Source organism: Trematomus bernacchii, unplaced genomic scaffold (genome assembly GCF_902827165.1).
Source record: "Trematomus bernacchii unplaced genomic scaffold, fTreBer1.1, whole genome shotgun sequence".
Classification (NCBI taxonomy): domain Eukaryota; kingdom Metazoa; phylum Chordata; class Actinopteri; order Perciformes; family Nototheniidae; genus Trematomus; species Trematomus bernacchii.
This window is the reverse complement of record NW_022988066.1, coordinates 4,970,425-5,042,513: the sequence shown is the minus strand read 5'-3', so window position 1 is coordinate 5,042,513 and position 72,089 is coordinate 4,970,425. Positions and strand designations below refer to the sequence as shown.

At 38.4% G+C, this 72,089-nt stretch overlaps 1 protein-coding gene across 1 annotated transcript; it reads right to left on the bottom strand.

Moving 5' to 3' along the window:
- Positions 1 to 12,198: 12,198 nt before the first annotated feature.
- On the bottom strand, positions 12,199 to 65,486 carry tacr3a (tachykinin receptor 3a). The gene is made up of 5 exons (XM_034120681.1): positions 64,884 to 65,486; positions 60,702 to 60,890; positions 59,351 to 59,501; positions 13,426 to 13,622; positions 12,199 to 12,759 (listed from the first exon to the last, which is right to left on the bottom strand). Exons 1-5 carry the CDS (start codon positions 65,249 to 65,251, stop codon positions 12,435 to 12,437), a joined length of 1,230 nt encoding a protein of 409 aa, XP_033976572.1. The 5' UTR covers positions 65,252 to 65,486; the 3' UTR covers positions 12,199 to 12,434.
- Between the last annotated feature and the right edge of the window lie 6,603 nt (positions 65,487 to 72,089).

Here is a 72,089-nt window from a genome sequence, read left to right as displayed (position 1 = left end):
ATGTGTGTTCTGGAGAATCACAGAACGGACGATCGTCCATTATGCCGTTTAAACCAATTATTTAAATGTATTTGTTAAATTCGGTATCATGTAAGTTGCGCTGACAGGTCCACACACTGCTTCCCCGCAGCGAGGCCCCCCCCGCCCTCCTGTTGATAGTTCACGAGCGTCCAGCTCCTCAACACCCCCCCCCCCCCCCCCCCCCCCCCTTGATAATTCTCGATCGTTGGCACGCTGATAACATTTTTTTTTTTTAATGGCACTTCATATCAAAAAGGTTGCCGACCCCTGCCCTACAGGGTGTACTTTGAGGGTTTTTGACTCTGCAGATCGTTTACATGCATAAAAACCTTCATAACACACCCCTTGTGTGACGGGTAATAAACGGAAAAGCATGACATGGGACCTTTAATTATTCACATCCATAATTTATTTGTGGTAAGTGTAGAATCTGTGCCCCCTCTGGTGATTCATAACAACAATTGACTGATGCTTGGTAAACGTTGTAGAAAAACGACGGTTTCATACTCCTGGTGGACTTTTATTCAGTCTGAAGTCTCCATTTCACATTCTTACTCTCAAATCAAGTGTTCATGGCGACTCAAGAGGATGCAGCTCGAGTTAAGCATTCTTTTCAGGGCTATTACTCATGAACAGCTCCTCAAGTGCTTTTTTTCAGACATTGCTTTGCAGACAGACACACTTTAACTGCAGCGTTGTTTTACCTCACTCTTAATGTCCTAGCTATATACACTTATAAATCCCTGTTGATATAATTTCTTGCAGCATATACTATGTTTTTTCATTGCACAAAAATGACAGATGTAACACACAACATTAATGATGGCTCAGTTCATATTAGGTGTGTTACAATGGCCTGAGAATGGAAATACCTTCATGGAATGGAGCCATTATTTATGTTATTAATTACAGCAGTGTTTGACAAGTCAAAATGTGTGCTGTGCCGCTGAGAAAGGTCTACTATATCCAGACTGTCACACAACACCCGCATCTGTCATTGCTTTATCCTCACAGATTGGTTTTGTTTGCAAAATCCAGAAATTGTTAACATCTTGGGCAAAGCTTTTTTTTTAAGATAACCTTTTTACCTGTACAGTACAATGCTCAGCGCGGTACCCTTAAAATGATGTTAACTTACAAGTAACTAGTTATCAATTGTTATTCGAGGCGAATGCACTTTGTCCTGAATTATGTTTGATTTTGAGGTTTCACTGGTGCTCTTCTTATGCAGAACACCAACATCACACTTTACCTCAAGTGTTTGTGTCCTAACTAAACCTAATATTAGTGATACACAACCTAGTAGTTTAAACATAACCATGTCGTTTTTTGTATTAGTTTTCTTTCAATTTACAATCCCACACATATTTGAAAGTGGTACTATAATCTGGAAGATGAAACATGTCCCTTGAAATGCAGTTTAGTTGTATGGGAATGTAGTTTTGTAGGAGAAAGGTTTGCAATACAAGACCCAACTGCTTGGAACATCATTCATAAATAATAGCCACATCAGGTCAGGCAATGTGGGGCCTATCCCTGTGTTTTGTTGACATTCACAGTGTCTGAGCTGGAGGTTTGGTTGACTCACCGAGGTCGAGGATTCAGGTCAATGCTCTGATCTCAAAAGGTTTCACTGGACCAGCTCAGTCTTTGTCGATATTTCACTTCCCATGGAGATCTGCCATCATTAAGTTCACTATTGACACCTGTGCCTTTCCTCAAAATGTCTTCCATGAAACCAAAATGACCTCTGCCACAGGTGTTTCCAATCAATTAAGATTGATTAGCCTCAGCTTACGCACCGCCCCCCCCGGTACCAGGCGGATAAACACGTCATTTGCAGGAAACAACGTCTAAGGAATCTTAATATTTAATAAACTATGAATGTTTTATATCCATGTAACGGGAAGAAACTCAGCTAACTGATCTTTTAAAAAAAAAATTCCAAAAAAAACCCACAATGCTAACACTCAGCCTCTGAATTAGCCACGAGCGAAAAAATGTAACCTAAAACTGCACCTAAACTCACTCATAACTCCCTTATTACTTATCCTAGATGCACAGCCAACCCCTCGTTTTGCATCTCCTGGAGACACAGAATCTGGGGGTGCCCACCTCAACACTCAGTGATAAACATTTGCGACGCTATAAACGAAAGCGTACATCATAACATGTGGAGCTAGGTAGCTAGAAACGCTAACATGGCTTACCTTGGTCAAAACTGGTCTTCAATGGCATTAAAACGATAAAAAAACGATGCTGCAGTTAATCCATAGGTTAATCCAATGTGTCTGTGTCCTCTTTGAAATGATTTCTGATAATCCATGAGCAATAAAACTGCTTTTTCGTTTCCAAATGTCAGAGCGAGAGATCGGTCCACTCTGCTGCAAAATTACATGCGCGAAGCCCCCACCGTTTGTTTTCACAACGAGTGTGTGTGGGGGCCTCCCCCTTCGATTCTATTGGCTCTAACGGTCAGAAAGAGGGGTCAACCATCAAAATCGACCAACGGGGGCCAGAGATATGGAAAAAAAAACATTTTCACCCAAATCACCTCAGAGGTGGGGTGGTTTTGGCTAAACCTCTCTAAAAAGGTCAAATGTCACTTGTTTTCCATCAATCTTGATACAGGGTACTTATTATATGTTGTACTTTGGATTCCTAAAGCTTTTAGTCTACTAACCCATCATCCAAGGGTAGTTTTCACTATAAGTAAAAAAGAATATTTGGACGGACACTATAATTTACAGTTTTTTACTATGTAAAATCTGAATTTTCTTTAAAATAAAAAACATCTATATTGATTCTGACACTTCTACATCCAACTCACAGATGTAACCTTGCTTTGATAAAAGAAATTATTCATATAACGCTTTTAGAAGTTAAGTTGTAGTCATTTGTTTTGGGCATGTCATTTTCGAGCCTGAAACATGAAAAACAGGCTTGGTGCTTAACAGGTTAACAGGTTGAGTTTGTGTCTACCTTTTGTCATGTCCTATGAACACAACTGAAATTTATTAAATTAATATTTGTTTGTGGTGCTGCTGTTTATTACATTCATTTTAAGAGTTCAATTAAAACAAAAACAACAGTCAGTTAGAGTTTTCATCCGATGCACACTGGTTTAGGGCCTGGGAAGGTTGTGATATTAGTTAGCTCACATGAAGTAGTTTCCCAATATGGTGTTCATTTTTTGTGTATTCAACCACGCAACTTTGGGTGTACTGGAAGTAGCCCAATGGTTTAAGTATAATGAGTCTGTTGTTTGAATAACTATTTATCTCCCATTATGCATATATAAGTGTGCATAGGGGTTGGTTTAATTGTGTTTCATTGTGCTACAATGCAAGTAAATACCATTGAGCTTGCTTGTAATTGTTCTCAAGCAAATGTCTTTACATAAATGAATTAATTCTGTCATTAGTTTAAACCTGTTTCACCTTTCTGGCAGAGAATGATTAAAAACCACATGGCAGAGACCTCGGAGACAGAGTAGCAGCTAGCAGTATAATGGAAATGAAAGAAACGTTTCTGAAAAAGAAAATGTGTTCTTTAGAGGATGGAAAAAATGTGCAAAGTAAGACTTGTAGAGAGTTTTCCTGAGGGCGGCTGGGGAGATATGCCCTGTGTGCCCTAACAGGGAAAGACCCCACTGACACCACAACTCTGTCGATTATACTGGAAAATACAGAGAGCTTTTCATGTCAGAAATAGCCTCATTGATTGAACTTGTTTAGCAATGGCAATTCATTTAAAAGTCATTATAATCTAGAGTGTATGTCTCGGTAAAAGCATCTGTGGCTAGTAGAACATTTCATATTAGTGATTTTATATTTGTACTTTATCTAAAAGGATACACACAACAAGTCAACGCACTGGTTTCCATGTAAGCCAGCACACCAAGGGCTTCTCGAAGCATTTCCACAAATCTCTGTGATACAGCACTGTAATCTCTCTCATTATGATAATTCACGCCTTGATCCACATGATTTCCTTAAATATTTATTGAACCATGTTTGAAAGAGCAAGAACAAAGCTTTCACTCATGCATTTACTAAAGTTAACAAATGAACTGGAGGCTACTGGTGAATCATGCCGTCGTGTACAATATAATTTGCACTGCATAATAAAGTGGGGTTATCCATGGCTGTAAATTCACAAAACCTAATAATGAAAAAGGAAGGAAAGAAAAAATAGATATTTTTGGCTTTTTGTGGTAGTTATTTCATTAGTGTTTTGGTGTAAAATCTGATTTACGGGATTGACATATCAGAAACAAAAATACAAACACCTATTACTGGTCAAAGTGACATTTCAATGCCACAAACCATTTACATGTCAGATTTCAGACTGTATAGCTTATCAAAGGAGTTTAGGGCAGGAGGGGAAATGTCACATTCAGTTCATTCATCAAACATTAACCTTGATATTCTCCACACTGGTTGAAAGCTTAGTTCTGCCTGCACAAACTCACACAGGCATCAAAGTAGTTAACAAAATAATTCAAAATGATATCCAAATCACGCATATGGAAGATAGCAGCATATCCCCTTATCGATCTGAGAATAATATCATTTACAGATATTTTTCAGACAAAAATAAAATGGTACAGCACATTTTCTTTCCTTGGATTAAAACAATTAGTGAATCCTATTATAATATTTCTAATTAATTATTTGACAGTGGCTAATACCAGAACATGTAAATTGCCTTTGTTCTTAAACAGCTTTAAGAATTAGGATTGCTGTTAGACGCATTCACTGTAAGCAGTCTTAGTGGGCACACTAAAGAACAAAAGGTTTTCACTATGAAAGGCATCCCCTGGACAGATTTACGAAGCTTACTAACAAAGAGATCCTTCAATCATCTCACAAAGAAATGGTGGCAAGAACACTAACACATGTTTCTTTTGAGAGGGGTAGAAGCAGTACATTATTTTAACGACCAGATATAAACATTTTTATTTTGAAAGGAACAGTGCTAAGGACATTGACAGCTTTATGTTGCTTAGCTTCTCCGGTGTTCGGGTGGGTAATAGGTTTCTTAAAATGAATGACCTGCCAAGTAGTGTGACACAGAGCAGCAAACCAGCACTCCTTTGCAGCAGTCATGAGTTGTTGTGTTACAATTACCTTATTTAGAGTGTGGATCCAAGCTTGCTCTTAGAATAAAACAGCATGTCTCCTTTAGAAAAAAAGACATGGTGCATTATGTTTTGTAATTTAGCATCTAGTAGAGTTGGTATTTACTGGGCCTCAACATAGGGAATACATTGAGCTGGAAAAGAGACTTCTATAAGTACCCCAAGAGTAATTGTAATGTTTTCTGTTACAGTACGTATTTTATTATAATAAATGGTTTCTTATATCTTGTTCTTTATCCAGCAATTAAAAATTCAAATGCAATAAGGAAAGAAATCCTGAGTGATGAACTGCGAGAAAAGACTGAAAAGCAATGTTGAACAGCAGAGACACGCTGCTGCATACCTATTGCCTTATTTAGCAGTGCTCACCGCTCCAGAGTAAAATAATAGTTTAACACAGCTGGGATGAATAATTTAGCAAACTTCATGTGCTTCAGGAATGAATATTCCAGCATTATATATGTACCGTATATTCTACAATTAGAATCTGAGAGGATCAGGTCTGAACATCCCACCTTTCTTCTTTTCTTTTACAAAACAAATTAAATGTGATGATAGAAGTTAATGGTTTTTTTTTAAGGAACATTAGTTTCAGATTACCATTAGACTGCAGTGATATTTCCAGAACCGCTACATGCTGCTCCTACATGTCAAATGATCCTTAAAAATCAAAACACCCTCAGACATGAACAAATACTGTGTGTTACCTTGTTAATTTAACTGGTGGTAAATCATTCCAGTTTAATTTATCTTTTGTTGTATGCTCCCTTTCACTCTCTTTCCCTCTCTTTCCATCATCATCTGCTTCAGCTTCAGTTGATGGTTCATTACATTTCCGGGGATGCCTACTGTATACAACCTCTGGTAAATAAGCTGTGGTGTCGTTATAACAAGAAAAAAATTGATGTCTAACCAAAAGTTATCTTAGCCACCAGCTGCCACCTGTGTTTTTTTTTTATCATTTTATTTAATTGTTTTTATAGGTGAGCTTTTTCTGTAACAAATGGTGTTTGTTTTGCTTCAGACCATCGCAAAAATACTCATAGATAAGCTAAAAGGTTGAAGTGATCAAGTAATCTCAAAGGTGGTTGTAAAATGTATGTTGCCTGGTAACATGCAAATCTATCAGCCAACAGAACATCTGGAGGCTACAAGCGTACAATTCTCAAAGCAAATTTTAGATTAGGCCAGCTATACTGCAATAATGTTTGAGAAAGATGTGAAATAAAACATTGAATCCATGGAGTGTAGCAGAATAAGGAATGCAGCTGCCATTTTGCCACTTTTTGCATAGTTAAACTGCTTCCTGTTAAATGTTTATGTTTTTTCCATATATCTCACTTGTCCAACCATTGAGTCAAAGGTACTCACTGTGCAGTAAAGAGATGTTACGATTTTGTCTTATATATTTTTAAATAATTGATCCTAACAGTGTATACCCTTTAGCATATCATATGCCATGAACTGGTTGTCACAAAAGCTGTTTACATGTTTGGTGTAAATGTAAAACTTCAGATCGTAACAGACTGCCTACTTTTATGATACAAGCAACACATGACAGACTGGAACCGGACCCCCTCTGCATGAAATGTTTTTACTCTGTATAGCAGTAAGAATAGTTTATTAATCCATTTTGTAAAGCAAGACAGAGACAACAACACATATTAAGAATTTAATAAAGTCAAGTTAATGTTATAATCCGCAACATTTGAGTTGATCTCAATTATGTTGATGAGTTGACATTGCACTGCATTTCAATGGCGTGACTGCACTCCTAAATTAGAGCATGAGTTTTTCTGTTGTGGTTAAAGGGACTAAAAATAACAGAATGACCACAGTTCAATCTGCGCTTTACAGTGACTGTGTCTATATATATTGATTTATGTTTAAGATTATACATATTTTGTTGGGTTTTGAATCTCAAAGGCTGTTGTGGAAATTCATAATTTACTTTCTCCTTTAATTCTCATATCAACACGTGTTTCTAATAGAAGATTAGTTTTTGTATGGATGTGGGTTTTCAATAGAAGAATTTCCTGTTTACAGGTAATATATGTAAATGTTCAACAATCTGGAAAGAGGTAGATATGGAACAACATTGCCATTACAGGATAAATATCTCATTATAACAAAATCCTAAAGCTTACATGAACAGGTAATTATGAGATGTGGTAGAGTAGAGGTAACTGCAAGAAAACATTGTCCTTCATAAAAGCAGGTTGCTACCTTAGGGTTGAATATGTGTTGCTGCATGGAACAAAATTGAGAAATATAAGAAATTGAGATATTTAAAAGTTGCGGATTACTACAGTAAACTGCATTGTTTCAGACAACAAACAAAACTATTTTGCTCAGTTTTCAAATAATCCTTTCATTGATTGAATTGGACTAACAGCTACATTTATTCATAATCATGACATGTCACTTAATAACACTATTGTTACTATAAAGAAGAGAGTTGCAATGAAGCTACAACTAAACAAATACATCATCACTGACCAATGCAGAGCAATGAAACAGCTTTCAGACGTCTCATTATAAGAAACATGGTATAGACTTGTAGAGTCACTTAGTATCCACATAACAAAGAGATCCTACAATCGTCTCAAATTACCAAAATAAATGTCATTTGCCAGCAATACTAATGTAAGAATAATTAGCTTACAGGACAAACAATAATAAAAGCAGTGAAAGTAGTAGTTAAGTAAGTTGAACAAGTGAATGTAGTGAAGTTATCACAACGTCAGAATGGTTTTTGTGGTGCGAAGAAACAAAAATGTAGGCTCAGGTCGGATTTAACAAATTATTCTTTAACAACACCACAAACAATATGGTTACTTACTTCTTCACATAAATAGGCACAGATTGTACTGTATATTCATACAAAATACAAATATTTATACAAAGAACCAAAACATTATATTGATTACCACATACAAATATTCAACCTTCAACTTAAATATAATTAATAGGCGACAGCATAAAAATATCGCACTGAAATGCACAACTTGTTTTTTTCACATTCTTGAGTAAATACTTTCAAGATGTCTTCTAACATTCAGAACTGTTGGTTAGAATAATTAAGGACATTTATAATGTGTCTCAAAATGTATTTTTCAATCTAGAAGATGTAAGCTTTAATTTTCCAAAATCAATGTCTGGAACCCTTTTGCTATTTTTTTTAACATTATTAGCAACTTTAAAATACAAATGACACAACTCAAATTTAGATTTCACTGCAACTAGCACTAAACTTAAACAAATAATAAAAACACGTGTCTGCTTCTACAGTATGGTTTATATAAACCTGTCACAGTATGGTTCCACTTATAATATTGTAAACCCAACATGGCACAGGCTAGTGATTGTTTGGTGCAGATTCAACAATTGATGTGCACACAAGCAGGGAGTTGAAAAAAGAGGCAACACCAACAATAACAAAAGGCTTTCTCATTACACATTGTGCGGAGGCATTTAAAAGAACATTATGGAACAGTGACATGAAGGTTGCACTTCACTGTGCAGCTTCCTTTATGTTCTCATTCACTTGGTTGCAAATGTCAATATGAGAGACATTGAACCGCCAGTCTGTAGTTGGTTGGTACACTTTCAATCTGCTAATTTTGCAGCAGCCTGTTTTTATTGACATGCTGCAAACTGGATTTGGCCTCTGGCTTGTTGCTAATTACAGGAAACATGTTATTTACAACCGTTACATAACTGGAAGCCAAGCACAATTTCAATGCTTTCAGAGTCAGACTCAAAGCCACACATAGAGCCTAATGGAGTAACAGCAACTCCATTTCTGCTCATTTATGGCTTCAAGGAGAAATAAATGCAGAGTGCATCCTTTGCATCACATAACGTTGAGAGTGTAGTTACATGAAAACTTTGACATACTTACATAGTTACAATCACCATGGCATATTTTCAGATTATCTCCATTACGTGATGGTTTTACAGTCCTAGCAGTGAAGCTCCAAGCAGAACTGATTGATTGTCTAACAATCATTTAAACCGTGCAGAGAACATTACGAAACAGCAGTGCACTGACTGTGTAACTATGCTAATTTCAATCAGAGCAGAATTAACTCAATGTGTTGCAATGAAACAGATAATTACAGTATTTAACTAGAGAATGCAATTCCTGAAGAAATTGCTAGCGGGAATGCTTTATGCTGAAAAGCTGACGCTGAATTGCTATTCTGAAATGTAATGTGTAAGAAGAAAGTGAAGAATTTAGATTGAAATGATACATGAACACTGGGGGCTTGAATGTGTGATAAGAGAAGAAAAGAAAGTAAAAAAGCTTGGAAAAGCAGCAGAATATTTGAACTGCAAACTATTGAACTAACTTGATGACGAATTATCTGTCGCCATGGCAACGGTATTTGATAACACCCCATAATACGCTTAGATGTTTTGATGGCTGCATCGTTACCCCACCTGTGAAGTTTTGGGCCGTTTGGAGCATTTTCACTGAAGTTATGAGAAAACCGTGTTTCATAGCGAGAATTGTGTTGCCATGGCAACGGCATTTGAAGAAATTTCAAAACTGTCACGTAGATGTCTTCACGGCTGGACTGTTAGCACACGTGAAGTTTGAGCACTTTTTGACCATTTTCATAGGAGTTATAGCAATATCGTGTTTTACGGTGAAGGATGCGTTGCCATGGCAACAGCTTTTGAGGAAAACTCACTAATGGCACATAGACATGTTGAGGGCTGGACCATTAACTGTCATCTGAAGTCTGGTGGTGTTTTGACCATTTTCATATCAGTTACGACAACATCGTGTTTTTTGGCGAGGGATGCGTTTCCATGGAAACAGCCTATGGTGAGATCTCAGATTTGGCGTAGAGCTGTTGAGGCATGGACCGGTGATATAGAAGCGAAGTTTGGGGACGATCGGACCGTGTCCATTGGAGTTACAGCGACATCGTGATTCATGGCGAGGTATGCGTTTCCATGGAAACGGCATATGATGACACCCCATAATTGACATAGAGCTGTTGAGGGCTGGACCATTAACCATTATCTGAAGTCTGGTGCTGTTTTAGACCATTTGCATAGGTATCATGACAACATCGTGTTTTATGGCGAGGGATGCGTTTCCATGGCAACAGCCTATGGTGAGATCTCAGATTTGGCGTAGAGCTGTTGAGGCATGGACCGGTGATATACAAGCGAAGTTTGGGGGACGATCGGAAATTTCAAAGCGTGAAGCATGTCAAGGAACTTGAGCATCTGTACGTGTACTTTTTGTGTACTTTCGGGTTAATAATGTGGCCTTTTTGGCAGATTAACTAAAGGTGTGCGGCTGCTGTGGTGGGGAAAGATGAGGCTGAACTTACAATGGGTTTTAATGGAGACATGTTGAAAGTTTTTGTCACTTCATGCCCTCAAGAGGCATTTTGTTTAATTATTTTTGCTTAATTTGTTTTAATTTTTCAAGCTACGAGATGTTTTCCTACGTTTCTCATGAAAAATGATGCCTCAGGAATGTAGGGTTTGGGAATTATGGCAAGTTTAAAAGAAAACATGAAGGCAAAATTAAATCTGTCCTCCACTCTAGCTGTGACATCACACACTCTAAAATCTGAAGAAGGCCTCTTTACCAAGGTCTGAACAGTGTTTAATATCTCTAAAAGTACGAATCAGATTTAAAAGTTGTGTTACACGAATAAGGTCAGAAAGATGTGTAACATTTTAAAGTTGGAATGAGGTTTCTGAGTGAAAGTATGAAGGACCAGTTAGCAGTTGAAGTTGCATGAATATTGTTCAAGTCTGACGAGTTTCTCCATTGACTTCCATGTTAAAAATGTGATGAATTATGGGATGTATCTCTGGAATTATGAAAGTTATGAATAAGAAAAGTAATAGCCATCGATTCCCGACCGAGCTGAACGTTTTGATGTTCGAACGGAGTTTCTGCGATGTGGAATGTGGGAGAAGAAGAGGTGCAAAATAACCCGGCGGAATAATAAAGAATTTCGTGCGTAGCATAACAGATAGTTGGAATGCTGTATCAGCATTCCCACTAAATTAAAGATAGAGTAGGCAACTTTGGGGAAAAAACAGCAAAAATAAGTTGGAAAAAGATCCCTTCATGCCTCCATCTAAAGATACAATTCATGAACATGCATTGCAAGACCACCTCTGGAGTTTGAGTTCATGAGAGATTGGGTAGATGAGTGCAGAGCATGTATTCATGTATCCTTCAATCCATTTATTTTATCAAGTTTTGTGAAGCTGTGTGCATATCTCTGTATTCCTGGTTGCAAGATACATTTCCCCTCAGATACAATAAAGTTAAAGTTGAAGTCTAATCAAATTATTTGATGGGCCTGCTCATAATTCTTTTTTTTTTTGTCAGAGCATGTGATTGATGGATTGCTGTCGGGATGTACATTTGACTAATAGAACAAAACATGCTTTTGAAACTAATTGCCAACCCTAGCTTTAATGCAGAGGTGATGAGAGAAGAGGCCTTTGTCACCAAACCGCAATTTGCAAAATTAGATTATTTCCTCTCCTGCAGATTTTAAGACGTCTCATTAATCACAACACACACCCTATTCCAAGCCCTGTATGAGGATTGAAAGCCCCTAAAACACATGTATCTGGAATTTGCAAAGGACAATCCTTTGTGAGATTTTGTGAAACAGGCCCCATTTCCACATCAACCCTCCTCTCCAAACATGATATAAACATTAGATTAGACTTGTTATCTGCTTTTGTATGGAAATCTGCTCCATTTTAACTAGTAGTCCTGCTGACAAACAAAACAAATCAAAACACAACCCAGTTGGTTTAGGCAACAGAACAGAATTATAGACAAAGTCTGTTTGGCATTATGTAGGAACAAATCTAATAGCATATAATACAAAATATTTCAGGTTCACCCTTGATATCGGCTGACACCAATTACTGCAGAATAAGTAGCAAAACACTTTATGGGGACTTGATTGAGCTGTGTAACTGTTAAATAAAAACTGCTTATAACATTCATTGAAAGCTGACCCGCTCAACGATCCATCTATGCTCAAGAGAAGCTTAAACATCAATATTATCCATCAAGGTGCAGTATTAAATAATTTCTTTATCCATGCGGTTAAAGGAGCCGCTTTGATACAATGCTTCTAAGTCTAATCAAGCAATGCGAATTAAGCGAAAATCTCTGCACCGTCTGAATGTACAATGTGTGGAGAATGATGTGTGTACATTTCTTACATGCATATGTTTGTGTGTGTGTTTGTGAGAATACACTTCAAGAGAACTCTTCAGGTTGAGCGCTTGGAGCCCCTCCATTTTGCGTTGGCACACTGCCCCCGTTGCTTGCAGTGATCTCCGTGTGGCGTGCTGTGATGTAGCTTCGCTTCTTGGAAGACAGGGATTGCTTCCTCCCAGAGCCGCCGCCATTGCCCTCGGCAGGGTCGTAAACCACCACCACAGTGGTATCCATTCTGGACAGCGTGTACATGCTGCTCTGGCGGGTCGGGTGCATCCGCGTTGAGCGAAGTTCCAACTCATCGTAGCTGGATACCTTGATGAAAGGGCACCAACGAAATGCACGCTTGAAGCCAGCGCGAAACCTGGTGCCACATAAAGAGGGAGAGGGAAAGGGTTGAAAAACACAGGGCAGAAAAGTAAGTAAATGTGTGAAGTGGGTATTTTGAGATATATAAAATTGAATAAGCAACCAGTTGTATATAATATAGTTCAAAACAATACTGCACAAAAGGTTAGCTGACAAGAGATTATATTTAAGGTGCCAGTGAAGCTTTTTAATAGGTAGTACGTGACCCGTGTCTAAATATTTGTCTAGTTATGAAATACAAGTCTGTGATGTGGAAGTGCAGTATTTATGGTGAGGGTACTCCACAGTAAAGAGACAGTACTTGTGATCCTGGCTTGGAGCTTTTTCAGAAGGCAATTATTCTTTGAGACACAAAAGTAATTACATTTTTAAGAGCAATATCATTTCTTAAACCCCTTTTTTAAACTGTCATAACAACTCATTAATACGGCAATTTAATCACTAGAGAGATTCTATGTTTTCCATCCAATGAGATTACCAGAATACCCTTGATCTTACATATAAAGCACTTAATATAACTCAAGAGGAACTTAACTGTATTACCCTCAGTGAAGAAAATGTGTTTTATCAACAAACAAAAATAAATCCCACTGTTGTTGTTTGATGTAGTAGCGCTGTCAGTAGTAGTTTGGATTGCCAACACAACCCTGTTGTTACTCACCTGCTGTTGAGGCAGCAGTAGATGATGGGGTTGTACATGGTGGAGCTCATTGCCAGCCACAGCACGGAAAGGTAAACCTGCTGGATGTACTTCCACCTGCTCAGACGCTTGTTAAGACCCATCACAATGAAGTAGATGTGATAGGGCAGCCAGCAGAGGGCAAAAGTCACAACAACAATGATCATCATCTTCACCACCTACGAGAAGAAGGAGAGAACGAGGATGAGAAACATTCACCAGCTGTCATTGGTAGCTCTGTTTAGGATTCCTGGAAGCATTAAGAGAGACAGAGTGAAGGACAGCACTGTGTGAGGAGGAAATCATAAACCACTGCTAATCCGCCACATCCCTGGAACTGAAAACTTTGGTGGAAGAATGTGGAGCATCTAATTTTAGTAGCTTCCGGATTGCAGAATGTTGGCAGTTCCTGGTAATTGTTATGGAAAACAAGAGAGTATGTACTTGTTGTTTGTTTGATCTTGTCAAATGTATGGCATATAGTGCCACAGTAAAACTCTGTATAGAGTCTATCAAATGCAAATATATTGCATCAAGATAAAACCCTTGAGATGCATCGTTTCGTTTCAAGGGGGTCCCAGAACAAACTCGAAAAACAACACAAATCACAAGGCACACCACATAACACATCAATGTGAAATAAAGAAATAGATAACCTCCCCTATAGCAAAAATGAGTTATAGCCTAAGCACTGCAATTACCATCTTGTGTTGAAAGTTAGCCGTCTATGATAGAAAGTGATCTTGGTATGAATCTGCAAAACGTATTTGTATTATTATATGTTACATTGAGAGGAATAAGAATCATTTTGAAAGATTTTGGATAAATAATGTCGGCAAAGTCCAGACTGCGCCAAATGTTCTGGCCAGTCTTACTTTCTTGTTGCATGATAAGGTGCACACTGTTACTACGTGCTAATGGTAATAAATTCCTATTCCTAGAATACAGCAGGATAATATTTCTGAAATATATGCTATAGGGTAAAGAAAGATAAACTGTTCTTTATCTTACAACTTCTATGGCAAATCGTAAAATGGTATTAAACCATTTTCCTAGTAGTTACACACATTATTAAATATAAAATGTCTCTTATTTTCTCAATTTTCTCTCTTTTTTATGAATTATTTAACAACTCTAGGAAGTGAAGTTAATGAATGGTTCTGCATTGTCTCTGTGTGATAACTGGGAACACAATCCAAAAGCAGGCAGCACAGGCACGCTACCAGAGACAAAACAGACATCATTGCATTCCTCCCAAAAACTAAACAAAAGTCCTGGCACCCCTTGTTTTGAGTGCATGTCTCAAAGAAGTTTACGGCATCCTGTAAACGGTGCTGGAAGGATGCTAAACAGTGGTAAAGCAGTCAGTCAGTAGTTTTGTTTATGCCAGTGTGAACATTTAATGAAGACTTCTATTCTCTCTATTGTATTTGCTGGGGACTATTTTTAGCAGCATATTAAAACACAATGTGTTACAGTTTTTTAAAAAGCTGTCCTTTCCTTTTGAATGAAGTTAAGTTTCTCAATATGATTGATATGTAAATAAACTTGAGGAGGAGAAACATTTGCTAAGGGATCTTGGGTTGAGTTTAAACAGTCCATATTTAGACTGCCAATGAACTCCATACAACATATATTACCCACACACGGTATTTCATATGAGGCTAGCTTCTTGAATGTGTAAAGAATGTCTCTGCACTGTAGAAAATGGCTGTGAAATCCACAGTTATGTACAGTGTTTGTGCACAGTCAATTACTGTATACTATTTTATCGTATAATACCGTGTTTCCAACCAGAAATTACAGTACCTCTGGAGTTACTTTAAAAATATCAGTAGTAACGTCCCAACTGTATGTACTGTAGAAAATCACAGTAACCAACAATGTACTGTAGAAGATCACAGTAACCATCAATGTACTATAGAAAATCACAGTAACCAACAATGTACTGTAGAAAATCACGGTAACCAACAATGTACTGTAGATATTCACAGTAACCAACAATGTACTGTAGAAGATCACAGTAACCAACAATGTACTGTAGAAGATCACAGTAACCAACAATGTACTGTAGATATTCACAGTAACCAACAATGTACTGTAGAAGATCACAGTAACCAACAATGTACTGTAGAAGATCACAGTAACCAACAATGTACTGTAGATAATCACAGTAACCAACAATGTACTGTAGAAGATCACAGTAACCAAAAAAGAAAGAACCAACCGAAAAAAACCATTTCTAGAATAGCTAAAATATCTAAAATATCTTAAATAAACCAACATCTTTTTCTTAATATACATAATCTTGATGCAGTGTATAGTTTGGCTATACTAGATATTGTATATACTTAGTAGATATATATTTTTAAGACCCTATGTCTTTGCAAACCGGAAGAACTACAACTGTGGTGCTGATTTGTACCAAGCTGCATAGCGTGGATCTAGGGAATTGTAATTTTTAAATATAGTGTTTTTCCTAAAATTGGAAGTTATAAATACTGAATTACGAATACACTGAGGGTTTAAGGGGATGGCAAACACATGTGTGTAATCAGATTTTAAATATCAAATTGAGAAATGGGTGAAAATACATTTTAACCAAGTGCCCCCAGCTTTGACTATACTCACATGATAGCTGAGGTCAAGAGCTCTCTATAACAGTATGTCCCATGTCTGTAGTCCCTTTTGTTGCTTAATTATAAGCCTTCAAACATGCACCGAGGTCAAGGTTCAAAGGTCAGTATTTCAAAGCAGAAGCCATGTGGAATCTTCATACTGACATATGTTACTCTCCAGGTCAATACCTTTCCAACAATGTATTTGGTGTACCTCTACGGCAAAGTTTTCATCTTCTCATTTCATGGTCACAAGCCATCCCAGGTGTAAAGTTTCAGAGAGCACTTTCAAGGCCCAATATAGAAGCTTTTTTTTTTGTTTATTTGTTTTTGTTTTATGGAAATAGTGACCAAAATGAGTCACCTTAAGAGATTACAATACTACAGAATCTGTTTCATTAGCCAATGCAAGCATACAAAGAATGTGTCTTGGCATTGCGCCTTAAAAACGCAACACAGAGGAATAAAAATAGACAAAAGTAAGGTAATAATCATAATTTGTATTATTATTGTGGCGGCTCAATTCCCAGTCCAGTTTGAGTCGCCGAGAGGCTAAGCTTGGCTATAGGCTGTGACTCGTTTTCAAAGAGAAAATCCACACCGAAGTAATATAGTCTGACAATATTTAATAAACAAAAACTAACTACAAACTATAGGGACAAAAACAGTCAACAGAAAAAATAGGCTTGTTTGAGATGAGCTGTGGCTCGCCTCAAAAGTACGAGAATAGCCGATTGCAGCCGGGGGAGGTCTCAAAAAGCTCGCCTGAAGTCGGACAGCTCGGAGTCGGCTTGACTCGGTTTGCAATGGCGGAAATTGCGTTGGCGTTCTTCGTTGCAGATGAAGTGGATGCAATAGAAATCCCACAATTATTATATCACTACAAATGAATGACTCAAGTGTCTGTTCATTTTAAAACAAATCAATACAAGGGGGGTTGAATCCTACATGTAAAAGACAGAACCACTACTTTTCAAAACTACTTCCGTCAGTGGTCTTGACCAGTTTGCATTTATAAAGAATGCACAAATGTGTTTAATCGTTAATGTCAGATATGTACTAAGTAAATACATTTGTTCCTGCTCAAGATTAGATTAAACTTTATTGTTATTGCACAGATTACAGGTACTGAGACAACGAAATGCAGTTTAGCTTCTAACCAGGAGTGCAAAAAGCAGTAAAGTGAAAAGTAATGTACACAATCTACAGAATAAAATATAGAATTAATTGAATGATGAATAAACAGTGAGGGGTATGAATACACTAGATATACACAATAGCCTATGAGCCAATTGGAAAGTTTAATCACCAGCACGGGGTAAAAACCACCAATGAGCGCTTAGCTCGATATGCCAGCGAGTCGTTTCCCATGAAGCATTTCGCTTTTGCAGCTCGTGGAGAGAAACTGGTGGTGTTTCTCAATGTCGAGGACGCTTCCTTGGTAAGACATGTCTTCCGAGTCAGGTCCATCAGAGGCAAGAATCCTTCCTGGCATTCGGAGAACGAAGAATGGAACAGGTGTGTGTCATATGAGAGGCCCCGCCTTACATTTTCCGCCAAAGATTTGGGAAATTGGTCCGTGCGCAAAGCATTATGGGGATTTTAAGACCGCAGAGGATACACATGTGCAGCCTCGAAATTTCCCGCAACGAAGGACGCCGGCCTCGGTAGGATTCCAAGCATCCTGGACATTGGAACAGTCCTTCGGCGGGACTCGATGACGTAGCATCCTTGAAATAGTGGCTCTGGAGCAGCCTTCCTCGACATTGAGAAACTCAACTCAGCGCTCGGCCACGCCCTTTGCTGAACCAGGAAGTAACCTCCCCCAATGGACATGGTAACTCAAGAGACAAAGAAAGTCATTAATACAAATAATTTTGTCAGTTAATTTATGTAACCGTAGCCAACGTTTGACAGTCCGACGTCAGGCCGCTTAGTGAAAAAGCAAGTTAAGCTAACTGTACTCGGCTAGCTTATCAACATGTCTTACACGTGTAAGGTTTGTAAGTTCCGTACAGGGTCCATTCCTGCATTCATTTTGCATGTTAAAATTCACAGAAATCTTGCAAACATTAGATTTCATTGTGGACATGCAGAATGCCCTACTGTATTCAAAGTGTTTTAAAATATTGTATATTATCTAAGAATAGTGATAATGTATTTGCCAAACAGTGCCTTTTGTTGTTGTTACATGCTCCCCTCCGTGTTGTCTTTTCTGTCTCCCTGCTGCACAGGTGTGCCTGGTCTGCCCCTGGCTCCGCCTCTGCCCAGGTGTTCCTAAATTCCACTCAGCCGGGTTATAAGGAGAGACTGGAGGAGAAGGATCAGTCGCCTATCCCTATGCCGGAAGACTCTGTCTGTGGACGATCTCTCTGCTGTTTTTGAGCTGTAGACCCCTTTGCTATTGTGTTATTATGTGTATTCTGGAGGATCTGGTAGTCTAGTTTTCGTGGCTTTATTTTGTTTCCCGTAGCTTTTGTTAGATTTCTGGTTAGGGGAGGGAAGCTCTGGGTCCTACGGCCTGTGGTGTGGCTGGCTCAGGCCCCCTCCTTCGTTTTTTTTCTTTTGGCCAGTCCTCCAGACCTCGTGTCAGCCTTCCATCTCGTGCACAAACTTATCTCGTGCCCTCATTGGGCGCGTTCGTGTGTGTTGGAGGAGGGGCTCTGTAAGGAAGTCTGAAGGAAGGGGCCGATTTTTCAAATTCTAGCGCACTCAAGCTGGTTTCTCCATTCTTACCTACCCTACCTTTAAGTTTATCTTAACTTCTCTTTTTGTTACGCTTAGTTTTTTCCTCCTTGTGAGCGTTTTTTTTTGTTATTCCAGTACATACTCTGTGAAAGGTAGGGTAGGTAAGAATGGAGAAACCAGCTCGAGTGCGCTAGAATTTGAAAGCACGCAGCCGAAAAAAATCTGCCCCTTCCTTCAGACTTCCTTACAGAGCCCCTCCTCCAACACACACGAACGCGCACATGACCAATGAGGGCACGAGATAAGTTTGTGCACGAGATGGAAGGCTGACAGGCAGGTAGGCCATCCAGTTATTTTAGCCGGGCCGGTGAAAATAATTGGTCTAGCTTTTTACAGCGCCACGGCTTCCACAGATTTTTTTATGTATTTATTGTCAAAGCATTTAATATATTCATTGCTATCGGGGTGTTAAGAGCATTCCATGGAATATAACAAAAAGTGTTTCTGAAGTGAATTACCTACCCCACCTTTAAGAGGGATTGTCTGTTCATTGACATTAAAAAGACAATTTGTTACATTCAAGACTGTGTCTCTGGGTCGTGCATTTGGGTTCTCCAGTTTGTGTCGAGGTCGTGACACCTTTTCAACTACAGCATGTCTCTAAAATGGCTTGGCAGAAGAAATGGCTTCATATTTTTTGTGTTGATTTGTTATCGCCACTGTTTTAAAAATGCAATCTCCATGTTTTTGGATATTAATATCCATTGTTTTGGAATTGCAGCTGTTGGTCAGTTAAGCACAGTTTATAAGACATGGAAGATAATTGTACATGGGATATGCAATGGAAGACTACATTTGTGGTAGCCATGGTATGCTCACCCATTTAGCACAAGAAGATACATGTCCTTGATACCGTTCAACAATTAAGAATAAATTGTTAAAATGTATTGTTTGCTGTCTCCCTGCAGTTATTGGTGAGCTTTAAAATTGTGTCAAGAATTTCTGGTAATCTGTAAATTACCAGCATGACATGAAGTATACTATAATAAAGAAATTGTTTTACACTTACAATACTGATACTGTAACTTAAAATGATAGCATTAAAGTTTCTATTTTACAGTTGAAACACTATTACCGTAAACAAAAATACAGTACTTTTTAAATGGCAGTGTTTTATTTTATAGTTAAAATACTATTACCGTAAACAAAAATACAATGCTTGGAAATTACTGTGTTTTATTTTACAGCTATACCACTACTGCTGTAACAAAAAATAAAGTAATTACATATTACTGTGTTTCATTTTACAGTTTAAACACTATTACCGTAAACACAAATACCGTACTTGGAAGTTACTTTGTTTCATTTTACAGTTAAAACACTATTACCGTAAACACAAATACAGTACTTGGAAGTTACTGTGTTTCATTTTACACTGTTATTGTAAATAAAAACGTGTAAATACTGTGATTACCTTTACAGTATGTAACTGGCAGCAATTGACAAGTTACTTACTGTAATTAGTTGTACAGTATGTAACTGGCAGCAATTGACAAGTTAATTACTGTATTTAATTTTACAGTAAGTAACTGGCAGCAATTGACAAGTTGCTTACTGTAATTAATTTTACAGTATGTAACTTGTCAATTGCTGCCAGTTACATACTGTGAATTTCACGGTACGTTTCTTACAGTGTGCTTTAACACATCATTGTTTTGGCATACTCTTTTTTGCTATGCAACTGTGCACATAATGAAGTATATTCTAATTATGAACATACATTCCTGACTCAAGAGGTTGATGCTCTAATTAAGCAACAAATAAATGTAATTGTGCCTGTGTTATTAGCATTGATCATCAACAACAGTCCAGAAGGGAACAAGCAGACACAGCATGGGTTGAAGACTTTTGAAAATACTTTGAGCATTATACACTGGCAACTACTATTGATAGTTAAATGTGCCAGAGCAGACCAAGAACGTGCATCCATCCCAAGTTTCTATAGTGTAAAATCCATGGGGGCCAAGATTTTGAGCATGATATGAAGCCATAACCCATATAGTCTTTTGCTCATGCAGTTAAATAAACATTGTTGAAAGTATATCCTGTAAAGCACAGGAGGTTTAGGTTAGCTCATGCTGTGGTTTATTTAAACATTGTTGGACTCTCTACTGGGATGTAGACAATGTCTGTATGGGATGGGGATTAATGAGAATGTGAGAGAACATATTTCAAGCGATGTCTTTTGTTCATTTTATATAATAGTGTTGATAGTAAGAGCATGGCTGCGTGTTATAATGTTCTAAGCTGAGCATCGGCATTCTGCAAAAGTTTGAATGAAAGTTGAAGGCCTCACTGGTGCACAAATAGAACAGAATAACAAAGAAAACAATAGAGTTTCTGTTTTCACGTGTATTGTTTGCAGTATATTTTAAGGGTTATAAAGTGTTTTATAATATTGCAAGGATGAAAGGCAAATACAAGTGAGTAATTAAAGATATCAAGACAGGAAAATAAATAAGAACTCTGAATAGGACAATTAACACAAAACAAAATATGGTACAAAGAAAAACAGTGTTAAAACATTTCTTTGTACCAAGTGACTTTAAATGTAAGAAGGTCTTCCACTTGAATGTTTAAGAATGTATTACATTTTAAAACGGAGGAAACCAAGCTTTTACAAGAACAGAAAGCTGTGCATCATCAGCATACAGATGTAGCAGCTTATTTCAGACTCCAGCTTACAGCTTCCTGCCTGCTACCTGCCAGCTACCTGCCTAAGACCTGCCAAAGACCAGTATCTGGGAATGTTAAGCCCTCCCACTATTTTCCAAGAGGGCGTTGCCAGATTTTCAATTTCAGGATTTAACCAGGAGATGGCGCTTCATTCACAAATACAGAAAGACAACTTTTCATGAACTTTCAGTTTTGTTTAGAAGAGCATTTGAACACATCAATATTTTAGATCAAATAAAGTATATCTAATCTTGTAATTCAATAATATATAGTCTTTATATATTAAATAATCATAATAATAATGTAAATGTTTACATTACACTTCTTTATTTGTCATGTGGTCTACATACGCTGTAAAATGTATTATCTCTTCGATTTACACACGGCATCTATTGCACTTCTGTCCATCCTGGGAGAGGGATCCCTCCTCTGTTGCTCTCCCCGAGGTTTCTCCCATTTTTCCCTTTGAAATGTGGGTTTTTCTCTGGAAGTTTTTCCTTGTACGATGTGAGGGTCTAAGGACAGAGGGTGCTCATACTCATACTGATATTCTAAACAAACTGTGCTGTTGTATTTGCTGTAAAGTGTCTTTACTGTAGGGTATTTTTATTATATGTACAGCACTTTGGCAACAGAAGAGGTTTTTCTTTAAATTTAAGTTAAATGCATCAATCTGGTGCACTTTGAGGGCAAAATTAAGAGATTTATGGATACAGCTCTCAACACTCATATGAAACAGAACTGTTATAATAATGATGAGAAACTATGAAATAAGAAATGAATCAAATTAAAATGTAATTATCATATAATATATTATATAGTGTATTGTATTATTAAGTAATATCATACATTAACCCCATTATAGCAGATGCCACATTGAATGGATGAACACATGTATGCATAAATAATTACAACAGAGTATTTCTAAATACAAGCTGTAAAAATACTTATATGTATTTAATACTAATAACATAATGATTAATTTCAGATGATAATACTTTTCAGTGTCTGTCTCATGCAGCAGCTGATCCAGTAATGAGTGACCCGGCCGACAGTAAAAATAAACATTTATAACTAGTTTAGGTTGTTTGAGAGGTAATTAAAATAGCTAAGGGTGATGATCTGACTTGAAGTGTGTGTTTTGCTCCTAATTAAATGTTTTGATAAGTGCATGCAGATCACAGTGCAAGATGTGAAGTCAACAGGTATTCACTCAGAGGGGGGTAGGTACGACATGTATTTCTTTTCAAATGCATATAGGCAATGCCAATCATTTACATGTTCTGTAGGCTACACTGCTCTTTCAGGCAAGAATTTGAATGGGATGGGGAGACGTGTGCGATTAAAAATTAGTGGCCAAACTATGGCCAAACTAAGACTTAGTTTTTCAAAAGAGAAAATGCAGATATTATATAAAAAACTAAACTTAAAATCTTGTTTTTAATGCCCCAAGAGCAATAAAAACACTTGGTAAAAAAATCCTGAGTGAGGCTTTCATATATGCATTTAGCTGACGCTTTTATCCAAAGCGACTTACTATTTAATAAATGATAAATGATTATTCATAACAAATATGACTGATGTGTGATTATTATTCATGCTATATACTGATATAGGGCTAAGTAAGCAATCAATCCTGCAAATTAACCCTTAGTTGTTCAATATATTTATTCAGACAATGTGAGTAGAAATACAGAAATTCTGCTCCCACCTAAGGCCAACGTTGCAATATTACAACATTTCCCTAAAAACTTACCAAAACGTAAACATTTTTAAAACTCTTTCATTTCTGCTCCAGAGGCTATACAACAACATCTGAAAGGTCAAAAAAACAAACAGGGCTAGACAGCCATTTGTAACATATGGAAGAATGGTGAAAAGAACCAACTGGACTGGGACCAATGGGAACATGCCTCTTCCCCTCAATGTGAAGCAAAAGATTGAGTCCTATGTTTCCAATCGGTTCCCAAATGTGAACATTATTTTGTATTTTTATTAAATTTGACAATGTCAATTTCACTTTCCACTATGTAGAGGTATCTTGGGTCAGTCTTGTCTTCCAAAAATCAGGAAGTAAAGTCCCTGGTTTGTGACAAGATGTGAAGTCAACACGTAGTCACTCAGAGGGGGGTACTACTTCTTTTCAAATGCATATAGGCAATGCCATTCATTTACATATACTGTAGGCTACATTGCTCTTTCAGTCAAGAATTTGAATTTGAATGGGATGGGGAGACGTGTGTGATTAAAAATGAGTGGCCAAACTAAGACTTAGTTTTTCAAAAGAGAAAATGCAGATATTACACTCTGAAAAGAAAGGGTAGACATATCAGTACTCTTAGTGCCAAGTAGCTAAGCTGGGAAAACCTCAGTAAACATGCAAATGCTTGCCTTTTTACAAGATTGTCAACGGCCTTACCTCACCTCCTCTTATGGCGCGTTTCCACTACAGCGTGGAGCACGGTTTAAGAGGGCTGTGACGTCAGCGGCCCGTCTTTGGTTGCGTTTCCACTTGGCCTAGTACCGGCAGGCGGGTCCTAATTCACAGTTTTTCTGGCCTCATAAAATCGCGGGTCTAGGGCCAGAGACAACGAGGCTGAGTCGGGCTGAGTATGCTAAACTAGAGAGAGCATCGCTGGCAAGGGGGCTACAACTACAACAAGATGGACATATTTGACCGTGATTTAATTGTAATACACGTTTCAAAATGATGCCGAAGTAACAACATACTGATACCGGTTAGTAAAAACCATGAATTAATGCTTTGTCAAGTCTGCAGACAGACGGCAGGCGAAAAACCTTTTAAAATGCGTGTGTTCTAAATGGAGATTGGCTAAGCTAACGCAGTATATGCTCCGACCGTCCACACTCACAACAACGGCCTATACAGACATAAATAAAGCAGCGACTGTATTCACCATGACACAGGCAGTCTGTGGTTTGTACTTGTTTAACTTTTGTCTAGTTTCTGAACATATATGAGGAGCTGTGAGCTCTGAGTGCTAACAGCTAACGGCTGTGTTGTTTTTCTGGGGTTCTCTGAAGATCACGTCACGGCTCCGCCTACACTGCGTTACTATAGATACTACCCCCAGTTCCTAAACTGTAATGGAAATGCGCCATAAAGTGAGCCAGTCCTAACGAGGCCCAGCCATACCGAGCGGGGCCGAGCGAGGCCGTGTAGTGGAAACGCGCCATTAGACAGTTTATTAACATACGCACAACTGCAAATAGGGTAACAAGAGGTGCAGAGAGAGGAGATTGCATTATTCCACTCAGAAAAAGTTCTTTCAGTCAGTATTCATTTTCTGTTAAAGCTGCTCAGCAATGGAACTCAATCCCATCTCCAATCAGAGACCAGTCCACATTCAACAGTCAACGGAGCTCCTTCTCCAACAGACTGCTGCAGCTCCCCTGTCTCAAGGACAGATACTGGAAAACATTCCTGCCCACTGCAATAACTCTGTACAACAAATCACCTCTGGCTGGAAGAGAACTCTCTGCTCCATAGTTTCTCTAGAAATAAAACCACCTTGTACATTTTACTCACACATAATCTGTTTCATATTTAATACTCCATAATTCCATATATTTTGAATATATATATATTTGTATATATATATAATATCTGTATGTATATTTTCTATTTTGTATTTTGACATGTATATTTTATATTTTATTTTATATTTTATTTTATTTTATTTCTATTCTTGTATATTTTGTTTTATTGTAAAATGCCTTTTATGCTGCTGTAACAAAAACAATTTCCCAATTTGGGATCAATAAAGTACGATCTATCTATCTATCTATCTATTCACTTTATTTAAATCAAAACTCAAAATATGGTTAGTGAGGAATCAGCTCTGCCAACACTGACCCAATCTTCTGCTCCTTGCAACCCACTACCTGTGTTTTAACATGTTCTTTTGTTTTGTTTTATTTGTTTTGTTTTAATGTTCTGTATTTTAAATTGTTTTGTTTAAGTATCCCAGTAATGTATGTTGCATGTTTTAAATGTATTGTATTTACTTGTTTAAAATGAAATGTGTTTTAGATTGACTTTTAAAATCTGTCCAGGGACTATAGATGAAAAATAGCCTCTTGGCTAACTCTGGCACATTTACAGAAATGTTCATTAATGTGCACTGTCCCTGTTAAATAAATGAATAAATACATAAAAACACCATTGCCACCGGTCATTCCAGTGCCAGTGGTCACTCCAGGGTCGGCGGCCACACCTGATGAACCCACCGGGGCAGTTTCCTCAGAGCGAGAGGAACATTTTTATCAGGATCTCCCTGAGATCTATGCTGCTAATATTTTCATGGCCATAACGCCATTTGTAACATATGGGAGAATGGTGAAAAGAACCAACTGGACTGGGACCAATGGGAAAATGCCTCTTCCCCTCAATGTGAAGCGATCTAACTAAGTTCTATTCATATTCTTGACGGGAAGAGCAGTGTAAATGGGTGGCCTATATGCATTTGAAAAGCAATATAAATCACACAGTTAGTATACAATAGGCTTTAAAAGCACCATCGATAACCATTGCCCTTCTCTAATTCAAACCATGTACTATGTACAGGTATCTTGGGTCAGTCTTGTCTTCCAAAAATCAGGAAGTAAAGTCCCTGGTTTGTGACAAGATGTGAAGTCAACAGGTATTCACTCAGAGGGGGGTAGGTACTATTTATTTTCAAATGCATATAGGCAATGCCACCCATTAACATGTAGGCAATGGGATGGGGAGACGTGTGTGATTAAAAATGAGTGGCCAAACTAAGACTTATTTTTTCAAAAGAGAAAATGCAGATATTACACTCGGAAAATAAATGGTAGACATATCAGTACTCTTAGTGCCAAGTTGTCCCAGACAATCTGCATTTCCTAATGTGGGACAGTTCTGTGCAAAATGTGGGAGACTGAAAAGTCTATGTTAAAAAGCCTCAGTCACCTTAATTAATGTAATAAAAACATCTCAGGTCAGTAACACTGAAAGCTAAATGTGCAATACCATGTTCAGCTATGTTACTATTTATAATGTTATTGTTGTTACAACAGAAGATGTTTTTCTTTATATTGAAGTTAAATGCATCAATCTGGTGCACTTAGAGGGCAAAATTAAGAGATTTATGGATACCGCTGGAAAAAGCTGCAGTACATATGCCGAGCCTGTACGTAGCGCTGTAACTTCCTCCACAAAAGCAGCCTTCTGTTTATTCAACGTGGTGGGGGCCGAGGGAACCGGGCAGTTTTTCGCCGGTCAACGTGTGTTAAAGTTTAAATCTTCCTTATTGAGCTTTAAAACAAATGAATAACGACTACAGATGGAGCCTCTTATTTTGGACTCCAGCATACAGCTTCCTGCCGACTGCCAGCCAGTTGCCAGCCAGTTGCCTGCCAAAGACCAGTATTCAGGAATGTTAGGCCCTCCCACTATTCTCCAATTTCAGGGTTTAACCAGGAGATGGCGCTATATATTAAATAACTAAGACTTAGTTTTTCACAATAGAAAATGCAGATATTATATAAAAAACTAAAGTTAAAATCTTGTTTTTAATGCCCCAAGAGCAATAACATCTTGTCACAAGCTTTTTGGAAGAAAAAGACTGACTCAAGAGACCTGTAGTTGACTAATTACAGGCCTCAATAAAGTTCTGCCATTCGTTGTGAAAAACAACGGTGGACATAGTGGAAAGTGAAATTGACATTGTCGAATTTAATAAAAATACAAAATAATGTATCTGTGTACGTGTTTTACTATGTGATCTGCACTTATCAAACATCTAATTAAGGCGAGACACCCCAGGTGAATAGGGTATTTTTAACTTAAAGATATCAGCTAAATATTTCTCCAGTTAATTACTTACAATAAGGCAATTGTTTTTTGTATTACAAGTTTTCTGAAATAGCATGTTTAAATATCCAAATGAACCATTATCTCATGAAATATGCGCATATTTTAACACATTTCAGGAACCGAAATCTGAACTTTGGATAAAGCCAGGATCAAAATTATTGTTTCATTTTGTAGTCATATTAGTATCTAAGGCTTTTACAGAAGGGATTTTGGATATCTCTTTGTATCACTCCATAAATCAGAAAATACTGTCAACAGCCCTAAAATATCAATTTTCACCATGTTTTTAGGTATAAAATGTTATATAATTCAGGCTATGAATTATATATGACCAAACCCTTCTGTAAAAGCCTTCATAATATTGATAGGAATATAACTGGAAGGTTTGGTGTATGTAACTGCTGAGTGATTCTACAATTTAGGGTACATTCCATGTCCATTGATGTCCATTGATGATAATTATAATTATTCTAACTATTTTCTTCAAAAATATCATATTTTGCCTATTATTGGAAAGCATGTTATAATATCACACAAACATTATGTGCATCCTATGCTTTATTTAGCTTGCAATGTGTCATGATGTTCTTAAATTGTCAGTTTTTGCTATGTCCGTTTTTCAGTTGAGGGTGTCTTGGATTCAAAATAATGAATAAAAACCATTAAAGTAAATTTAAAAAATGATTCATTTATTTCAAAAGTCTAAATACTAAAGAATAATAACATATTTTTAATTGATTTCCCCCTTTAAATAATTTAAATATCTTAATATATGAATGTCCGCAAAAGTTCTGTCAACTATGTTTCTAACAGAACTTCCCCCTTTAACTCAAAAATTGTTTGTCCCAATACCATGTCACCAGCATCACATGATGCCATGTTCCTCTTTGGCAGACATTTTGAACACACTGTGGTGATTGTCCTCTACATTTTTACAATATTTTATGTATAATAGCACATGGTCAATTAATATACTCATTGACAATCAACAATGTTACGTACATTGTTATGGTTTACAATTGTTTAATGATTTTAATTCAATTATATGTGCAAATGTGATGTTAACCTGTTCAAGAAAATGACATGTGGTCATCCAGGCAAGGCCTACCATTGAAATGATGGGTCAAAATAGGGAAATTGTCAACTAGGTTACCTGTCAACTGAGTTACCCAGTACTGTAATAACTGTAGTAACTTAGTTGACAGGTAACCTAGTTGACAATTTGTACGACATGTAGACGTCATTACACATCATTATCAATGGAATTTTGCACTTCTGCCTTGAAATGAACATAGTGCTGATGGTTAATAATGTGTCCAGTCAACTATGTTATTTGCGTCAAATGTTTGACTTTCATTGTCAACTATGTTGCACCTCATTTTTTCAAATTTAAAATATCTAAAATAGTGCTTCTGATATCCTTTATAGTATAATGTATATCTACACAGGTTGGAGTTTTACATGACATCTCTTAAAACTATCAAAATGACCTGTATGGTAGTTTTATAATACAAAATATCCCTAAACTTAATGACAGTGCTGAACATATCACATGAAAAAACAAAACTTTAATACAATTATTTTTTAAACTTTAAAAAATCTTTGGATATATGGTAGAATAGACTCAAGAGCCTTTCAAATTTGATTTTACTTGAAGTGCAGGACTTAATCAAATGATTGTAATGACATCAAGTTTGTCCGTAACATAGTTGACAAACTGAGTAGTGAAAACATCCTTTCCCTTAAAATAAAAAATATATAAAAATGTTTAAGCTTTGCAACTAGTGGATATGTTACACTGAGGAATATACTAACTTGAACCACTGATTGTTCTATCTATACATTTTATTTGGCATTAGTAAATAATTATGCACATTTACAGATATTTTACATGATATGAGTGATAACACGTGTTATAAGGGCTATTTCGCACAATAGGTGTGCCTTGAGATTTTTACTTGTCCTTTGGTGTGCCTTGGGCACAAAAAGTTTGGGAACCACTGCTGTAGAGAAATGTAAACGTTCACCATCCCCCACCCGCCTACTGTATGTTGCTTTTTGACATGTAAATGAGTAACTACCCCCCTCTGAGTGAATACCTGTTGTACCTGTCCGGGGCTAAGCCCATAGGACGATGCTCTGATGTCATCACCCTCGCACATTGGTCATATGTTTACAAAAAACGATGTTAACACTTTCTCGTTCTTAATATATGCTATATTTAGGGTCGATATGTGTTGAATTTACTTTAAAATAGCAGATCACTGTGATTCACTTCTCCGCGGCTCCTCCGTGCAGAGAGGCCCCCCCCCCGTTGACAATTCACGAGCGTCTAACTCTCTCCCCCCTGTGAAGAGATATCACAGGGGGGGGTTGGGACACACACATTCCGATGGCCAATTCGTTTTAAACAAAGAGTGGGGTGGGGGCTGGTGAACGGTATGGTCAATGTTTGTAAACACTGTGACATTTTGACTTTATTTGATCATTTCAGTTAAAAACTAACGCTCATATTTCATATTACTGTTTTGCCTGGCTGGACCTGTAATTTACAGGAAAGGAGTGCACGCTACTAAAGAGACACGCTACCATGGAAACCAAACAATGGTGTTGCTGTATTGAAGTCCGAGTGGAAACAGTCATATTTGGAGCGTTATGTTAGAATGAAACAGCGAGGTCGTGACTCACAAAAAAAAAGTGTTACTTCACTAACTGTAAGCTTGTCACTCAGAGTAACCTACAGTTAACTTAACTGTTGGAAAAGAAAGATCAGAGTTAGGAGTGTGAACACACAGCTGAGAGCTGCCGTTTCATTCTGACTGTTTAAAAAACGGTAACAACGGACTATTTTTCTTAGCGGATGCATGTAAATTTAAATCAATACATAGAACTATGTTTTAAATCAATAAAAATATTTTCTAAATCCATAAAAGCATTTTAATTAATATTGGGAGTCATGTCGTTACTTTGTTGAGAATGTGGCCATGTAATAAGCGGGATAATTTGCAGCGACTTGGTCATTATGGGGGAAAATAACACCCAGGCTCCGCAACGCGGAGGGATCAGTAATTTTTAGTGAATTACTGAGTTTAGGCACGTTAATAACATTTTAATGAAGTTGAATACAGTATATTCATATTTGTCAGTGATTTCATGTCAATTCGGCGAACATAAACGATTAAATTAGGATTAAAAATCGAGAGCCGGCTGCTGTTCGTTACGGTAACCCAACTAGGACACTTGACACAGTGGCTTTTGGCAAAGCACACAAAGAAAACAAAAAAAACCGAGAGAGATGAGTTATTGTTATTACAACGTGACTTCACTATTATTTAACAACTATTTTTATTGGGTTCTTTTATTTGGGGTTAAGTACATTGTCAGAATAAGTGAGAAATGGATTTAACTTCTGTTAGACAGCTATCATACTGAATAAATATTTATGCAAAAATGTATGGCATTAATAATGTATATCTAATTACATTTAAAAATGTATGGCATTAATAATGTATATCTAATTACATTAACTGTGAATGTCTTTCATTTTATTTAAAATGAAATAAAATTATATATATATAGCACCTTCTGCCATCCCATCTCTACTGACATATGGATCTTAACAAAGATCCGCTATACATTAGTACCAGATATACTGTACACGGACATTTTAGTGAACCAGACCAGCTGTTTCCGCCGGGTCTTCGCTTCCCGGGCATCACGTTGTTTACAAGTGTGTTCAGATGCTAAATGACAAGTGCAAGTGACAATTGTTGTCGTCTTCTCTGTGAACGTTTTTTTCTCCGTTATTTTGCCATTTTCAGATTTAAATTTCGAGCGGAAAGCTAACCAGGAAGTAATAATTACTTAAGCGGAGAACGGAGAAAGTAAACGTTACAGCAGGCATAACAACAGCCGGTGTTTATTTTATTATAATATATATCATTTGTTTTAAAGCTCAATATATAGTTCTATCCGTGACATATGGATCTTAACAAAGATCCGCTATACATTAGTACCAGATATACTGTACACGGACATTTTAGTGAACCAGACCAGCTGTTTCCGCCGGGTCTTCGCTTCCCGGGCATCACGTTGTTTACAAGTGTGTTCAGATGCTAAATAAAAGTTTAGCTTGTACTTTTGATACCCCGCCTCTCGGCACCACAACATCCAGTTTACTGTATTTCACATGAGCGATGTCGAACATTGAAAAGTCCTTATAAAATCTCTGTTATTAGATCAGTACTTTTCTTATATGACTATTATTGACTTGAACACTGAGAATGTATTTATTAACTTCAGACATTTGAAATATTTGAAATCAGATGAAAACAAACTGTAACGGACCCTGCCGTGTTATCTATGATTACTATGCCTTACTGTACATTCATAATTTCAGCCGGAGGTAGGTGGTAGGCGTTGCGGAGGAGCAGATTGCGAGTGAGGTGCCTGTTCTAAACGAACTATTCCAGCTGTTATAAAGCATTAAATAAAAAGTAAGCAAGGAATACAGAATGTTTCGTTACGTAACTTTGTTGAGAATGTGGCCATGTACATGTAATACATGGGATCATTTGCAGCGACTTGGTCATTGTGGGGAAAAATAACACCCATCCTGATCGTTTCAATGAAGTTGAATACAGAATATTCATATTTGTCAGTGATTTCATGTCAATTCGGCGAACATAAACATCAATGATGATGATTAAATTAGGATTAAAAATCGGGAGAGCCGGCTCGTTCGTTTTTTCCGACTAAACAACATCTATTATTTAGAAGTTGATTTCACATGACTCCAGTGTGGAAGCCCACTGCACCCCCTGGTGGATCAATGATCCATTGCAGCTGGCTTCACAATAATTAAATGTATTTATCATGGGGGCGGTATCAAGTCTGACTGGGGGCCGGCCGGCCATCACGGAACGTGCATGAACCGATCACGACCCTCGCACTTTAAACTGTCCAAAATAAGACGCTTCATCTGTATATAATAATAAAATACACGGAGCCTGGCCTCTCTTTGTCCTTCCTCTCTTCTGACAGCGTCAGTGTCTGTCTCATGCAGCAGCTGATCCAGTAATGAGTGACCCGGCCGACAGTAAAAATAAACATTTATAACTAGTTTAGGTTGTTTGAGAGGTAATTAAAATAGCTAAGGGTGATGATCTGACTTGAAGTGTGTGTTTTCCTCCTCCCGCTTCATCACAGCATATACTGTACAGCACTTTGGCAACAGAAGATGTTTTTCTTTAAATTGAAGAAATCTCAAATTAGATCTATTGTCCATCTATATTTTGATTATTGTTTAATGGGAACTGTCCATAATCAAAGAGTCATTCCACTTCAGACTGAGAAAGTCAGTCAGCGAATATCAGGACATTCTGATGTAACATTTCAAGATAAAAGACCTTTGAAATGTCATATATGAGCTATCGTCCCGCTGTTTTTAGATAAGAATTAACTACTGGGTGTTGATTTATTCTATTGGCTTCATATCCAGGGTTGGGTTGTAACGGAATACATAAATCAAGTAACTGTATTCAGCTCGCGTTACATTTGAAAAACGAGTAATCTGATTACAGTTACTTCTATAAAACAGCTGTGGGCAGCAGATACTGTGAGTGTCATGGACATGAATTCATAGATCAAGGCAGACTGGTGCACAGTGCACACACTCTCCTGTTTTCCCAATCCGGTGCTTAAACAAATATAGCTCTACACCCCTGGCCAAAATGTCCTTAAAATGAAGTCCGAGTTCGACATTTTAATTCATGTCCTGCCAACACTGGCAGGACAGAAGGCGACACGCCCGTTCTAAGTCGTGTCCGTCACTCCTCACATCCCAAACTGCATCCCCAAAAAGTGTATTATGTTGTTACATCGTTTCAGATGTTATGTTTCAGTTGTGCTCTTGATAAACCATTAAAACAGTAAAAACACGTTCAGTTTCCTTTTGCTTTTTGTGTCTCCTGTTCACCAAAACATACCCATCTGTGATGGATAAAGAAAGTAATCCAAAAGTAATCTAAAAGTAATCTGATTACGTTACTTTTTTAAGACACGTAACTGTAACTGTATTCGGATTACTTTCAGAGCCATGTATTCAGTAATCAGTAACTGATTACATTTACAAAGTAACCCTCCCAACCCTGTTCATATCGCAATATATTCCAGAAGTCTGAAATGCAAAACATTTCCCACATTAGGGCAATTCACCTATACTTAACCCCAAATAAAAGAACCCAATAAAAACAGTTGTTAAATAATAGTGAAGTCACGTTGTAATAACAATAACTCATCTCTCGGTTTGAGTGTTCTTTTTCTGCTTTGCCAAAAGCCACTGTGTCAAGTGTCTAGTGACTATTTCTCTTAGCGGATGCATGTCAATTTAAATCAATACATACAACTATTTTTTAAATCAATAAAAACATTTTCTAAATCCATAAAAGCATTTCAATTAATATTGGGGGTCATGTCGTTACTTTGTTGAGAATGTGGCCATGTAATAAGCGGGATAAATGACTTGGTCATTGTGGGGAAAAATAACACCCAGGGATCCGCTACGCGTCGGGATCCTGATCTGCCTGACAAGGCTCCATTAAAATATAAATATTTTTAGTGAATTACTGAGTTTAGGCACGTTAATAACGTTTTAATGAAGTTGAATACAGAATATTCATATTTGTCAGTGATTTCATGTAAATTCGGCGAACATAAACATAAATGATCGTGGTGAAGATGATGATTAAAAATTGAGAGCCGGCTGCATTTCCTCTCGTTCGTTTTTTTCGACTAAACAACATTATTTTGTTAAATAACAACATGGTGATGTTTTGTAAATGATTACATGTCTCTTATTTAGCACAGACTATGATCCTATCCGTGACATATGGATCTTAACAAAGATCCGCTATACAGTAGTACCAGACATACTGTACATCCAGCTTACTGTATCGAAGTTGATTTCACATGAGCTCCAGTGTGGAACCCCACTGCACCCCCTGGTGGATCAATTATCCATTGCAGCTGGCTTCACAATAATTATATTTATTTATCACGGGGGCGGTCTCAAGTCAGACTGGGGGCAGGCTCTTCATCACGGGCCTTTCACGGGTCGTTCACGGGCCGACCACGACCCTCGCGTTTCAAACTGTCCTAAATTAGCTGCTACATCTGTAGACGTGTAAATGATTGTGTTTTTACAACATGCGTGGCCTAATGGATGTAAAAGGGGACACAAATGTGTTCCTTGGGGGACCCCACAAGGGCAGGGGTAGCAAATACAGAGGACCATTCAAATTAGAAAAAATGTGAAAACAGAGATGTGTAATTTTTTATGTTGCACACGGTTACTATACAGCCGATATACTGATCATGCCCGAATACATTTTTGAGTGAATTTATTTATGTTCACATTCAGAGACCCTTTGACCGTTTTTTTATTTAAAATGAAAATCAAACACAAATTGGCCCCGACAGAGCAGAGAGAATATTGGATGAGTGAAGAACAAATATAAGACATTTTCATATATTAGAGCAAACCTCAAAGGGAGGATGTCTTTTCACCCTTTACCACTTTGATGTTTTATGATTGCTGTACACCAAAGACCAGTGGAGAAAAATGTCATATAATAATATATGAGTGTGGCGCAGTGGGGAGGCGTGTGGCGCAGTGGATAGAGCCTTGGTATGGGGATCAGATGGACACAGATTCAAACCCCACTGCAGTCAGCATGTTGTTGTGTCCCTGGGCAAGACACTTCACCCCAAATTGCTCCTGTGGGGATTGCCCACAGTATTGAGTATGTAAGTCGCTTTGGATAAAAGCGTCTAACAAGTAACAAGTAACATGTAATGTAATATACCGAAGAGTCCTGAAGTCGGACTACTCATGCTATTGTGCTGAAATACATGCTGGGACGCGAGTTGTTTTGTATTTTGTAGGATTAAATTGACATGTTCTCCGATCCCAGAGTCCAAAGAGAAAGATGATAGACATGAACAAAAAAAAAATTACTAAATGGAACTAACCGGCCAACAAGCTAATCCTAAACTTTAGCATAGCTGAAGTCTGCCTTCACACATGTTGTAAAATATAAATATATACTCTGTAATCATATATTTTTTGACATGGGTTTGCAACAATAAAAGTAAAGAGTAGCTATAAGCACTGTACTCTTTCTCCTTCTGCTACTTGCAAAAGGTTTACCAGATTTGTCCCACTACAGCAGGCAAGGTAGCTTTAATGCTACATGGCTTATATTAAAGTATCATGTGGCAGACACGTTGCTCTTGTTGGATTTTATTTTCGGTCTTTACAGCAAAACACATACAAGGTTATGCTTCTCGCATGAGCATACAGTGAATTCATGCAAGTGGTTCACATCAAAAATCCTCACTCATGATGAATGCAACATATCTCTCTCTTCAGCCAACAGCTGCTCCCTGCAGTGAATCCGCAGCCTGTCTTTGAGAATAAACTAGTCAGTTATATCGATTTTAATCTAATCATTTTCATGGCCAACGCAATTTTCTTCTAACATAATAGGAAGGCAGCAGGCTAGCGGATAAAAGATACCCAGGGTAGAATATATATTCCACGATGTCTTATAATTGAACATAGGTGGTGTTTTGTTTCCTCGTATGAGAAGGTACCGATGCTAACCAGGAGAGATTGTAAGCATGTGGCTTGGCCCTGCGGTAACAATGGTGTTACACTCTTCCATCATGTTGAGCGTATAATCCAAAGTGTTTGTATTCACTGAACTTCTCAAGTATGGAGGGTCAATCCACATGAAAGTAGCCCATAGCAACATGTCTGTGTAATCCAAAGGCAATTTCATCTAAATGATATGATATGGAAAGGAAGGTGAAGAGGGCAGTGGATTTGTTTCCACTAAATGGCAAAGTAGAACATATATTGTGAGGATGTTCCTAGTCCCTTGTTGGTGGCAAGCAAGGGAGACAAATAAAAATGCCCACAGGTAGAACTTGTTTCACTGAAACATGTTTAGGCATGCCTGCAAGTAGAATATAACACCTGCAGAGCAAATAGTGTTAATCAAATGTGAGAGTATTGAGTGTCAAGAAGCCACCAAAACTGTACTGAGCGCTCAGCAGCTTCAGCTAATACAGCAATATATGTTCATTTCATTCAGCTGACGCTTTTGTCCAATTTGATTTACACAATTGAGTGCATTCAACCATTCAAATTCAGAACAACAATAATCCTGCTACATTATCTTCAAATAAGCCAAACCTTTGTACCTTTTGCATACAGAAATGGGATTTATATTCTTATTTGTATGCATAGGTGCAGGTGAAACAGGTGCTGGAGTGTATGGTTTAACCATGTCCTGGATGTAGCAAAGGTCGGATCCATTCACAGCACAGTAATACCAGTGTAATAAACCAGATGTGGGCAGCAACTGAAAGCAAGTGTAGAGTGTGGAGTATAGGAGTGTGATAGCACGTGAAGGCTGGCCAGCCAGGAGGGAGTTGCATTAATCAAGATGTGAGATGACAAGAGTCTGGGTGGAGAACCTGCATAGCCTTCTGGGTCAGTAGGAGACAAATATTCCTGATGTTGTAAAGAGTGAATCTACAGGAGCAGGTTGTTCCATCAATGTTTGCAGTGAAACACGGTTTCACAGTCCAGTGTCACAACCCAATTCATTGCAGGATATGTCAGGGAAACATATATCATGGATGGGAGAAAACTTTCCTGGAAGTAAAAACGTCCTGTTCTGTTTAGAGCTTTAAGTGATGTGAAGAAATCCACTGAGATGTCAGCCAAAAGAGCAGAGATTGTGTAGGACGGTTAAGGTGATTAAGCAAATGAAGCGCTTAATAATAAACATAAACTTTACGTATAGAGAAATGTTCACGAGATAATTAGACCACAGTGCTTTACAAAACAAGGGCAAAAAGACAACAAAAGCATAAAGAAAAGACACCATATGCTTAAATGTATTAGTTAAAAACCATAAACCACTAAGAGTTAGTCAAAAGTTTTTCCTACAGTATAACTAAAAAGAAAGTATTCCATGAAACTGTTGAAATGGCTAATGAAAATGAATATTCCACTAATGTTCTTGTTTACATGCAGCCTAGCATACCCCGCATATTACTTTGTTGATCATGACAAAATATGGTAATGTGGAACAGCTTGAGCTGCATATACTATTATGATTGTTTGCTTTTTCATTGCGTCATCCATATTGTCGGAAAAGGCTGGCTTTTAGACCTTAAAATCAACATAAACAAGCCTTTATCAGAATCTTTTTTACATACTTATAAAGAATGTGCATTTGACTGGACATGAGTATGACCCATAACAAATGTGAGATATTATCATATTCGGAATAATAGTCGACTATTGGAGTGCAAGTAAACTTGGTCAATAAGAAGAATTACATACATTTAAAGTCAAAATGTATTTGATTGGTTTTCAGCTGCCATATGAAAATGGGCCGAAACTGCATTTCTAACAGGTCTTTAAATATTCTTGTGCAAATATTTGTTGGTTTTAAAAACCCAGCACTAACACGACACAAAGTCGTAGACTGATCCCCAACCATTAAGAGCTTCAAAAACAAGTACCGTAATTTTCGGACTATAAGCCGCGACTTTTTTCCCATTTTTCGACCCTGCGGCTTATATAACGGTGCGGCTAATCTATGGATTTTTACAGCTCCGACGACTTGCTCTGAAAACACGGAGGAGCAAAACAACAAACGAGTGAAACAAAGCGTATATTAAAGCCCGGGAAATATACCCGTTTTGACGCTGTTTCAGGAGCGCCTCTAACATTGTTTTGAAGGCCTGTTGCTAGCGGGGGATGCTAGTGGGGGATCCTCGGGCTAGCCCTGTAGACACCGGGCCGAGAGAGAGCAAGGGACCGGGACAGGAGCTCCGCGGGATAACGACCAGGTTTGACTGACCCTGCCAGTCCTATCTTATAACACAAAGAAGACGTAACCTCTCCTAAGTTTGAAAGTTGAAAAGTTTGTGTGTCTGAAACGCTATGTGATACAGTAGAGTTTACACAGCACAGTACATGTTCTGTAGCTACTATTGCACTAAATGGTAACACTTGAATACGTTATGCAAATATGCAACTTGTTTGTTGAAATGTTAATAAATGGGAGCTTCCTCAAACAGCCATCTCTTTCCCGACAATCCCCTCTGTGCACGAACCCTTAGATATGGTAATTAAACATTAAAACACCTGCGGCTTATAGTCCAGTGCGGCTTATATATGTACACATCATTCAATTTAGCTGCTGCGGCTTATATTCAGGTGCGCTTTATAGTGCGAAAATTACGGTAAATGAACCTCTTGAATATACTGGGAGCAAATGGAGTTTCAATAAACTGCATTATGTTAGTAATTACTTGTGTAAATGTGAAACATTTGATAGTCATGGGTATATTTCAAAGAGTTTTATAAGGTCCAACTATTATGAAGTGGTGCTTATTTTTGCTACACAGCCAGATGACTAGAATAAATGAAGAGCAGGAAATAATTAAAAGAAGCTGCAATAAATTATTTATACTGACTCACTGTACCATGCGATCAAAATCTCCATAACTATACCATTTCACATTAAAATTCAAATAAGCAGTTGGAAACAAATAGGAGTGGAGGAACAAAACATATTAGTTTGATGATGAAAAAAAGTAATGAAAGCCGCATGCTAATGACGTTTATAATGGATAAAATGGAAATTGAGTTAGATTGTACCATGCTTGGGGCTTGCCCCAGTAATGGATTTATGTTTCTTCATTAATCCAGTAAATGAGTACCTATTAGTTAGCTTGAAGCCAGAATGAGTGAGTCCAACCAACAATTTGAAATGTGAAACGATAAGAACAAACCTCAGCTAGTTGCGTTCCTAAATGCCTGAATGAGTTATTAAACAAGTGAGAAACTGATTCAGTAACAAAAAGGTGAAGCTAAAAGAAAGAACAAATCAAAACAGGACAGTGAATCTTCACTTACAAATCAAATCCCAACCGCATCTACTAAAAGTCATGTAAGCAATTTGAGAACATAATATCATATAACGCCACCTCCCCATTTGATCTTTACCAAGTGTCTGCAAAGTGTACCATGTTAAGTCTTATGAATGCCATCTTAACCACATAATGAATTTCAGTATATCTTTAACTGCTATACCGATCAACGTATAAGGTCAAACGGAAACATTATGACTTAGAAATACCTCAAATCACATTATCTTTCATGAATTCCCAGCTGTATATAGAAACCATAGTTTATAATTAGACAATTGATTAAAAGTATGTGAGAGACTTGGATAAGTTTCATCCGTTGAATAGATGGATTAATCAATTGAAACTATGAATTAATTTACATTAATTTAAAGTTTCTTCTAAAATTAACATTTGCACATTTTGTGATGATGAGCTGTAGCTAGCAGTAGTGACAGTGTCTGCTGTAGGTCTGTTGGTGCGAAGTGAAACCCCGCAAAAATATTGTGCAGCCTTCTCTGCGCACAATACATTGTAGGTGTTTGACATCCTATCAAATTCTTTTTATTTCTTTTTATTTAACACCACTTTACAATTTTAAGAATATTAATTATGTTGAGGATTAAAGTTGAGCCTCTCTAATATCCTTGTTATAATGATTACATTGCCAATAAAGACTTTATTTAAGAACTGCATTAACCTTGTTTCTAGGAGACGGGGTTGCTCTTTGAGGCTAGTTAAAAGCCTTTGCAAGAAAGAGTAAGGTGCTGGGGGGTCTGAACAAAATAAAAGCCTTAATTCAAGAATGGCCTTAGGCGATCAGTGGTGTAAAGAAAGAGTGCAGCAGGTTACGAGGCTGTGAACACAGTACTTCACGCCAGCATTCACTCTTAAATGAAAGCAGCCGACTCCTTTGTGATACAGGATGGTTTGGTAAATGGCCAAAGACCCTTACGAAATTGTTCTGTTTGGACTTTTAAAAATATGTGCACTTAGCTGTGTACACTCTTAGGACAAAAACACCAGTCGATTCAGGATTAGAAATGTCCCATTATCTCTGCAGGTCACCTAAATACACTGTAGCTTAACAATGTAGTACTTCAGTTCAGGAAAAATGTGATATTGTAGAGGTAATTCAAACCACACACACACTCACATCCATTTGAGTGTGTGTGCATGTGTGTACAGACAGAAAAGAGGATTGGCAATCGATGGTGCTTACAACAAAAGTGGAATACAGATTGACAGACTTATAACAGGTTATTAGTGCTGCACTTTAGACTGACATATCAATCAAACAGCAACAGGAATTATCTTTAAGTATAACCAGGGGTGCACATAACCTTTTTAGTGAGTTACTCAGATGAGTACCAGGAGACAGCGTTTGGTACTCACCCCACACAAAGCGTGGTCCTCCTCAGTGTCTCCTTCACTGTCCTCTATTTACACTTCTTGCATGCTAGATGATGAAGATGATGAAGATGCACCTCCCTGTCTCTTTTTAAGCCTCCAATTTGCTTTCTCCAAAACTTGTTGCCAAAACTGTGAAGTCCTTGCATTTCCTGAGGCCAAGTTGAACTAAGAAATGATCACATGACTTGAAATCATATCTGATTTCAGATGTGGGAAGTTACTAAGTACACTTATTCAAGTACTGTACTTAAGTACAATTTTGAGATATTTGTACTTTACTTCACATTGATGCTACTTTGTACTTCTACTCCACTACAGTTCAGAGGTAAATGGTGTACTTGTACTCCATTACATGTAGTGAATACCTTTAGTTACTTTACTGATTTGGATTTATGATGTGAAATATAATCAAGTCTTAAATCAGACTTTAGTTCCACCTGGAGTAAATTCACAACTACCCTACAGTATACAAAGTCATTAAAACCAGCTGCACCTTTACCAGCTTTGATAACACTTTAATGATCAATAATTATAAAACATAGCATACTGTATATTACATTACATTACATTACATTGCATTTAGCTGACGCTTTTATCCAAAGCGACTTACAATAAATGCATTCGACCAGGAAGATACAAACTTGAAGAAAACAGAATCATATAAGTACATCAGGTTTCATAGAGCCAAAACATTTCAAGTGCTACTCAACTGGCTTTAGATAAGCCAGTCCTATATTAGTATATAAGTGCTCTGTTAGCAGTTCTTTGTTAGTAATTCTATCGCTCGAAGTGGAGTCGAAAGAGATGAGTTTTCAGTCTGCGCCGGAAGATGTGCAAGCTATCTGCTGTCCTGATTTCAATGGGGAGCTCATTCCACCATTTTGGAGCCAGGATAGCAAACCGACGTGTTTTTGCTGATGGGAACTTGGGTCCCCCTCGCAGTGAGGGTGCAGCGAGCCGTTTGGCTGATGCAGAGCGAAGTGCACGCGCTGGGGTGTACAGTTTAACCATGTCCTGGATGTAGGAAGGGCCAGATCCATTCGCAGCTTGGTATTCAAGTACCATTGTTTTGAAGTGGATTCTAGCAGTTACTGGAAGCCAGTGAAGTGAGCGGAGGAGCGGCGTGGTGTGGGAAGATTTTGGAAGGTTGAAGACCAGACGAGCCGCTGCATTCTGGATGAGCTGGAGAGGTCGGATGGCACATGCAGGTAGACCAGCCAGGAGGGAGTTGCAGTAGTCTAGGCGTGAGATGACGAGAGCCTGGGCCAGAACCTGCGTCGCTTCCTGGGTCAGGGGCGGACGTATCCTCCTGATGTTGTAAAGGGTGTATCTGCAGCATATATATTATTCTGAAATGGACCAATCTGCACAATGACTACTTTTACTTTTGGTACTTTAACTATATTTTGATAATACTTTTCAAATGTTCTCATGTCTCTGTGGTGAAAACCTAATATTTATCAAGACAACATAGCCTGTTGATGTTTTGATTATGAAAAAATACAATTAAGCAAAAACACAAGCTTTCATGATAGGCCTAACCATCTCACAATAAAGAAAAATGGCCTAATGTGTAAACATTAAATTGCATGTGGCCGATTTTGACATAAACTTTCATGAGACAATTATACATTGTTCATGAATGCTTACTTTGACAGCAGTGCAATTTCGACATGTCGTCAAGATGTAATTGAGGTAGCAGCGTAGTTAGCTGACTCAACCCTGGGTTGCCAAAATGCTAAACCCCGGAAAAACAGACCCTATGTGTTAGTGCACTCACTGTACACACACACAAAGCAGTATACACACTTGGGGAACTGGGAAATGAATAGCATGTTTTTGGGATTGTCATATCTGATTGCGCACCATGAAACCAAAAGAGTCCCCTCAATTATGGTCAGAGCGCTACTCAAGACATTCCTTCCCCCTCACCCCTCACCCCCTGTCCTTCTTTTTCACTCCAGGGTCAACGTTTTCACCTTATCTGGAAGCCACCTCTGTGACTAATTTAGTTGAAACTGTTGCACATCATTAAAGTCCTTCTCTCTAGGTTTTGAGAAGTAGGAAGAAGAAGGGAAAAAAATCACACGCGCGCGCGCACACACACACACACACACACACACACACACACACACACACACACACACACACACACACACACACACACACACACACACACACACACACACACACACACAGGAGAAGCCAGGAAAAGGCTAGTCACTGTGACCTTTTTACCTGTGCTGGACTATGGTGATTTGATATATATGAATGCACCTGCCCATTACCTGGAAAAGTTAGATGCCGCCTATCACAGTGCTCTGAGATTTGTTACTAACTGTAAAGCACTTACTCATCACTGTACCCTGTATGCCAGGGCAAGTCTGCCTTCACTAACTGTACGGAGGCTCAGTCATTGTACATGTTCATCTATAAAGCCATGTTGGGTAAACTACCAACTTATATCTGCTCTCTGATTTCACAGAGAGTGGCAAGTAGCTATTGCCTGAGATCCCAGGATGTGTTTTTATTACATGTGCCAAGTGCTAGGACTGTTTTAGGTACTAAAGCTTTTATGTGCGCTGCTCCTCTAGCTTGGAACACTATGCCATTTTTTTTAAACTGAGCATTTTGGTTCCCTTGCATCATTTTAAAGCGCGGCTGGATGAAATGTTATTAGATATCTGTCATTGTGAATAGGTTGTAATTTATACCCCTGTAATTATGTTGTATGATGTCCTTTTTGTTTTCTGTTGTTTTATGTGTAACCAATGTGCTGCAGGTCTCCCTTGAAAAAGAGATCGTTGATCTCAATGGGATTCACCTGGTTAAATAAAGGCTACAATACACACACACACATTTAAAGCAACACCACAGTGCTGTATTCCGTCATCAAAATGCCAGACTGCTGTTGGCGTGTGTTAAGGCGAGACACCCCAGGTGAATAGGGTAATGTTTTTAACTTAAAGATATCAGCTAGAAATGTCTCCAGTTAATTACTTACAATAAGGCAATTGTTTTTTGTATTACAAGTTTTCTGAAATAGCATGTTTAAATGTGCAAATGATCCATTATCTCATTAAATATGCGCATATTTTAACACATTTCAGGAATCGAAATCTGAACTTTGGATAAAGCCAGGTTCAAAATTCTTGTTTCATTTTGTAGTCATATTAGTATCTAAGGCTTTTAGAGAAGGGATTTTGGATATCTCTTTTTATCATTCAACAGCCCTAAAATATCAATTTTCGCCATGTTTTTAGGTATACAATGTTATATAATTCAGGCTATGAATGATATATGAACAAACCCTTCTGTAAAAGCCTTCATAATATTGATAGGAATATAACTGGAAGGTTTGGTCTATCTACGTGCTACTGAAGTGGACATTTCGGACTCAGAGTAGGAGAAAAAACTCATTTTGAGAAAACAACCTTTAAAGATTGCAGTGTGGCGCTAGCTAAACCCTCCTGTGCTTTGGATGACAGCTTGTGCATCGACGCACTCCGTGAAGGTATTTCATGTTCGGGGTCATTTGTTTTTTGTATAACCTTGCTTCGTGCAAGTGACAATTGTTGTCGTCTTCTCTGTGAACGTTATTTTCGCCGTTCTTTTGCCATTTTGAGATTTAAATTTCTAGCGGAAAGCTAACCTGGAAGTGCTTTAGCACACCACATGACGCATCTGAACGAATCACGTTGTCAGAAATTGACACCAGTCAATGAGATTTCGTTTCTTGGTTTAAGACCCCTTTGTACTTTCACGATTGGTTGCTGATACAAAGGAAATGACCATATTTGGATCCGATGAGATTGTGCAGGACAGACGGAGCTTTCCAACGATACCTCTGATGACATGGTGCAAACAGCGGTCGCGGTACTTTATGTTACGTTAGAATGCTAACTTTTGGTGAATTTAGGAGAAATCTACAGACGCAAATAGACAAACTATAGTAAAATAAACACTTAAATGTGTATTTTGTACGTTTTCCTTCCAAAAGCCTGAAAGAAAACATGTTATAGAATCAAAATAGCACAAAATCTCAAAATTGACAAGTGCTTGAAAAACGATGTTTTTGCCTGCCGTGTCTCGCCTTAACTAGTAATCAATATCCCCGACTTTCACTCCAAAGCTTCCTGGTTTAACATGAAACACTTTAACACACAGAATCAAATATAACTGTTAGCAAATTCATGGAAACTTGCTCCTAGTGAATACAGTGCGACACCTGGACGTTGGTCTCCAGAGCCGCATTACTCTCTTCCCACCAGTCCATTTTATAATCAGGAGGTTGAGGAAAAAACTAAAGATAGGAATCCTGCTCGGACAGGATCCATCTCATCATGTACTCAACAACTGTGCAGCTGAACTGGCTACAATGCTCACTAACATCGTCAACTCAGCCAATGTTGTGTCTTAAAGGGCCCATGTCATGGCCATTTCCACTGATCATAATTACATTGTTGAGGTATACTAAAATAGATTTATACTGTGCAATTTTCCAAACTCACATTGGTTTCGCATACAGCATCTCTGTCAAGCATGTGTATTCAGCAGTATTCACTCTCTCCACTAAACGACTCGTTGGAGCTCTTGCCCCCCCCTCCCTGTGAGCCTAGTGTGCTCCGATTGGTCAGCTCGGCCACTCTGTTCTGATTAGTCAACCACCAGAGAGGCTGCGCCCATGTCTAAACGGCTGCTCTCAGCCGAACATCAGTCTTATCATGGCGTCGGTACAGCCGTATATTTTATATACATATATATATTTTTAACTGTTGTTATAGAAGAGTGTGACGGCCCCAGGGCCTTTGTCTTACGATGGGGTGGAGCTGAAGAGGCTAATCAGCGCGATCACGGACACCTGGCCGGAGCCGAGGTGCTAGCCAGCTGCCCGGAGTCAAACGGCAGCCCCTCTCTCCCTCCAAGCAGCACAGCGATCCTCTTCCCTGACCACCTATCTCTGCATTTACCACAATAAATGTGCCGTGGTTTTGTAAACTCGTGTATGTCTCCTTGTCTTTCCGTTGTGGCCTACGAGCCGGTCATAACAAAGAGTAAGTTATTTTTACCCGTTATAAACTACTACTGTTTGATGAGAAATCAAATCATGGTTTGCTATATATGAATGATATGTTATAGGAGCAAATAATTCAGGAAAGAAAGGATAGGCCTACTAAGTATTTCCATTAAACTTTATTTTTAGAAATGTACAAAATGAACGTAAATATACATATATACACGGTATATCGTCAATTACTCCCCGTTGTCGGCATCTTGCTTATAGCAGCCGGGGCTTTTTGAGACGATGCCTCAGTGTGGTCGTCCAGTCATGTATTGTCCGGCAGGATCTACCTGGACGAAATAAAATGCAAATCACAAAATATTAGAGAAACTTAGTTGTTTTAGATTCGTTAGTAGTAGTTGTGGTAGGAGTGTGGATCTATCTAATGAACAGCTTGCCTGCTAATATGCTAACCTAGCTTTGTTTACCTTGGTAGCTAACACGATATGAACGTTAGCTTGGAGGAACGGCAACTATAATGTAGTGTAATAAAACTACTATGAACAAAAGCTAGTGGTTCATATTAGGCTAGCAATAACGTGTTTATAATTGCAATATTATACGGGTATTCTGCTACGTTCGGTCATACATTGTAACTTGCATGAATACATTGTTTTGCGCTAGCATACAGCTAGCCTCGTTAGCTATACATGTACATGTACTGTCACAATGTACGGTAAATCACCCGGAGTATACTGTATGAGTATTCCGTGTGTGTGACTGCAGACATTCTCCTGCCATGACAAACATGTAAGGCCATCTGCTGACATTGTAGTTGATATATTTAAACGCTAGCAACGTAGCATAACAAAAATGTTTTTCCGACCAAACTAAGGTCTAGCTCCGTCGGTTAGATGGGTAGCATACACGCTACGACAGCTATAATGTAATTACGTTTCGCGACTGACCGTACGGTAAATCACCAGGAGTATACGGTCTATGACTATTTCGTGTGTGAATGCAGACATTATCCAGCTATGAGGAACATGTATGTAAGGCGATCTGCTAATATTGGAGTTGATATATGGAACGCTAGCAACTTAGTTAGCACAGTTAGCACTGGCTTAGCAGTCCGAAACATGTTTACACATTTAAACAGTCGTGGTAGATACCTTGTTTGATAAATACACAAATAACAATGCAAACTTACAGGTTGTGTACCAGAATCTTCCCCTGCTCCAAACGGTCCAAACAAGCTGTGCATATCCGGCCTCAAACTGGGCAATGTTTTGGAAGCTTTCGTCTGTGAAATGCCGGTTCTTCGAACCTCTGGAGGAACAGTGTTAAAAAGAAATTTCAACCACTGAGTTCGTTGTGGTTCTTCCGTCGGTAGGACAAACAGCTCAGATTTCTCCTCACATTTCAGGAAACAGGTCCTTGGCAGTGGCATGACTGGATCGATTGTGAACTGAACCAGAGCTTCCAACAGTAAATGTTAGGCTGGCAGAGGGTGCGGCCAGCGCCGCTGGGTGTGGCCATAGCTCTTCGGGATTGGTCCATTTCGTTCCGGGTACCGCATGACATCAGGCCGTACCCGGAACTAAATGGAAGACTCAAATGGGCAGTGACGTATCTCCAACGAGGCGTTTTGGGGAGGTATTTTCTGTGTTAGAGTTTTACTCGCTACAGGGTGTACTTTGAGGGTTTTGACTCTGCACACCGTTTACATGCATAAAAACCTTCATAACACACAAGGGGACGGGTAATAACCGGAAAAGCATGACATGGGAGCTTTAAAGGACTCAACCATAATTCCTTTGACAAAACTGACAAATCCTCAAAGACTTTAGACCAATTGCTCGAACATCTGTGGTCATGAAAGCCTGCAAGCAGATCTTTCTCTTTTATTGGAAATCCATCACAACCCCTCTGATGAATTTTTATCAGTTGCTTCCCGAGCCAAGGATGCCGTTGCAGTTCTATACCCACACACTATAACAGATGGAGTTAACCAACACCTATGCGTACATCTTTTTCATTGACTTTAGTACCGCCTTCGATTCAATAAACAGAGTAAATCGCTTAAACAAACAGTTAAAGGGGACCTATCACGCAAAATGCACTTTTGTACGTCTTTTATACTTGAATATGTGTCCCCGGTGTGTCAGGGAACTCACCAAGTGTCAGAAAACACAACCCTCTCTCTTTTCCTCCATACCCAAATCTCTAAAAACGGGGCTGCAATGGAGCTGACACAGATTTGAATTTTTCTGACGTCAGAAAAGGGGTGCTCCGCCTATATGGGCAACTCTCCATCTATCAGGGGAATGGGGGGTTGGGCCACGGCCATTGCCGCTCGAAAGCGCTGGAGATACTGTAGTACATATGCCAGGCCTGTAAGTGGCGCTGTCGTCTGCCACAAAAGCAGCGAAGAAGACTTCTCACAGAATCAGCCCCTGCAAAAACAGGGCTGGAAAAGAGCAAATAGAGCGAAATGAGGCATGGCTAAAATGCATGATCTGTTTGGTATTTTGAAAAAAAAACTTCACAGACATGTTTTATATAGGTATGGCCCTACAATATATTATTCAAATATAGCATGATAGGTCCACTTTAAATCATGGATATTGAACCCTACATATGACACTGATGAGGAGCTTTCTTTGGAGGAGAAAACTCAGTCTAATAATGATTTTGTTAGAGGACGCAACCCTGGAAGCTGTTACGATGAATAGCCTTTCATCTTGAACTTTAACCCTCAGAACAGGTGCTTTCCAGGGTTGCTTCATCTCACAAACCCATAATTAGATCATTATCAACAAAGAATACAAATACCATCGATCAGTAGCCCCAACAGCTACTTGGTGCCTTGATAACACATTCTAAAACACAATAAATCATTATAGATTTCAGGCATATCCCATTCTCCATTCTCCAAAACCCATATACACATTTCAGGATAACTCATTACCATCACTGACTCATACACATCTCTTGGCACCCAAATCAGCAAACCACTCAAATGGAACACCAATACAAGCGGCAAAAATAGAAAGCAGAGCAGAGATAAAATAAAACAAAGCCATCTCTCTCAGTTTGACATCGCAGAGCATAATCAACTCATCCGTAACAGTTTGTAATGGCGGCAAAGAGAAAAAGTCCATTAAGGTTACCATCAGTTGAATCAATGCATGAAAAACAAACAATAACAATAGCGAAACAATTATGCTGACCCCTCTCAACCTGCCCACCACCCTTCATGTATCCATAAGTGATGTACTGCAAAAAACTTTAAAAAAGAATATTCATTAATATCTGTCTTGTGCCAATATGAGAATAATTCCTGTGTGTTAGTCACGTGTCTAATGTGATTTTGATATCTGTCTACAATGTTGATGTTACTGACATTGCTGTAATCAGCTTACCCACCATGCTGCGTACCAAAAATAAATTCCCAACCTCGGCCATGTGGCCATAAATAAATGATTGATTGAGTAGTTTAGCACATCATTTGACATTTATAGATAATTAATCCTTACAGATCACTTAACTTTAACTGTAGATTCCCCATGAGGCTGACATATTTGTGTATTTGGTCAATTATATCAACATCTATTAATTGGATTGGACTAGTGGGTCTAGTGTTAGGCAAAAGTTAACATGCTAAAACTTTAAAACTTAAAATAACATGGTCTATAAGAAATAAAGTTCAACTTTACACATCTTGAGCGCCACCATTGTGCCAATGTTGGTATGTTGAAGTCAGTATTTCTAACAGCACTGCTGTAGGTACCAGCCACACATCAACAAAATACCAGAGCTGGAGACTCTTCTGTCCACAGGACATGTAATGTTCACATTCACAATCATAAGTAAGCAGATTAGCAGTGCATTCTGGTAGCGCCACACTTTGAGAGTTGGGGCGTCACATTGGCTGCTTTTAAATGTGCAATATGTAGGTTCTAGGCTTCTTTATGCAAATCAGGAGCATCCAGCACAAGCTACTCCTTCTGGAAACTCCAGGACAGCTTTCAAGTTAACCTCACATTTTGGTAAACAATGTGTATGTATCAACAAATCTTCCAACTCATACGACCAAATAGGTCGATTGTTCAAGTGCTTATTACGACCTATAATCACGTTTTAAAGTTTTCGACCTCTAGTGCTCCTGTTGACTGCAAACGCTCCGGAGGGTCGTATATTCACAAATAACCCTCTCTAAAAAATCCTAAATTGTAGGATAGTTTGGCCATTAAAATGCTTTTTGATTAGATTTCTAGTGAGAAGTGTATATTGTACTTTTAGAATCCACGTCCAGTGGATGTGTAGGATCTATAGTTTGATAGATATTACGAAGATTATTTGAGGTCTCGCCAGGAGAACGTGTATGTCTTTCCCCCTATGTAAAGTTAGCGTCAACCCTCACGGGGTGACAACAGTATTTCCGGTCTCGAAGTTTTCATAATAAAACCGTATTCCCCTCACTGTCAAATGATTTTAAAGCTATATCTGCAGTACTCATCCACTAAAAAACATCAGTTTATCCTTGTTAATTACACAACATTAATTGGTTTAAATTGTGTACACTGCTTTTGTGTTTTCCCATAAGTTTTGATAGGATAAAACATCGAACTACCCATAATCTTCAGCTATCGTTGAAGCTCGGTGATTGGATGTTTTAGCCGCAATGCACGTTTGGATATGGTCAGCGCCGTATAGATAGAAGTTACGACAGCGGAAGTCCAAAATGCTTGATCGTCACGTGGTTCATGGAGACTCAGATTGTTCCCGGAAGTTTGCGGCGGGCCATTTGAATGCATTAATAACAGGAGATAGAACTGCGATTTTTTTTTTTTATTGGTAATTTGCAATATTTATACAACATATCGATATGTGTATGTAGTTACATCAATATGTTTTTAAAAAAAAAGTAAAATTCGCTAATATTTGAGGATTAAGATAAGATCAAAAGTTGCAGCAGCAAAATACAAGGCATTGATAAGACAGTTAAAAGACTATAATTAAACAATCGAAAATGTAAACATCTTAAATAGAAATAAAATAGCATTAAAAAAGTAGAAAATATACATAGATAGTGTGAACAGCTATCGGTCTGCCTTGTTAACATATACATGTTAGGTTAACGTTGCCTTGGTTAAAGAGCCTGTTGCAGTTGTTTATTTATAGTCGTTACCTTTCAGAAAGGACAGGAGACCGACAGGTGACTATCAAAGGACTAGCAGCAGCAGCATGATGATGTTACATGTGTTGTCTTAGGAACATCCATGTAAATAAATGGAATTCAATAAACATTGAATAGCATATCATGCAGTTTGTCTGTGCCTTTTCCTCCGTGTTGTCCTGGCATATAGTCTCCCCCATGGTTTGCTGTGCTGCCTGGGGATGTTCCAATCACTCAGAGAAAGGAGTACAAATGACACAGAGCGGAGGAAATAATGGCTGGCTCAAGTGAGCAGGAGCAATTTAACTATCACAACAGACAACAACAGCAACAAAATATGTGAGGGAGGCCTAATCATATTTTTCACAAAACGAAGACCACGCCATTGGGAAGCTTAATGTCTGTTTAATGAAAATAAGGAACAAGGAGAGGCTTGCAAAACTCTGGGAGTTGAGACTCAGGTGCAGGATGAGGGTCTCATTGCAGGTCTTCAGGCTCCATTGAATCCCCCTGGGGTTCTTGTGATGAAAGAGGGAGACAAAGACAGGAGAAAGGGTTACATCCATATAGCAACCTATAGGATGGGAAATTGCTGACCTATTTTAAACTTACCTTGTGTTTTCACTCTCACTTAAGTCCCTCTCTCTTTGCCATCAATCCAAAATCAGCTGAGCTGCAACATAATACAGACAGGTAATAATCAACAGAATCACAAGGACATTATATGGCTCTGCTAAAAACACTCACTCATAAGTTACGTTTTTGTTTACTGTTTAGAAGTCTCAAATATGCACTCTAAATCCATATCAATAGCGATGTATCACAAAAATAGCTCTCTTCCTTATTATTGTGTAACGTTAACCATATTATACTAGCTTGAACTCCAAAATGGATATCCTCATTTCACCACCTCCACCCACTACAATCACACGCACCAATGTTATATTTAACTAATATTTAACTCCCTCCACCCCGCATAAAATCACGTTAAGAAGCCCCTTTTCTCTAATTCCACAACGTTGGATGAAATAACATTAGGAGAACGGATTAATAGGCTGTTCATGGTTAACGTGTGTTGCTAACTTTATCCGGTATCCTAGCCTAATCTCTTATCTGTAAACGATAATCCACTAACATCCTTTAATACACATGTTAATTTGATAATATCCGCAATATAAATCTTTAAACGTCTTCTTACCTTTAAAAGTCCATCACAAACGGTCTATTATGCTGCAACTCTACTGCGCTGCTAGCTTTGCCGCTAACTTCCGGGAACTATTGAGAGGCTCCACGATCCGCCATTGCTGTAAAAAAATGGTCCATTGGAGTGAACGGAGATGTCGTAACTCTTTGTATTATAGGGCTCTGGATATGGTGTTTATGCGATGTGAAATCCGAAAACATTTTTTTTTAAAAAGGAAAAAATAATACTTTATTCCGAGTGTGCTTGCTTTTCTCTTTGGAAGTCATCACATAACGGCATTGTAATACACGGTTCGGCTGCATTAAATATTACACATCTGACGTAGTTCTCTATTTATAGAGCCCTGATTAGAAATGCCGCCGAAACTGAATATGTGACGTGGATCATAAATATATCAGCAATTAAACAACATCTTCAATTTCTCTTCACACAATACGTCTCCTTGCAATATCAATACTAATTCGGCTGACTTTTATATTTGATCCAATTGGTAAATAGGCTGTATTTACACCATAACGGTGCACAGCTTATAGAAAAGGACTTTAAAAATATATATATTACTGATTTTCATTGAATTAAAGAATGTAAATACTGAGTTGAGAGAATAGTCAGGGGATTTGGGTGATGGGAGACACATCTATGGATTCAGAATTTCAATAGCTTACCATTAAATTACGGATATACCTTTCTGTCTATGATGTTTTACAAATCAGATATTAATGTGTAGAACTACAATATGTGAAATATTATAGCAATATCCTGTAAAATTATGTGAAAACATGAATAAAACTACACATCTTCAGATGTTATACATACATAAGTGTCCTACACTAATAATAAAAAGCTATTATGGCATTGTATGCTGTGTGTTATTTGTAACATCTTCAGAAATACGTTTCCAACTCCTCATGCAGTTGACTGTTACAGGTCTATACAGGTTCATGGTACAATGCATAAGCTTCAAACCGAGAGACTGAAACTGTATTTTTCTTTACCGTTCTGTTTTAATTTCACAATAAAGTTAATAGTAATATTATGTTTGATATTATTATGTTTTATTAACTAGACCACTGGGTCATGTTTGGTGTTACAAATATCAAAACAATATATGTGTGGATAACAAAATAAATCCGTCATGAACTAAACTGGAAATTATACAAGTATAATTTATTGTGTTAACACTGAAAACTTTAACCCGAACCACCTAGTGGTTAAAGCCAGTTATTGCATATTTTTGTAAATATTAAGAGTAGCCTACATACAAAATAGGGGGAAAGTAGAAGGTCAATGATAGAAATATAGAATAGAAAATATCAAGAAGATACTGTAGTGATCTCTACAATAAAAGAGCTAGTGGAGGATGTCCAAAGATATTAATAGGAGGATGTGCAAAACAGACAAACTAATAAGGCTTTATTTAAACATTAAAGAATACTTTAAGTTAAGGTCTTCTTTTGAATAAGAACAAAACGTTGGGGGTATCAACAGATAAATATTAAGCATGACAAAGTACTTAATGTCTAATATATTGCATAGTTTATTTTGGCACTTGACAATCACCTTCCCTGAATTTTACTCAGGTGTAACTAAAGTCTGATTTAAGGGTTGTTTATATTTCACATCATTAATCAGAATCTGCAAAGTAACTAAAATAAATGTAGTGGAGTAAAAATACCAGGTTAACCTCTGAATTGTAGTGGCGTAGAATTACAAAGTAACAATAAATTGCATGTTGTACATGCTGCTGTAACAAAAACATTTCCCAACTTGGGATCAATAAAGTATATCTTATCTTATCTTAAGATGATCGATGGCTACTGCCATATTTGCCAAATTTGCCTCTGAACCTTGACAAGTGCATGTTGCAGTCCTAGCAATTAACAACCGGAAGGGTCACAGACATAAGACCAGCTCTTAAATAAAGCTCTTCTGACCTTAGCTGTCATGTGGGTATATTAACCTGTTAAGCCCTGAGCCTGTTTTTCAGGTCTCAGGCTCGAAAATGACATTCCCAGAACAAATGACCATATCTTCACTTCTAAAAGGGGTAAATTAATAATATTTTTTTATCAAAGCAAGGTTACATCTGTGAGTTGGATGTAGAAGTGTCAGAATCAATATAGATGTTTTTATTTTAAAGTAAATTCAGATTGAACATAGTAAAAAAATGTAAATTATAGTCCTTATAGTGAAAACCACCCTTGAATGATGGGATAGTAGACTAAAAGATTTAGGAATCCAAACTATAACATATAATAAGTACCCTGTATCAAGATTGATGACAAACAAGTGAAATCTGACCTTTTTAGAGAGATTTAGAAGAAAAAAAAACACTTCTGGGGTCATTTGGGTGCATTTTCCATATATCTGGCCCACCTCGTTCGATTTTGATGATTGACATATCTTTTTAACCGTTAGAGCCAATAGAATCGAGGGGAAGTCCCTAAAATCCATCTAAACATTACCCATTGGTGAATGAGTGATGTGCAGCCAGAATGCCCCGGAACCGGACGCTGCGATACACTCTGGTGGCTATCATTAGCAGCTAATATGAAATCTCCGTTTTTGACATAAAAATGGAAGGATGGATTATCAGTAATCATTTCAAAGTGACACAGACACATTGGATTAACTATTGGATTAACCTTCAGCAGCGTTTCTATCGTTGTAATGCCATTAAACACGACTTTTGATCAGAATAACAGCTAAGGTGAGACGATCTCCCCTGAATGCTCCGTAAAGCTAAGTGTTGTGATGTCTGTGTTTGCTTCCCCTGTCACGAGTTCTGATCGCTCAGTGATGATACCAATACCTATAGAATCTGTGGAATCTCAGCTTTAATTGGATATCTTGTATGTGCAGTTATGATAAGTAATAAGGGTATTTTTACCTTGAGTTCTGTGCTAAGTGCGTCAGCATTTTTTCGCTCAGGGCTCATTTAGACGCTTCTTGTGAGACTTGTGCTTTGTTTCGGTAAAAATGGTTCATATCTTCAGTTAGCTGAGTTTCTAACCGTTAAGTGAGTATGATATGACACATGCTGGGCTGGACCCGTTCGAGTCCAGTTTTGGATAGTCTGCCGTGGTTTCGTTCCATTTCAAAGAGCTGTTTGAAGCTCTGCGTAACCTTGGCGCACTGCCACTCCAACATCCAATCACAGAGCTTGAGGACTAGTCACGGGGTTTGTCAAGCAAAGCGGATGTTGTAGTCCCAAACGATAGCTGAGGATTATGGGTAGTGTAGTGTCTTCGGCCATCCTAAACTCGGAAAAAACTATTTGTTTCTCCGAATCGAAGGTTAAAAACACAAAAGCATTTTACACAATTTAAACCAATCAATGTTGTGTAATTAACAAGGATAAACTGATGTTTTATAGTGGATGAGTAATGCAGATATCACTGTGTAATCATTTGACAGTGAGGGGAATACTTCCGGTTTTATTATGAAAACTTCGAGACCGGAAATACTGTTCTCACCCTGTGAGGGTTGACGCCAACTTCACATGGACGCTGCGGAAAGACGTAGTATATTAATGTTCTCCTGGCGAGACCTCAAATCATCTTCCTAATATCTATCAAACTATAGATCCTACACATCCACTGGACGTAGATTATAAAAGTACAATATACACTTCTCGCTAAAAATCTAATCAAAAAGTATTTTAATGGCCAAACTATTCCACAATTGAGTTGTTGAAGAGAGTTATTTGTGAATAAACGACCCTCCGGAGCGTTTGCAAGGGAGCATGTCGTTTCTTACACGACCACTAGAGGTGCTACACTTTAAAACGTGACTATGGGTCGTAATAAGCTGCTGAACAATCGACCTATTTGGTCGTTTTTTGTAGGAGGACAGGCTGGTATGTATAATAGGTGAAAAAAGTTGGTTGGTTTGAAATCTTGGAGAGTGTGAGCCCACAAGTAAAAATGGGTTGTCAAATGTGGGGCTTGGTGCCTTATGCAACATCCAAATCTAAGAAGTGACGTAACACTGAGGGCCAATAATGGCAATCTATTGCATTGGGGATGACCTCCATGCTAACAATACCAAACACAGCAGGTACTGTACTAAACATGATGACAGACTCTACCTGATAATTCAACTTTACCTAGTAAAGGTTTTACACACACTTTATTCCTTTTTTTCTGATGTTTTCCTTTTTGAATGTATTAAGGTTCATTGCCATAAGACTGGAGCAGGTTAAAAAAAATTGCTTTTGAGCTGCAGCTATGATGCTTGACTGTGTGGCCCCAGGCTGTTCTCTCCTTTCTGTGACCTTTTCTGACTATAGCTTGAAAGCACAAAACTCTCAACCTTCATGACATTCATCCTCAGGAATAACACACTGTACCTTGTAAACCAGTGGTAAGGACAGGGTGGAGGATGAAAGATTCATCCTTCAAAACTATGTTAACATTTCAAATTCAGACATTAAACCCAAAAGAATATGCAAACTGCTTTTGATAGTAGCGTGGAAAAATAAGAAATAACTAAAAGTCTTTCAAATAGTAAAATGAGATAGCTTTTTCATATTGAAAGTCTATAAGCATATACATATAAAAATACGGAGTTCCAACCCACGCATAGCGGCACAAACAGCCTCCCTCAGGGTGTATAGAAAAGCCTGTTTGATGTATCATAGTAAAAACAGAAATGGACACAACCTGAATTCTCCTGTGCACCATCAACATCCACACACAGACACAAATACTTCTTTCACTTATTGATCTTCACACACTCCCCATAGAAACCTTTTCTGCCTGGAGGACTCAGAGCAGTGGCGTAACAAGGTTGTGATTGGCCCCGGTGCAAATATTGTTTTGGGCCCCCCCCCCCCCATCGCCCCAAACATAAGCGCACGCTGATGCGCTCACACACTCACGGACATACACAACCACTCAGAAGCGCCACATGTATAGGCTATCAACAACAGCCTGCCCTGGCCTCAGACCACCACAGCCTGACAACAGCACAGCGAACTAAGAAGAGGATTAAACCTGTTTCCTTGATGTTTGTCTCTGGGGAATGGGCCGGTAGGTCTAAATAGACCGGTTGCTATAATATAGCTTTTGATCTTGGCTTTGGGGGTCTCAATAGCGCCATAGAGTCCCCTATCGGTTGGGGTCCTTGGGGGAACTGTTGGACCACCGCCAGGCACAGCCAAATCCAGCCTCTCCTCCTGGCTGGCTGGAGAAGAAGGTTGCACAGCCACGGCCACGGATACAGCTTCACTTGTGGAGCTAGATGGCAATGATGGTGGTGAGCTATCGTTAGCCTCCGGCTGCCGCTGCACGTCAACATTGCTAACATTAGCGCTCGATTTCGAGGACGATGTATGACAAAAAAAACGGTCTAATTTTGTCAGTTTAGCTGTTACATCTCCTTGTTCTCTCTTGTCCTTTCTCTTTTGAGCGCCGCTCTTGTGCTTTGGTTTGCTGTACATTATAAATGCAAGCTATTAGATTTTTTATAATGCTGCCGAACTTGCTGCTGCTAGCTACAGTACAGTACAGGTTGATTAAACGGTTCTCTCGTCACACAAGATATCACATGACATGAAAGGGAGCAAGGTCATTGGACAGACAAATTACAAATTAATTTAGGTTGCTTGGTTACTTTGAAGACTGCGTGAACCAGTCAATGCCATTGGGGCCCCAAAAAACAAATATTAAAAAATTTTTGCATGGGCCCCTTGCCGGCTCGGGGCCCCGATGCGTTGCACCGGCTGCACCGTCGATAGTTACGCCACTGACTCAGAGATAATGATCCCTGCGGTCACGGAAATACTGATTCTTATTAAAAGATTGGATACAAGTAATGTGTGTAGAGGTAAAGCACTTCCAACAGTGAACTCATAGGCAACAATTCTGTTTGTGCTCCAGAGCTCGCGTAGCCAAAGGGAAATGATATCAGAAGCATATTAATGTTTTCCAGTGGACATATAAAAAGGAAGTATTATAATATTTAACTTGCAAGTTATGCTCTAGTAATTGATTTATCCACCTTTACCCTTTTGTGTTGTCTGCTGCAAGTTATTCACAGTCATTCTTTATTGTAGCAGTAGCCATCTTATTGTTAAAGTGTGTCTTGAATGAGCTGCTGAGAAAAATAAAGACCGTGACTCCAAATATGTCCTCCAAACAAATAATGCCTTAAGAGGCTGTTAGTTTTCAGAGCCTGCCTGTCCCTGTGCATGGACAAGGAGTTGATTGAGTGTTGGCGACAACGACAAAGGTTTTGTTCTGAGAGATCAAGGTTTCCTTCCCTGAAATGTTCACAGTGAGGTGTATTTACTTGCTGCACACACATACAAAATGCTTACAAAGTAATTATTGTTGTTCGAAGCAATATGCTGTTGCTGTTGTGCTCACTTTTAAGTAAAAGTTTACTATAATTGTTGAAAAACTTAAGAGATAATTAAAACACTGAGCAACTAAGAACATTTAATTATCTGTTGAGCTTAATCTAAATGATTTGCTTTTCCATCCCACCATGAGAATCGGATGCAATATTCCTATTTCTTTTATGTATTCCTTTAGAGACCCAGGTTTTCCTGCTTTAGTGAAGAAAAACAATGTTTAAGGTTTCTTAATAGTCCTGCATGAGCTGCATGTTTTATACTCATTAAAGAAAAGTGAAAAGCTGTAATATAGCTTCAAGTGATTAAACACAACAGAGAGCTTAAAGGGAGTTATTTCCGGTCATTTCGATTTGTTCAAAATTATACAGATTGTGTTAAGAATAACCTTATTGTGTCTTGGTCTTATCTCATTCGAGTGATGTTATGCTTGCATCAGTTTATTATCAGCAGGATAACCTTAAGACTTAATTAGATTCAGTGGGGTGGGATTTCCCTAATTAGACCAAACATGTTCTTGCTTCAGCAATCAAATTAACAAAGATAGAGGCTTAAATCCTAAAGGCAAGAAGTAACAGCAAGGTAGATAATTGTTCTGCTGTGACAGATACTTTTTAAATGCCTTCTAGTTGTATAAAGAAAGAGATCTCCCAGTTATATGTCAAATGTATGGCATATTGGCTCAAATTGTCCTCAGGCTGCTCAGTGGCAGAACATTACAGATTATGCCTCGTTCTCTGACTAGTGGCATTCAAAGATCATCATGTTTACAGTTACTAATTGGGATGCCCCAGGTGATATCTGAATTGTTGAATGAATGATGTATTATTACCACGCAAGCATGCTTACCTTCCTTTTAGCCCTAAGCTGTCCGTGGTAGTTATCAGATGAGTCTCCTGGGATCTCCCCTCCCCACAAAGTCAACCCTACGATGGTGTAAGTGATGCCCATCACCATAAGGGGCAGCACATAGACCAGGGCCGCCACTATGATATGATACCTATGAAGGAAAAGGAAGAGAAAGGAGAGCTTTTGCATTTATGAAATATTTTGAGTTGTGTGATTTTCAACAGTCACTATATTCTACTCTTTACTCAGCCTCATGTACTTATGGGACCTGTTGCGCCAGAGGAATGTAGTTTTTATCTACATTTTGAGAGTCACCACTTAGACAAACAGACTGTTACTTTGTAATTGATTGAGACTGTCCATAGTAAAGACAGTGTCAGTCATTTTAAGCAAATGCTGCATGACAAAATACAGTATATTTAACCAAATGCTGTTTGTAGTAATTATGGAAAGATGCAAAGGAGAGAGCCAGGTTACATTTTTGTATAGTAACAAAGTCTGTGTAAGTCGGACTGGATGGATGGGTAAAAGAAAGTAAGATCAGAAAATTCTTCTGGGTCTTTCTCGGGGGCATGGGAACCCTTTAAATTAAAGGTCACCTAAATCAACTTTTTCATGTCTTTTATACATAAACATGTGTCCCCTCTGTGTTAAGAGATTCTGAACGTTTTTAGGAAAAAGATTCGCTCTCTTTTTGTCGTGATCCATTTATATAAAAACCTGTCTGAAAATGAGCTGATCAGATTTTGGCCACTTTATGATGTCATGAAGTTTTTTTGGCTTGTGTAACCATTAGCCAATAACCAACCAAGGTAACCCCCGCCCACCTTATCACCTGATTCTCCTCCTAGAGCACCATTGTGTTCTTTTTAACCAAATATCTCGCAGAGGGGAGTGGGGAGTGGCACCTTATTTTCATCTAAAGTAACAGACACAGAATCAGCAATTTTGAAACAGGGCTGAAACAGAGGAGATTATGGGATGCTACAATGCATGATCTGTTTGGTATTTCGAGTCAAACCCTTCAAAAACATGTTTTGTATATATCTGAGACCTATAATATATTGATGAAAAACAGTATAATAGGGGACCTTTAAGACGGCAGCATCCTTGTATTGCAAGCAATTCACATTACCAATTAATTATTGGTCTGTTGTGCTTCGAAATGTTTATTGAGTTGAGGATGGCTGTATCACACATACAATGTATGGTATATCCTAATTTATGTTACAAAAAAATGACTACAACCTGTTAAAATAAGCAACATTTGAACTTAAACCAAGCTGATGCAACGGTTAGCAGAGGCTGAAATTACTGAATGAAATACTGTTGGCTACAAAATGTTTCTCACATTAAGGGGTCTTGAGCCATGCGGGGCCAGGCAACGTAGCAGAGGGTCCTGCGGGGCAGAGTTTGGGTGGTGGAGAAGTAGCAGAGAGGGAAAGCAAGCACAATGGCCAGACTCCAGATACAGATGATAACTCCTGTGGTGGCCTTCGCCGACAGACGAGGCTTCAGAGGATGGATGATGGCCATGTACCTGCAGGGAAGAGGTGAGAAAGAGATAATCATGTTGAAAGCCTCGACAACATATATTGTGGAGCCTAGGGGAATGACTGCTGATTCAGTTACAATAAAATAAAGAAAATAAATAACTGATTGGTTTACTCTTTATTTACCATGGAAGGCACTTCCCTGTTTAGTTGCTGTTTATTCAGGTATACTTTAAGAGTGTTTGACACCAACTTGGACAGGTTATGGCATTATATTGATTATTGCTAGTGTACGAGTAATTTCACATTCTTTTTCAGTATTTTATTTAAGGATGTTCACTCTACTCAAGAGGTAAAAAAAAGAATAATTTCATATATGCATCACTCTATTTTGCCACACTCTCAGATTTATCTTGGGACGCACAACTGTATGTGATTAAGCTTGAATAGACATTTCTAAAAAAAATCAATATATGATTCAAGATTTTCAAACGCTTTTTTTACAACAATAATATACTAAGTTTTCTGTCTCTCCGTCTGTAAAAGTCCACTAACACTGTGATGTTGGATTCTTCAGAGAAATTGATGCATGCTCCAGATTTAGTTTGAGCCTAACAGTGAAGGTCTCAGAACTGGAAAGTGATTACCAGCTGGACATTAACCAATGTCAGGATGCTTCATGATTTCCAATAGCTGCTAACGCAGGCTTTGAAATGCAAATGTAATCTGCATAAGATGGTAAAGAATGGGTCTTGTCCTGTCACCTCAGTGACTGGAACTCTCTGAGGGACAACAACAAGAAGGCCCCGTTTATGTACCAGTAATTGCTTTGCATTTATTCAGAGTGTCTCTTTGGCCCTTGTGGTTGGCAGTGTGTAAACAGATTATTAGATATCCAATCAAGTATGTGCCACACAGTCCAATCCAAGGAGCTTGCACAATGGTGGCTGAACTAATAGACCTTAAACCACTGAACAAAGCTAATCTTCATTTTTCCTCTACCGGCTTTATGCAACTCCCCTTTGCCCAAGACACACACGCACACGCACACGCACACGCACACGCACACACACACACACACACACACACACACACACACACACACACACACACACACCACACACACAGTCCTGTTCGGTTTCCAATCACACATTTGAAGATCAAAGAGACATTAAAACAGCAAATTAATAAATAATTTCACCTTTTTTGTTCAACCTGGGAGTCTGTTATGCCTTAAACTGCATGACAGCTTACAGGCAACGTATTGTTTAGAAAAGTTGTGCTGTGACAACACAAGCTAAACACTCACTTTATCACCGCCTGGTGTTTAACACGCAGAGATTACCTTGGATGAGACTACCAGCGCGAGAAGCCTATCATTTTGCACACAGCTTAATGTCAAGTGTTGGCTTACATGTTCTCAGAGGAGAGGAGTGTGTTTGATGTTTCTGCCACACTTACTTCAAAGCATATTTTAATAAAATACTTAAATGGTTAGTTCAAATGACAACACTAATGGTATTGAGCAATGCAGATAGCTTGAGTTTTTCTTGTTTAGATTAATCCACCTCCGACACTTCTGCTGTCACACAATACAAAGGTAGTGAATGGACTGTTATTTGTGTTACTGACAGCATTGTAATAAACTATTCCATAAAAAAACATCTCCCAGGAACAAAGTCCACATTACACATAACTTTGCAGGTATCATTGTTTACAGTTTTCAAAGAGACTACGTTTCTGATGAATAGTTTTGTTTACTTTGAAGGAGGATTTATAACTAAAGTTGCTTCCTCTCATATCTACATTAGCAATGGGAACATAGACCATCCTTTACCAAAGGAAAGGAGAAAATGCCATCACACAACTATTAGCAGCAGGTACATTTAAATAAATAAATAAATCGTACTTGAATTGTAGAGCATTTCTCACTGTGGCAGACTTTTTTCTATGTTTAATGAATAAAGATGCTAAAAAAGGGCAGTCAGATTCTCATTTCACCGTGTATCTTTTCCTACGTCCTTTGAATTCTCCTTTACATCTGTCCTTTACCTCATTACGTTTCCCATCAAGTCAAGGAAAAGTGGTTAGGAAAATACATAGGTTTTAATGATTTTCACTATTCGAGCTCAGGCTATTATTAATCCCGGAAGTAGTTAAGGCAAATTATGTGGATCTTCCAGAGGAACAGGATTATTGTCTCATGAAAGGAATTGTTCTGTTTGTTTTGCTGCTGAAGCAAATTCCCATTAACCTACAGTACATTGTATTAGGGTGGAGGCAGGAATCTCACAGATGCATATTTCAAAAACCAGACCAATTTAACCAATAAACTACAGTTATGATCATATGTCTGCCTTTGACCCCTTTTTCAGTTCTACCTGCACAAGATAATAAAGTGTATATACATCCACAGAAGAAGATAAAAAGGTGTGAGAAATGGAAAAAGGCACTGGCTGTTTTATCAAAAAAGCTTCAAGGCTTCGCCAGTTATCTTTTAACTTTGCTTCAGTGCCTATGGAAACACACTTGGCAGTAGAGAGTCAACAATAAGGACAAATTCACAGATGATTCTGAACTGTGGCCTCATGCCATTTCAAAACATCAGCGTGGAGACAGCACCATAGTGGGGTTAGGGAAAGCATGACCGGAGGTTACATCTGCATCATTTAGGTCATTCCGATGTTCCCTATCTTAGTACACAGTGACAGAATCAAACAGACATTGCAGGCCAAAAATACAAACCCAGGGAAGCTTCTGTAGAGGAGCCAAAATGAGAATGGCTTCAGGAAATGCATTTCTCCCTTTGTGTGTCAAGGAGAAGTACCGGAGGAGGACAACACCTCGCACAACACCCAAACACACTGTGACACTTCAACACTAGCTGTGGACACACACTGTGCCTGCATGTAGATTCTAAACCCATTTTATTTTCATTATGTTCGGCTTGTGGCTTCTTCCTTCATCAGTCTAATCCCTTTATTCAAACATTATGACGTATGATGGCTCACTGATCAGTATCAAAGCCCGGCTGATAATGATGACTGCATCAACACATTACAGGAAACAACAGCGCCAGGAAAGAGATAGAGATTGGAGGAACAAAGAATAAAGAAGTGTGAAAGAGGAAAGAAGATGAATAATAGGAGTTCATGTGGTAGAAAACCAGGGAATCAGAGGGTGTAAAGCATGATTGACATGGGGGATCTTTTCAAGGGTGTTGGCACACAAACAGTAAGTGACTGCATTGCAGACTCTTTCAGAAACAACATCTTGAATCTAAGATTAATTGGCAGTGAAATGTAAAAATAAATGTTAGGAATAGGTGGATGGGCTGAGAAAGTGCCTTTCCATTTTTCCATAATGATCTGAAATGAATGTAAAGGCTACAGAAATCAGCACTAACTCTATTGGAACAATAATAATCAAACTAATAGGGACTCCATACAGTGAGTTCCTGCGAGCAAGAAGGCATGAGCTAGAACATTAAATCAGTTGAACTGCATAAGCATTGCCAAATGGAGTGCAGCTTTTGTTCAAGCTAGACTTAACACTGATGTACGTTTTTCTTTTTTTTAAAGCACCAAATTCAATTTTCCACCACTTCTTGTGGAAAGTGACCAAGTGGAATAATCAGAAAAAAGATGTCCGAAACATCATGCTGAAGCACTTGATATGAAAGTATTTAAGGGACACAGATTTTCTTTCTTGGAAAACATTACTCTGTGCATTTGATCCCAACAATTCATCTCTTCTCTGATGGTCGGGTCTTTGAATGGTTGTGCAATACAATGTATTAACCTACCTCAGTGGCTTTATTGATTTAACCCTCTTCACCACAAATTAATTGATTATCAATGTATCAAAATGCAGATGAGATTTAGATTTTAATTTAACAATCTTAAATCGGAATTATTACAATACATTTTTTCCACACACATAAACTACCAACTATAGTATAGAGAAAGAGTGGGGGCTTGAAGACTAATCAACATATCTCATTCTTTTAATCATTTCCTTGCAGCATTTGACATGCCCACCTGTCCACAGCTATCGCAGTCATGGAGTAGATGCTTGCAAACACGGATGTGACCGGGAAGAAGTTGTGGAATTTGCAGTAGCCTTCCCCGAAGTACCACTCCCCGTGGGCAGCGTAGATAAAGTTGATCAAAGTGTTAAAGGCGGCCATTGACGCGTCTGAAAACGCCAAGTTCAGGAGAAAATAGTTGGTCACAGTCCTCATACGCTTGTGGGCAAGGATTATCCATATCACGATGAGGTTTCCAAACACCGCCACCGCCAGCACCGAGCTGTAGGCTAGGGACCAGAGAGCGATGCGCCATGGCGGCTGCACGAACTGGTTAGTGTAGTTCCCCGTTATGTTGGATCCGTTGTGTGGAGCTGCCATCCTTTTTTCCTTTCCGCGAAACTTAAAAGTGTTAGTAGTTTCACGAGTATGAGCTACTTACTGAGCTGAAAACTCAAATGAAGAGAGCAGATGTGTCTATGTCTATGCACCATTGCGCGCAACTTAATTACATTACCATCCCTAAAAACGGCACATCTTCTGCCTAGGTCCCTGCAGTGAAAGTCTCCAATCGTTCTGCACTTTTCAGTTTAAATCAATATTAATATAAACGCGGTGAAACATGTAACAAGTAGCCTCCACTGCCTGTTGAATGTGGGTGTGAGCGCACCTCCTCTCCTCCAGCAGAAGCAGAACCAGGCAGGGAGCCGTGCGCACTCAGTGACGCATGAATGGCACACACGATGAAAGAGATTGATTGATACTTGTGGCTGCTGTTTTAAACTTCATAAATACCAGATGGACTAATCTTTCCCTCTTCCTGCTATCAGCCAGCCCACAGTGTATACCTTTATCTCCTGTGACCTTTCAGATGATCTTGTGTCAACAGCATGAAGAAGCCACAAACAGGATATTGAAATATTGCAAGTAGTGTGTGTACAATACAAAGACACAATCTTTTCAAGCCCATATGGCTAAACCTACCCTCCTTCGGTTGAGTTTTCAACCACCATCAAATTGTGTGTTCTCCTAAATTAACCTCACTGTTCACCACAGAGAATATAATTGTACAGTCCTGTATCTGAAGTGACTCTCCCCCTTTCTGTCAAATTAATATTCACAACCAACAGACTGAAGTTCCCCCCAGACATCTGAATGTTCACATCAAATAAGCATCCTTCATTTGCTTTCATGGCCTTTAGTGCCCTGGTAACCTCCACACGGGAACTTTTACATTTTACATGACCTCATCAAATCAATTGAGTAGAGCTGTTCAACAGATTATGTCTATGTCTATCACTACAGTTGCACGTGCTCAGAATCATTTAGCTTTTGGAAAAAACAGCCATCTGGTAATATGAGATGTCAATCAAAAATCCCCAGTTCACAGTAATGTGAATTTTCTCAAAACTCAAAATGTTTTACATGTATAATTTGAGAGGTCAGTCACTGGATATTGTCACTATCTCAAACTACACTGCAGAAGAATGCAGTTATTGCAGTTCATTATGTCTCACTGTGTGAATGCATTATACTAAAGGAAAAATAATTATTCCATTTCACACTTTCTCACATTCTGAAGTTATTTTTAGTGTTCACAGACAAATACGTGGAAAAGCTTCAAAAGATTACCCTAACATCATATTCTCACTATTAACTGGATGCTCTTGACTGCATCTGCAGTCAGGGTAAAGGAGAGGGATGTTGTTTGATGCAGGAACAATACTAATTTAACTCTTATTAAAAACAACACTGATTCATTGTAAGATGTTTAAATGATAGATGGTACAGTGTTTTAAAACCAAAATACCTATGTAAGGCCCATGCTAAGTAAATCAAATCCTTTTTTTGCTCTGCCAAGCAATACTTTATGTAAATGCTGATTGAAATTCATGAGAAACGGTGTTGTCCCAGTGGATATGAATACTTCCAAAAGCTTCATGATGACAGTTAGTTTAATAATACAAACGTTTTGGGAATTTGCCAAAAGCATACATATTCAGTGATTCAGTTCATTTTAATGAATATGAAAACGGATATTAGGTCAATTTAAGCATTTTGATTCAGGTTTTGACGTACAGTAAGTTGGACATTTACTGTGATCTTTTGTGTGTGAATTTTAAGAAAACATTTAATTGAAGACATGAATGTAAGCAACATCAAAGCCAAAATGTTAACAGTGTGAATGAGTCCATTGGAGGAAAAAGGGTTAAAAAGAAAACTACATAGCAGTTTATTTTCAGGTTGCCACTTACAGAAGTCTTGGACCTTAATTCTATGGCTTTCAGTTGAGTCTTCGATCACTATTAAAAACCCCTGCAGGGCTCTCCAGTTGTCAACTGTGCAATCTGAGAGGCTTTTATCACAGAGCGTGGGAAGTCTAGCTATTACTTTGTGATTGAAAGGCCACGTGGGATACATGCAGAGAAGAACAGTGGGAAGTTAGATTCACCGAAATGGGAAATCGATTTGCAGAAATATTGTAGGTCTATTTAGCAAGAAGGAATACATTGAGTTTTGTACACATTAGGCCTTGAATGTTAACAAGGTTGATAACAGGATAATGAAAGAAAGAATAATGACCACAATGTTTCTCGGGTTCTGTAGAAAAACTATAGTTTCCTTTTGTGGATCAGCAAATGTACACCTTAGACAGACTGACACTGACAGGTCCACTCCTGGACAATTTTGAATTACTGACACAGGCTTAAGTTCAAATTGTTGCAGTTTTGACCTTTTCAGATATACACTTTGATGGAAACCTCACTCAGTTATGTGAGGTTTATAAAGTTAACAGGAAAAGAAAAAATGACTCCATTTGTCTACAGACTTGAAACATCGGAGGAGAGAGGGATGACACAACAAAGGTCCCCAGGCAGAATTGAACCAGGGATGCTGTGCTCATATTGATTTATCCTGACATGCCATATTAAAAAGCACAGCTGAAATTAGTCTTTTAAAAGTGGAGGGAAGATAATGATTGCCTGATGCCTGATTAAACACTATGGGACCCCATTAGGCATATTGTGTACATTTTTTGAAGGCAGCATGTGATTTACAGTAACAGCTTTCATGAAACACAGGGACCAAGAACAATAAAAGGTTATTTGTGATGCATATTTCCACTGAGACTCATCTTGATCCCTGTCTCTTTCCTCTGATCCTTTACACACTGGCTGATTAATGAGGTGTTGTGAGCCCATTGTCTGGCTGTGGTGTTGCCATGTGCATGTAGAGTCCTGATTGTCGTGAGGTAATTACATTTTTGACACAAAATGCCATTTTTACACGTCTCCCAGTGCATATTACTTCAACGTGTTATAGGGCAACGGTTTGGCTGCAGAGTAGTCCACAGCTCTTTTCACAGCTGCCTCTGTGGTGTGTCAGAATTTGTGTCAGGCCTCGGGGCCATTGGCATTGATCAATTCCAAAACGTAACCGGGGACAGCAATTTATTTGCCATGCTCTTCGAATACTTGTACATTCAACCTTACTTCAATACCCTTACATTGTGGCTTATTGTACTCTTGTGTGCAAAGTGAGTGACACATTGATCAAAATACACATAAATCAATTAAAAGCTATTCAATTACATGTTTGTGCTACTCATACATTACAGCACACAGACAGAGCGAAGACAGTTTTGCTTCGCCTCCAATGAGGGGTGCTAATTATACATGTACTGTACATGGTGTACACCTCCTGCATATGTAAGCAGGAGTGGACAATATAGAGCTTTAAGAAAACTTAAGGCACCACGATTATCCATGAATATGAACTGCTTCTCCAATAAGAATACTTCACTCTTGTTCCTGACAATGACCCTATAATAACAGGCCTAGATATGTTATATGCAGACATCTTAGCATATCAGACGCATATGGAGAAAAGGCTGTGGTTTTCCTTCCTTCTATTAATGCAGTGTATTGTCCCTCAGCTCCAATCAGTGGACGTCACTTTCACTCTATTCATACTTGCACTCTCCACTTGGCAGTTTTAGTCAATACAGCTCCATTAAAGTGAGTGAGTGTCTTGCTCTGGGTTTTAAGAACCAGAAGGACAATAGGACCCTAAGTATCTTGGTGCCCTATGAGAACCAGCGGTAAAGGTATCATATATATATCCTTTACTCATTAAAAAGAAACACCCTATGAAAAACACAAATACAAATTACAGTTCTTTCAGTGTGTTATAATGAACATACCAATATAATAACTTGATAAATATTACTGATTTATAAAAATATCAGCAACGTTTCAATGTTGGAGCTGTTTGAGGTAACCTCATTTATGATTTCTATAAATATCATTGTAACACAAGTTAGCACCAAGGCAACTATTCCTGTGTGTTTTGTTTTTGTAACTTGAATCTCTAAATATGAGCGCTCAGTCAAAATAACATTTAATTTCACTTCAGGATATAATTCCACAATCTTAAAAAAAACTATCCAGACTATATGCCCAATGGTATGTGGTTTGTATGTAAAAATAGGAATATAAACACATGTATATGCTCTTGAATTAATTATGCATGATATCCAATAAACAGTAAATAATCTAGATTAAATATGATTTACAACGCCATTGGGCATTCATTTGTTGAATATCATTGATGGTGCAGTATTCACACACTGTAGATACATCCAGGATGAACTGTTTTAGCAGCAACAAAATGCCAAGTAAACAGCTTTGCTGCTCAGCTACACGTCTTTATCCGTAGCTAATATAAAATATGACTCAATGTGCTATTGCTGGTCAATACAATGAAGACCCTCAGGCTTTGAAACCCACTGAGAAATATTTCCATTGGGAAATTAGCCTTTTAGGCAGCAATTTCCCCAGGGTAAATTACATGCGCTCCATCACTTAATCTAGCTGCTCTGCCAAGAGGTTGTCATTGGCTATTACAATGGAGTTCATGGCAACATATAGAGTATGTTACATTAATATTTATAGCAAATGAAGTGTGCTGCACAGCTCTATTTTAAAATGAAAGGATTGAAAGAATCCCAGAATCTAATGGGAAGGGAGGCAACCGGATTCACAAATACAAAACAATACACTTACTATATATGTGTAAAGGCGTCACTGTGTTGAAAACTGACAGGTTTCTAAGGGATCAGAGAAAAGTCTAAAATTGTAACAGTTTTGTTGGCAAAATGGAGGGCTGAAGTCGGAGAAGATACTTGAGGAAATATAATATAAATGTGATTAAAAATGCATTATAAGGGCATAGCTTGACAAATCAAGCAAAACAAGAGGGAGGGCCGAGGTGGTGGAATTGCCGTAATACACCGACAGGATATTAAAACCAGCCTCATCTCCATCTCATCTGCTCCTTGATTTGAACACCTGGCTTTTAAACTCTCTGGTCACACACAGTCAGTCCTCGCAGTTGTCTACCGCCCTCCCAAACCAAACCCATCATTCCTCTCTGATTTCACTGAATTTCTGACCCAGCTCTGTTCTTTCTCCACGTCAGTCCTCCTACTTGGTGATTTCAACATCCACATGGACTCCAATGACTCTACAATAACCACAGACTTCACGGATATTCTTAATTGCTTTAACCTCATTCAACATGTCAATTTTGCCACCTGCAACCCCTTATCCTGCCAAACCCTGTCCTAGTTCTCTCCTGTCTCCCCTACAGACCTCTCTGGTGATCTCCTCACAGGAATGAAAACTGCCACCTGCACCCTGGACCCAATCCCCTCCAGCTTTGTCAAGGCCTTCCTACTCTCTCTTCTCTCATCACTGCAACAATCAACTCCTCCCTGTCTTCTGTCATCGTCCCACCATCCCTCAAAATAGCTGCGATCACCCCTATTCTGAAAATTAAGTTTACATTTTCCGCACTCTCGCGGGAATATCTCCGCAATGGAGCGAGCTTAAGTTTCAGGGTTACATGATATAGCCCAGCGCAACACCTTCGTCAAACATGTTGCCACTTGTTTGTACCGTTTTCAGGCGATTTGTAATCTGTTCTAGAAAAACGATGTGTTTTTTAGGATTTCAAGAAGCATATAGAACAAACAATGGATGTATTTTATGAACATTTATCCATGCTGAAAGTAGATTTAGATGTGTTAGGAGTGAGATAGAGATTATTATCTAATATATGCATCCGATGAAGCATTGCATGAAGTCTGTTGATGATCAGAGGCTGTTGTTGGGGCTGCATAAACGTTTTTTTATTTCTGTTGTGTAGGCAGACCATGCAGGCCTCAGAGAGTTAAACTTGGGCCTGCGACCATAGTTTTACTGTATTTTGTTTTGAAAATCCACAGCGGAGGTTTGTGTCGTACTATGCGGTGTATTTTGCATATCTCTCAGTAGCCCACGATCTGTGAGTCTGTTGGACATAAACTCCGTAATAATTGTAGTCTACATTTCATAAGAGGTGTAACACCTGAGAGCATTTTAAATCGCATTTGATCTAAATGCTTTTAATCTGTAGTTGTATTTGTATTGTTGATTTAATGTGTGAACAAGGCGATATGGAGAAGGTTAAACTGTCATTATTAGGCTGTAATTTGTTATATACTGTTGGAGTGGTAAGCAGGCCTATTGTTTTTGGATATTTGTGGAGCTAGGTGGTCCGTGAGTGTTTTTTTTATTGGTTAAGTGGTCCTTGGTATGAAAAAGTTTGAGAGACACTGCGCTAGTGGATTGTCAAAGGGGGAGCCTCGCTGCGGGGAAATTATACAGATGGCTAGTCCGCCCCTGAAAAATGTCTATGCACACGTTATTATTAATCATAATAAATAAAAAAATTGATTAAAAGAATTGATACAACATTTTTCTTTTTTTTTTTTTAATTTTCAATTTTAATTTTGTAATCATCTCGCGACCCCCACTCGGGGGAACCCCTGCACTAAACCACTGTGTTTAAAAACCTTGAGCCAGATTATTTAGATTTTAAAATACATGTGTCAAAGTTTTGAAAGCAGTTGGACCAAAATGCAAAAGCAACAGGTTGGAAATAGGAAGTAAAGACAATATTATGTATTTACCAGACTCAGATGAAGGTATAACATATCTGGCTGGCTCAAAACACCAAGAGCAGTATGGCAAGCCGATTTAGCTTTTTATTCATTTCTGGAGGATATCAAAAAATAAATTCTTACGAGTAAGAACGGAGCAAATCAACACCTGCAAACTCCGGGATACATTGATAGAACACAAACTAAGCAGGAACAAGGGTAAAACACACACTT

Coding starts and splice junctions, on each gene's coding strand:
- tacr3a (XM_034120681.1), bottom strand. CDS start 65,251: ATGGCAGCTCCACACAACGGATCCAACATAACGGGGAACTACACTAAC. Junction 60,891..64,883: donor ACTGCGATAGCTGTGGACAG/GTGGGCATGTCA, acceptor TCTTCCCTGCAG/GTACATGGCCATCATCCATC. Junction 13,623..59,350: donor AGCTTAGGGCTAAAAGGAAG/GTAAGCATGCTT, acceptor TTCTTCTCGTAG/GTGGTGAAGATGATGATCAT.